General features: G+C 33.1%; 1 protein-coding gene and 1 pseudogene across 1 annotated transcript; both read right to left on the bottom strand.

Annotated features, from left to right (window-relative positions):
• Positions 1-19,563: 19,563 nt before the first annotated feature.
• On the bottom strand, positions 19,564-36,828 carry LOC100246111 (beta-amyrin synthase 1-like; annotated as a pseudogene).
• A 3,809-nt stretch (positions 36,829-40,637) lies between these two features.
• Positions 40,638-58,109, bottom strand: LOC100247898 (cycloartenol synthase). The gene is made up of 18 exons (XM_003632891.3): positions 57,875-58,109; positions 56,337-56,522; positions 55,936-56,025; positions 55,294-55,488; positions 55,121-55,205; positions 54,265-54,431; positions 47,501-47,689; positions 47,183-47,296; positions 46,872-46,994; positions 46,651-46,773; positions 46,485-46,583; positions 45,688-45,744; positions 43,959-44,005; positions 43,614-43,757; positions 43,240-43,417; positions 42,720-42,800; positions 41,709-41,792; positions 40,638-40,967 (listed from the first exon to the last, which is right to left on the bottom strand). Exons 1-18 carry the CDS (start codon positions 58,073-58,075, stop codon positions 40,854-40,856), a joined length of 2,277 nt encoding a protein of 758 aa, XP_003632939.1. The 5' UTR covers positions 58,076-58,109; the 3' UTR covers positions 40,638-40,853.
• Positions 58,110-59,676: the final 1,567 nt, after the last annotated feature.

Below are 59,676 nucleotides of genomic sequence, written 5' to 3'. Positions count from 1 at the left end.
TCGTTTTGTTAGAATTATTGAACCTTTGTAATTAAAAAATTGAATCAGGTTGTTTCATGTCTCTCTAAAAATTTTCTCATGATTGCATAATGTTGTAGACTTCCTAGATATATTGATAGAATTTTGTTTGAGTCTAAAATCATTTTTCAATTAAGAGATATAAACCAATATTTCAATAGGTCCATTTTTTCACTCTATTTTGGACACCAGAAATTGTTTTGTAAAATTAAATTATTTCATGATCTCTTTAATTTGTTTTGATATTTTTCCATTAATATAAATTCTTAAATTTAATTTTAGGGCCCTGATTTGTTGTAAATTAACTCTCCAAGTATAACAAAAACATTCTTTTTCCTACACCTATTGCACTAACCCTTTTTGTAGTCAAGGAAAGTTTGGCATAATTTAAAAATTCATATTTTATGATTAAGTCATGTTGTTATTTTTTATGTAAGTTAGATATATTGAAGGTATTGTCCAATCCTTCATTATGCGTTACAATCATCTCCACTTATATTTTCTAGCCATTTGACTTTCCCCACTAGTTAGGATCTTTGTTATGCATCAAGTTGATATGATTAATAACTTCTTCTGCAGCTAACCATGATCCTTTACACCTCATTGCACGAGACTTATAATCATATTTATATTTATATTTACACACTTAGAGAGAGTGAGAGAGAGAGACCTGGATGAATTGGAAGAATGTAAGGACATAGCCACACTTCTGGTGGGAGTGGATTATTCCCAAACCATTCATATGCTCCAAGTACCTGTGGCCATCAGAAGCAGATCAAATGTCAACTCATAGTTGTAAAACAATTAATATTTTATCTCAAGCCAAAAGTTTTGAGTTCATATAGAAAGCAACATTTTCCCCCAAGAAGTTATTGCAGTTGCACCCCCATGGTCCAAGATCCATTTCCGCGCCTTTTCCATTGCTCCTTTTGCACCAAAAGCTCCTTCACCAAGCAATCTTAGAGTAACATAGCTTAGCATAGTACTAAACATGGTGCTCGGGCCCTCAATGTGTAGCCCCCAACCTCCATCTTCATTCTGCAACAAAACGTGCTATCCCTTTAATTGCTTTTGTTTCTTCACTAGCAATGCCAGAGCTAGCCAAGTAAATGGTAAAAGGCTTCATTTGGTTGAATATTTTAGCTTCCCATAAAAATAATAGCACTTTACATGAGTATGTAGGAAGAATAATGTTGAGGAAGTACTCATCTCAAAATGATATCAAAAGAAAATTATGACGACACAATAATTTATGTTAATATCTCTAGAGTCTCGAATCCTATAAAATGAAAGAGAAGTGATAGTTAAACTACACTTCTACAAAAGCTTAACATGATATCAGATCATGGAACCAAAACTCTAATATTATGTTAGACTACCGTTTGACCCAAAAGCTAAAGTTCATTGCAAGTGGTAGTTTAACAGCAACAAAAGACCATAATACTTTAAGAGTGCCAAAATATAGGAAAATAATCTTGCCTGATGATTGAAAAGGTATCTACACATCTCACGTTGATGTTCTATTGATAAGACAACATTCAGAGCTCCCGTAATATATAAAGTAATGACCCGTTGCAATTTTGTCACCCAATTGTCACTTATTCAATGAGGAAATAAGGATTAGATAAAATGGAAATTGAGACACATGAATAAATCATATATAGAAAAAAAAAATTATATTTGGGGGGGGGGTGTTTCTCACCAGATTCAACCCTGACAAATAGCATTGGTTAATTTACAAATGGAGAAACATGAGTCATTCAAAAAGTCAGCTCTTACCAATCCGGGCAGTAGAAACATAGGACCCCCATAATCCCCTGGCCAATGACCATCATGTGCCTGGAGATCAGCATCATAACTAAGCCCGTTTTCTAAAACATCTCTCTTTTAGCATCATATGCACTCAGAAACCCATTTGAAAGCTTTGCAAAAGACATCTTCATTAATTAGCATCAATGCAAAAGCACTCTAAACCTCAAAACAAATGAATGTTCAATACTGATGACATGATAGTAGGTAATAACAATAAAAACAGTAAAAAAAACAACAATAGGTTCGGTTCTTGTTTCTTCCTGAAGTTCTAAGAATCATCGAAGAGAATGCGTCTGGCTTTAAATGTGAAAAGATAATGCTTCTGGCTTTAAATATGAAAAGATTGTAGTCTCTCTACCAATTAAAGACATACACACACAACAAATATAGGATGGACTAAGATCAAAACAGCTCTAATTCAAGTACTAAATTTTCTATATATATGGGTTGTCACAGAAGTCCTCTCTGCCCAATGGGCTTTAGATCTGTCCAATTCAGTTGGGCTGGGCTGGATTTGGGTTTAGGGTACAGCATGAAGTTAACCCAAATCATGACATAACAGTAAGTAATAACAATAAAAACAGTAAAAAAACAACTGGGATCACCTGCATTCGCCAGAGAAGATCACAGCTGGGCTTAACCGGAAACCGATTTTTCCAGAAATTTTCACGAGCTGCTTCGACCTCAGCTCGCTCTTCTGGGGTTCCATAATCAGCATCAAACTCCCATATCTGTCTTCCCACGAAGTTGTTGGTGCTGTACATGTAGGGATCATTGCCTCCATCTGCAACCTTCAGCCTCCACATTTTCTAACTGACGAGATATATCTCTAAGTTTACAAATATGTGTCTCCCTTCCGAAAACACCTGCTGATCATGCAATCACCGGAAAGGTAAGACAAGCTTTTCTTTGCAGTAAAATTAAGTTAAAATGATACAGACCAAGGACAGAAAGATAGGTGCTGGGTGGGCAGAGAAGAGAGAAACTTCAGAAACTTGGAATGGCGAGTTCCAGGAGGGAATCGCTCATTGATATAGAAGCACAACAGCAAGTCAATCACCAACCCCCATGACTTGTATTTATGAATGAGAATACTAACGTTTAATTTATGCTTATCTATGTATATGCATTGATGTTACATAAATTTGTACATTTTTAGAAATTTATTTTGGGAGTCCAGGGACAGTCCCTGATAGATATCAGTCATTCAATCCTAAAATTAATATACTTAAAACATACATGAAGAAATGACACATCAACTAACATTCAAATTGTCCAATTAAAGTCTCAATCAACTAACATGTGAAAGATTCCATTTTTGCAAACCCCCAAAAATGGAAAGGAAATAAATGACCTTCTGTGTTGTTGCCATCAGTTATAATTATGGTTCTTGTGGTTGTTATTAGGAGAAATGGCCACCAGTATTTGAACATAGAGTAGATGTGAATCATGTGATAGCGAGTTCCAGGAGGGAATCGCTCATTACTTGTATTATTTTGGGAGTCCCTGATAGATATGGTTTAAGGCATACAGTCCCTGATAGTCAAACTATAGTCGAATTGATGATGTCATAATTATATAACTAATATATTATTAAAATTTAAAATAGTTACAAAAATTAAAATAATAATTTATATATTATTTTAAAATCAAAATTTTATTTTAAAATCATAAAATTATTTAAAAAACAGAAAATTAGTTTCAAATCATAAATTTGAATTAAAATCATAATCTTAATTTAAAATTAGAAATTTTAAATTTTATTTTTAAATCATAAACTTATTTTAAAATCGGAAATTTATTTAAAATCTAAGGGACACAAAGTTTTTAGATATTTATTTAAAATCATAATATTTTCATTAATTTAAATTAAAATCACAAATTTTAAAATATGAAAATGGGGAGAAGAGCTGCTAAAGAAAGGGGGAAGAGGGGGCAACAGCAGGAGTTGGGAAGAGCAATGGTGGTCGGATTGGCTAGTCCGATTGGGTTTTTAAAACACAACTTAACACATAAAATGGAGAATGGTTCTAAGGAGAATTTTATGGTCCGGTGTACCAAAGTTAGATTTTTTACTCTTGGATTTATATATTTAATTGTGACTTTTGATTTGCAGTGTACAAACGAAGAAGAAAAAAACTTGTTGTCAATTTCTTGTTGGAGGCTTTTTTTTCCATTAATAACTAAGTAAAATTGTATTTATATTGAATTTTGGAGGTTAATAATTTAGTAATGGAAGTTAAGTAATAATATTTTATATTATTAAAATATATAATTTATAATAAAAAAAAACAATGTATTATTTAATATCAACAACAGTGGTATAGGCATGCAAATTAGTCTCTTTCCACTTAATTGGAAAGCTTTTGTCTCTCATTTTTACAGTCATCAACTTACAACCAACATTATCAACAACAGTGCAGGACATTTTTTGAATATGCAAAGAATAATTCTTTTTTAGCATTTGACCCACACTTAATAAGCTTTGACTAATTTCAGGCACAAACAACACATCTGAGATATATTTAATACCTGTTGGAGTCTCAACAGAAACAACTCCCTTGCCCTTGACATCAACCAAATCTCCATTTCCAATCTTCACTTTCAACTTATATGACTGATCCAACTCCTTGAAATAGCTCAATTCAGGAGTAATGTGGTTTGTACAACCACTGTCAATAAGCCAAGTTTCTATATAGCTGCTTGTTGCATGACTTGTAACAATAAACAATTGCTCCTGTTGCTACTGATTTTCAGCCATTTGTGCTTGTTGTCCTTGCTCCCCTTGCTGATCATTTTTATTCTTGCATACCTTCTCTACATGACCAAATTGCTTGCATGATCTGCATTGTACACTTGGCCTATACCAACAAAAATTCTTTGAATGACTCTGTTTCTTGCAGTGAGGACATGGAGGATATCTCTTTTTGCCACCACTTTTCCTTCCTTGGCCCTCATTCTTCTCACCAGATTGCTTTTTCTCTCTGCCTTGAGAAGCTTTTCTTTTTTGCAGTGCAAGAAAAGCTTCTTCATTGCTTTCTTCCTGTCTCATTAATCTCCCCTATTCTTGAGCTTGAAAAGCATGAACAAGATCAGCCAAGGAAATTTTGGTTAAATCCTTTGAGTCTTCAAGTGAAGAGATCTTGGACTCAAATCTTTCAGGCAAGCTCACTAGAACTTTCTCTACAACCTTTTGGTCTGTTAGATCCTCACCAAGAAGCCGGATTTTGTTAACAACTTCCATGAGCCTGTCTACATATTCTTTGATGGACTCATTGTCTTTCATCCTCAAAACTTCAAATTGCCTCTTTAGATTCAGAATCTACATTTGCCTAGTTCTGTCACTCCCCAAATACATCTCCTTGAGCTTGTCCCACGCCTCTTTTGGTGTTTCGCAAGCTATAATCCTTGTGAAAATTGGTTCTGAGACAACAACATGGATGTAAGATAAAGCTCTTAGAGCTTTAGCTTTCTCTTCTTCATAAGCCCTGATTTGATTGAGGGTTGGATTGTTTCCCAAAGGCTGTATTTGCCTTTTAGTTTCAACCCACTACCACAAACTAAGACCTCTCAAGTAAGCTTTCATCTTAACAGCCCAAACTTGATAGTTTTCACCATTGAAAACTAGGGTTGAAAGAGCAGACGTATTGTTGGAAGCCATGACGGTTTTTAGCGAAAGCCTTGTTGGTGGTTTTTTTTTCACTCACAGGTCATATTAAGATCTTTTTGGTGCTTTGATACCATGTGAACACATGATTTCATTCATATGTTGATATATAAATATTACAATTTTAGGCACATTACTGTTGAGTCAATACCAAACCCAACAAACACATCTAGCTTTTTCAAAAACAAATTCCACAAAATATGGATCTTCACACCTTTACAACTAATCCTACTATTAACAAAAGATACAAAAGATTTCTTAAAGTATCTATAAAATTCTCAAATTCTCACAGAATTACTTGCCCTTGACGTCACTTGTATATTGATTTATACATAGAGCATTTAAATTATGAATCCATCTCAAATCTTATCAAGATTGTCTTCAACCTTTTGTTTTTGTTTGGTTGTAAGTTCTCAGCAACACAACATCTTCCATTTTAGGAAAACCCTATCACCAAAAGCCACAAAAGGATTAGAAGCTAACCTATTATAATAGGCCCAATGATTTGAGAAACATTATTAAGATGGCTTTCTCATCCATTACTACAAAAATTCCCAATATGTCTCATCATGCCAAACACATTTCCAGTGGGCCAAACACATGTTAATCAAAGCCACCATAAAGAATAATTTTTTTGCACAAGAGAGACTTGATCAAGGAACCATAGAAGCTTCAGTCTAAAAAGATTATCTCTATTGGAGTAAAAAAATAAATAAATAAATAAATTTTAAAAATAAGATTGAATGTAGTGAACTTCACATGGAGTTAAAATAGACAATGACAAAAAACACTCATTGTTCCAAGTCAGTTCTAACACCCATACCTATACCCACTCAATATGTCCATACCATAACATTTACAGCATCAAACAATTGCTCCATATCTAATGGTTCCCCAACTGTTTCCAATGAAAGTTTAGATGATAATAGAACAGCCTGCACAAGAGAAATAAACAATAAAAATGTTCACCCTATGCCCACTTGACACTTTCTCATTATATTATTCTTCAGTGTATTAAATTAACTAATTAAAGAAGTAGAATAAGGAGACTTCTTTGAAGCTAAACGATTTCTTTGGTTCAAGTCACATAAGCATGCATACCCTACATATACTCATGGATTGAAATTTTTGTTTTTATGGGTGATATTCTCCTATATATAACGATTTTGAGTGTCAATTATCGAACGGGAGGAATATTGAAAAAAATATCAGGAAAATTGTCCGATTCGTCCAAATATCGGTGATATATCGATTTGGAACCGATAAATTGGCGATAAAATCGGAGCATGGGAGAATGGATAAAAATTGCCTAAAAATCACCGAGTTTTTGACACTTTTTGGGCTTTTTTTAAAAATCAGTGATTTTTTGGGCTTTTTTAAAAAAATTTTTGAAAATTCTCATATTTGAATTTTTTACGAGGTCCAAATTTCACCGTTGTTTTTATATTGTCATTTTATTTTATATTATCCTTTTATTTTTAACACTTTTCATATTTATCTCATTAATCCTATTTTTAAAAATTATTATCACTTCACTATTATTATTATTTATATATATATATATATATATATATATATATATTTATCCTTTCAATTTTATTTAATTTTAAATGTTTTTATTTTAAAATATTAAAAATATAATTTTACCCAAAAAAATTGCTATAATATAAAAATTAAGAAAGTTCTAATATTTTATAAATTAAAATTAATTTGATAAGATAAATTATTAATAATTTTAATTATTTAAATAAATTAATGTTAATAGAAAAAGTTGTTACCAAATATAAATCTCATATAAAATATTTTATTTAATTAATTTAATTTTTCATTTAAAATGTAATAAAACATGTTTTAATAAAAATATTTTAAAATTTTTTAAATAAATATTGTCTTCAACAAGATAGGTTCCCTTCATTTAACAGTATGATAGAACCACACCGATCTTCATTTTGTTACTAAGGACTATTGCAATGTCATATGTATTATATTTATTTATAAATTATTTTTATTCAATAAAATCAAATATTTCTTAACTCAATTCTAACTTTATACGCTTCCAAAATTCTTATTTATTATTCTTAAAATTCAAGTATTGAATCTACCGATATATCTCTGCTTACGGATGTTTTTCTTCTTGATCTTATCTATGTCAATTACACCTACAAAATAACTTTAAAATGCGCATTCTTGCTTATTTTATCATTTTTTTTGAGTTTTTCCAAGCATTCTTATGAATTTTGAATAATTTTCGCTTCATCGATATTTGTGAAAAAATATCTACCGATATTTCTCTGATATGTCTGATATATTCATAAAATTATATGTAATTATCGATATTTTCATCCTTGTAAATACTATATATTCATGTTCCTATGTGTTCTTGCATATTTGACACAGATGGGATCACCTGCATTCACCAGAGAAGATCACAGCTGGGCTTAACCAGAAACCGATTTTTCCAGAAATTTTCACGAGCTGCTTCAACCTCAGCTCGCTCTTCTGGGGTTCCATAATCAGGATCAAACTCCCATATCTGTCTTCCCACGAAGTTGTTGGTGCTGTAGATGTAGGGAGCATTGCCTCCATCTGCAACCTTGAGCCTCCACATTTTCAAACTCACCAAACTGACGAGGTATATCTCTATATATATCTAAGTTTACAAATATGTGTGTCTCCCTTCCGAAAACACCTGCTGATCATGCAATCACCCGAAAGGTAAGACAAGCTTTTCTTTGCAATAAAATTAAGTTGAAATGATACAGACCAAGCACAGAGAGATAGGCGCTGGGTAGGCAGAGAAGAGAGAAAGTTCAGAAACTTGGAATGGCGAGTTCCAGGTGGGAATCGCTCATTCATATAGAACCACACCGAGTCAATCACCAACCCCCATGACTTGTATTTATGAATGAGAATACTAACATTTAATTTATGCTTATCTATGTATATGCATTGATGTCAATGATATTAAATTGATTTCTAAATTCAAGGTCTTGTTACATAAATTTATACATTTTTAGAAAATTATTTTGGGAGTCCAGGTACAGTCCCTGATAGATATCAGTCTATTCAATCATAAAATTAATATGCTTTAAGACATACATAAAGAAATGATATATCAGACTCATAGTCAAACTATAGTTGAATTGATGATGTCATAATTATATAATTAATATATTATTAAAATTAAAAATAGTTACAAAAATTAAAATAATAATTTATATATTATTTTAAAATCAAAATTTTATTTGAAAATCATAAAATTATTTGAAAAACAGAAAATTAGTTTCAAATCATAAATTTAAATTAAAATCAAAATTTTAATTTAAAATTAGAAAATTTTAAATTTTATTTTTAAATCATAAACTTATTTTAAAAATCAGAAATTTATTTAAAATCTAAGTGACACAATTTTTAGATATTTATTTAAAATCATAAGGTTTTCATTAATTTAAATTAAAATCACAAATTTTAAAATATGAAAATGGGGGAAGAGTTGCTAAAGAAAGGGAGAAAAAGGGGCAGCGGTAGGAGGTGGAAAGAGCAGTGATGGTCAGACCGGCTAGTCCGAGTGGGTTTTTAAAACACAGTTTAACATGAATGGTTCAAAGGAGAATTTTATGGTCCGGTGTACCAAAGTTAGATTTTTGACTCTTGGACTTATATATTTAATTATGACCTTTGATTTGAAGTGTACAAACGAAGAAGAAAAAAACTTCTTGTCAATTTCTAGTTGGAGGCTTTTTCTATCAATAACTAAGTAAAATTGTATTTATATTGAATTTTGGAGGTTAATAATTTAGTAATGGAAGTTAAGTAATAATAGTTTATATTATTAAAATATATAATTTATAATAAAAAATAATGTATTATTTAATATCATCTTCATTTTTATTTTATATCAATGTTATTTAAAAATACAGAATAATAATTTTTATTTTTTTTATCAATCATTTAACAAAAAATTAATTCTTATAAACTAAGGAAGTTGAGCTTATTATGAATTCTAAATTTATTATATTAGATAACTAAAAAAAATAATTTCAATATAAGTCATTTAAAATTGCATTTTGCTTTAGTGTAATTCTCATAAATAAATTAAAATAGATTTTTTTATTTAAAATATTTTATTTATTACATGAAAGAACTAAGGATAAAAAAGCTAATTTAAAAAAGATAAATTTCACAATGAAATTATTTAATAAAAAAATCTTTATTTTATAAATGGATAAATATGAAATATAAAAAAGTTATTAAATTATTAAAATAAATTTAATAAATATGAATTTTATAAATCAATTAAAATAGATATTTAATAATTTTGATTTTATTGTATGAAGGATTCATTCAAACTCTATTTGGAAACTTAAGATATCAAGGCTCTTTTGGTTTTTGTCTATAAATACTTTATTATAACCCCTTGAGGATTAGATATTAGAGATCTAAGAGATTGCATATTATAGAGATCTTAGATATTAAAGACCTCTTATTCTTAAGAGAGGGACTCCTTGTGAGAAAGTCTAATTATCACACCATTCCCGATCTCTCATTAAAGAATTCGATGTTTTGACTATTTAGAATGAAGAATTGATGACAAAACTTGAATTAGGCAAATTATCTAATCAAGCTTGTTTTTGTAAGGTAAGTGATGCTAGTGTCCATGTTTAGGTTTGCATGCATACTTCATTTATTTTGTTTATTTTATCATTGACATTGCTAAGGGCTAGCAATGGCTTGGTTGTGGGGCATGATTAATTCCATAAATTGCATGGAAACAAGGGCAATTATCATATTTTAAGCTTGATTATAGCACCAAAAGCACCCTCTAACTAGTCAATTATATGCTACCTTGTGCATGCTCGATTTTCTCATATTTTCTTATAGTTTTTATTATTATTATTTTTTTTTTTATGTTTACAACCACTTTTATGAATAATGATGATCTTAAGATCATCTTAGGATATCCTAGATTCAAGAACAAGGCTTGAGTTGAGCCAAAGGATCAAAATCGCATGGAGGCCACAAGCGTTGTCCCATTTTGACCAATAAAAAGTTTTAACTTGGTTGAAGGAGCTACAAATTTTCAAATGACTTGAAACTTGTTAGGCTCTTGACTCCTTGAAGTTCAATCTCGCCAAATCTCAGAAGATTTGAAGGTCATTTGCTTATGCAAATAAATTAGGAAGATAAGTGACACCACCTTGGGGTGCCATAGTAATGCAAATTGACACCACTTTCAAGGGGTGCCGCCACTTTCTATAAAAGGTGAGGGCAAGACATTGCCAAAGTGGCATTGCCCCTTGGCAATGCCGCTTTTGCTATTGGTGTCGCCATTTTGTATAGGATCCATAGGAATGTGTGGAGCCTACCTTTTTTTGGATACTTCCAAGTAACCATTTGATCTTTCACTTGATGGAAAACCACCTTGGGTATGGTTGGAGAGCCTATAAAAGAGGTCCTTGACAGTTGTTATGGGGTTCCTTCTTTGTTCTTCACTTTGGCTTTTTGATATAGCTTTTGGAAAAAAGAGATCTTGGAAGCGATTGGAGTTTAGGTTATCTTCTTTTTTTTCCTATGTTGTTTGGATTATTTTATTTGCTTTGAACTCATTTTCTTCAATTGTAATCAAATATTCTTGCTTTCATTTTATCAACGTATTATTAGACTTGAGTATTGGATTTTAATGTTCAATTTCTTGCACTCTTTTTTTATTCTTAAGTTTAGTTTGTTTTCATGTCTTTCGAGTAGCCAAATAGGCTAAGGAAAAGGAGCCCTAGGGCACTCCCTTTTATCCTTGGAATGATCCTCTAATTTTGGGTATTTATAAATTTAATCGGCTTGTAATTTGGATTTCTTCAACTTTTGTGAAATTGTCATATCTCAAAGTTTGGAAATTGAAGTTTAGGGGGGGCTTTAAAGGTATGTCAAATGTATAACAAGGATTTTGACTTGAAATGACAATTATTGAGCCCTTAATATTGCAATTTGGCAAGCAAACGAGTATTAGGAACTTTAAATGTTTTATAAAAAAATCCAATTAATAAGTTTGAGACTTTTGATTCAATTCAATTGTGGTTTCATTGAGAATATTCCAATTAAGAAAACCCATAAGTGTCTTGGCTGAGTTAATTTAATTAAGGATTATTTCATGGTGAGAAGGAAACCAGTGAACCCCCATTTTCTTAGCATTTAATACAAGTTTTGAATCAAATTTGCTTAGTTTATTTTCCCTTGTTTTTCAAAAAAATTCACAAACCTCTTTTCTTAATCAATTGAAAAAAAAAAAGATTTTTTCCTAAAAAAAATCTGGCATTCATCCTTCAAATCTCTCCATCTCACTTACATTCCAAGGTCACCTCCTTGAGGTTCGATACCTAACTCTTTAGGATTTTTAAAGTTACCATCTCATCCTTATACTTGGGTAACCATCTTTTGATACACATACATTTGGGAGCAATCAATAGCACTTTAAATCATAAGAAATGGTGAATCAAACAATGTTTCATAATCTATACAAAGGCTTAGATACTTTGAAACTATGTACTTACATGTAGCTCACACTTAACTTAGAATGGAATACCATATTCGAGAATGACTTGAAATAGAATACCACACTTTGTTAGAATTGAATACCACACTTGGAAAGGAAGGAGAGAAAAATGGTGAATCAAACAATGTTTTGTAATCCCTACAAAAGCTTGGATACTTTGAAACTATGTACTTACATGCAACTCACACATAACTTAGAATGGAATACCATATTCGAGAATGACTTGAAATGGAATACCACACTTTGTTAGACTTGAATAACAAATATCACACTTGAAAAAGAAGGAGAGAGGGATGATTGCTAGAATGACAAAATACAATAGAGGGGGTCCTCCCCACCTAAAATGATGCTTCCACTAGAAGGGTTGCACCTGTCTAACGGAGACATGTCTTATGTCTTTTTCAAATAAGGTTTGAAAAGGTGTTCGGAAAAGACATCACTTTATGCTAATGGACTTTTTTATTAAGTCCACAAGCATGTGGGCCTAGGTCAAGCCCAAGTCCATGCCTAGCTAGTTGAGCCCACACATATATATTAGCCCAGGTCTAAGCCCATATTTCTTTTAAGCCTGGAAAATGCTTATAAAGTCTTGTTCCAACTACTAATCTTCAAATATGGGACTACTTTCTTCCACCATATTTTCCATAATTGTATATGTCACTTTGAGCTTAATTTATCATTCACCCATAAATAGCATGTAAACATATTATGTTCATCTACTCATGAAGGTCCTAGTTTAAAGTATTTTTGGAGCTCACTCAAATTTTAGCTAAAGTTGCCTTTTAATTGTTGTTCTTTTTTTTCAAAAAAAAAAAAAATCACTTTTCCAACAGTTCATTTAATTTGCATGCACTACAAGAAAAAAAGGGAATTAATGACGCTTTTTAAGCGTCATTAAAAGTATAAGATGACGCTTCTCTAAAGCGTTCTCGTCTCCCCTGTCATTGTAGGTTTTAGTCAATAATGACACTTTTAGGAAGCGTCATATTTGATTGATACTTTCAATGACACTTAAAGAAGTGCCATCTTTGAGTAGTTTTTACTAAAATAATTTTTATAAAATTGTCATTGTTGACACTCCTACGGGCATCATCTTTGGATTATTTTTCAATGACACTTAATAGAAGCGTCATCTTTAAGCATTTTATTTTAATAATAATATTGCTATTATGTTTTTAAAATAATGAATTTCCTATATAATTAAATAAAAGCAAAAGCAATTATAAATCATAAAATTAAATTGAATTGTACAAATTAAAATATCTCCAAATATTAATATACAATGGCTTAGTTTGAATAAAAATTATAATTACTTGTATAAAAATTATAAATTTGTTCATTAGATCAAAATATTTCAATGAGAATTTTTAAATCCAATAGAAGAATAAATACCGGTGCAATAACTACAAAAAGAAACCATCATCAACAAATGCCTAGTTAAACCTCCTAATGATTTAAATGATATCATCTTCATGATTTTCAGTATTGCTTCATTGTAATAATTTCCCTTCTTCTTGTAAGCCAATTTCTTTTGCAAGCTGCAAATAAAAAAAATATAAAACTTTTAATTTATACATATAACAACCAATATAATTGAAACAAAGAGGATATAAGAATAGAAAATAATCTAACACGTTAATTAGCTTTTGTTCAAGTAAAGCAATAAAACAAACATACTAATATTCTTCTTATTGGATCAAAGGTAAAAAGTTTTACTAGAGTATATAAATTATTAGTGTTAAAAAATACTGCTACTAAGTAAGATAATTATCTCAATTATTAAGTGTACAACCACATGAATATGTCTTAGTTCCCTTAATTATTGAAAATATCCATTTTAAAATGATTTATACTATGTTGATAGTGAAGAAAAATGAATCTTCATTTACCTTGTCATTGGCATCATCCCCATCAAAGTCTTCTTCATTAGGCTCTTGCTTCAGAGAGGTTATCAATAACATTAGAGTAATATAAAGCAAAAGAGGTTAATTAAAAAAAATAAAAATAAACATTGATAGATTTACCTTTTCACAAAATAGCTATATTTTAAGATGATTAAAAATTAAAAGAGATTGTTTATGTAGCTCACCCATGTAAAGTTATTCCATTCATGTTTAAAGAGAGGTGAATTAAAAAAAAACCAAAAAATAAAGATTGACATGTTTACCTTTATTCACAAGATAACTATATTCTAAAATTCCTTAAAGATGCCTAAAAATTAAAAATTAACATAGATTGTTTATATAGCTCACTCATGCAAAGTTATTCAATTCATGTTCACACATGCAAATAGGTTTCAGCATGCATTTATGTTCCACGACCTATGTAATACATTAATTTGCCATCAATTTTGAATTTAGGGATGTAGGCAATGGGGGGCCAATATCCCATGATTTCAAGACTTGCCAGTGTTATTGGCAGCCTTAAGGACTGAAGCTTAGGGTAGGAAACAATATATAGGTGCTGAATAGAGATACGTTTTGGGGATCCAAGGAGGCTAAGGATTCTAGCTCATTTATTTGAAAATTAATCATAGGGGTATCTAGATTTCAAATTATATTAAAAAGGAAAAAACACTTAATTATTACCTTAATAAAAAAAATACACAAGCTTTTCCACAACTACTAATGTTGCAAGTTAAAACTCGTGTGACCTTTGACTTTCAGTTGCCCTACCATCACTATAATTTTTTCTAATAAATTTTCCAACTAAACTTGAATTTGAGAGTGCTTATTATCTTATTTGTTGTCTGTAAATTCCTAGCCCCATTCCCATGGTAGTTGTGCGTAGTTTATCTATAATTGTTTTGTGAATATTCCAATATACCTTTTACATATATCAAGAGTGTCATACTAACTTTCAACATAGATAAAACATCTACTTTAAAATGGAAACTAAAAGAATTTAATTACCTTTCTCATTTTGAAACTCCAAGCTCATGGCTACCCACTTGTCCTCACCAATGGCTAGAATTGTAATCCCCTTGGGGAAGCTAACATCTGGAAAGGATAGATGCACTTTGATCTTGCCATGGAGCAAGTAACTCATTTTTTTGGTGGTCATCTTTGTGCTAAAAAATTGAAAATTTGAAAATTGAAATTTTTACTTAAAACCAAAGGAAAGTAATTAATAATGATTATATACTTTACAACCATAATGAAATTGCAATTAAACTAAAGAAAAGTAATGGCAAGCTAGCAAGCACTAACCGAGCGGGGTTAGGTGAAATCTCATCTACAAGTTTAGGATATTCAATTCCAGAGAGTTTGAGAGATGAAGAGTTTGATGGGGCTTTGGTAAAATATATTTCTACTTCACAAGAGGTAAATATTGGTTTGATACATTTTTATAGAATGTATTTAGGTTTATTTGCTTATTATTTAAGACTCTTCTTATATAACATTTGATGTTTATCAAAAAGGGCTACATAGAGTTATAAAAGAAAGGGGATATTTGTGTGGTTGTTCAACATGCAATTTCTCCAAAATAAGTTATTCATATATAATTTGATTTGTTCTCATCATTGTAGTGTTTGGCACATATTCAGGTTTATTGAACAATATCATATTTAATTAGTTTCTTACTGCCTATAAGTTTGAGCAACATGCTGATGATAGAACTAGACACCTAAATAATCACATATACTTGGAGAATGGCAAGCCAATTTATAGTATCATTAATCAATAGCTTAAGACCACCCTACTCAATGAATTACATGAAGTGATAAAACCAATAGCTTTTAGATAGATAAATGCAATATGCCGATAGAAATAAGGCAACAAATAAAAATCAAAATTCATTGCTAGTATTGAAAAACTCACAATTTATCCTTATCACTTCATCCCTAAGCCTTTTTATGGCAACTTGAATTCCACTCCATGATGCAATGAGGTAGGTTCCCTGGGATATTACTTTGTCCAGTCAAATTACTAATTAAAGGATGCAAATTAACTAAATAACTAAGGTATAGTGTTATGACATTTGGAATGTAAGTATCAACCCACTATAAGAATATTAAACTAATTTGTTTAAAAGTTGAAGTGCATCACTTGCTAAAAGGAAATAATCTTAGCCACTATTGGTTGTTTCCGTCCATAAGTTTAACTTATATGCTATTATTATATTAGGCTAATTTTTAATTACTATATTCTAGTTAATATAATTCCTAATGGAGCAACTTCTTTAAAAAAGAAAGTATGAAAATGTGTATAGCCTTTTAGTTAAAAAAAGATATTAAATGGAAAATTTTAAAGTTAATATTAAATCAAATTAATCTCCATAAATAGAAAAATATTGTCTTGCTTTTCAAACACTATCCAAATTACCTTTCTAAGTTGATAAGATAGTCATGAATAACTTTTAAATATTAAAATCATTGAATTTTTAAATGATAAAATTTGATTTTTGAATATTAAAATCATTGAGTTCTTAAAAAAAAAAAAAAAACTTTTTCAATTAATATTTATTAACTATCATTATACAAAAAAATTCCCAAAAATAAATATTAAGACTTCAACCGGTAGGGTCTAAACTACCAAGTATTTATTATATTAAAATCATTGAATTTTTTAAATGATAAAATTTTGAAATTTGATTTTTGAATATTAAAATCATTGAGTTCTTAAATTTTTTTTTATTTTAAAAAGAAGTCAATTAATATTCTTTAAATATCATCATGCAAAAAAAATTCCCAAAAATATATATTAAGAATTCAAAGTGCAAGCTACCAAGTATTTGATATAAATAAAAAAACCAACTTAGAGATAGGTTTCTACCATTCAACTTTGCCTCTCCCAATAAGACAATACAGAAAAATAGAGGATGAAAAAAAGGGATAAATATGAGTTCAATTAGCAAATAAAAGATAATGCAAATTAAAACATATAAAAACCTTGTGAGTTGATGTCTCAAAGGCTTACAGGATTGTTAGAATCCAAAATTAAAGGAATCTATTTAAGCTAAATTGTAAGCAAGAAGGTAATGCAGAACATGTCATTATCACCTGCCACATTTTTTTTGGAATACAACAACAATCATGCCTCAGTTTCACCATTTTGCTGCCTTTAGCTATTCATTTTATTGACAATCATCGAACCAATTTGAAAACAAATAAACTTGGCTACCTCCATCCCACACAAGGGGAGCTATCTGTAAAGTATCTTAAAATTTGAAGGTTTGCTCGCAATTGCTATTAGCTTAACAGTAGAGGCATCCTTTAAAAATTAGCATGAGGGAAAAACTCATCCACCCTATTAAAATGTTCATTGACGAAGATAAGGACCACGTGACAGTCAATTAGGCATTTTGTATTTCATCTTCAATCTTTCAGGGGCTGGATTAGAATGATAACCAAAATACCGAAATTCCAACCATCAGTTTCGAGTCATTCCTTCTCTTAGCCTTCATATCCTCTACTCTTAGCCTAATAAATTGAAGAAGTTCCTCTCTAAGTGTAAACTTCCATTATGAATTTCTAGATCAAATATAGCCCACCTTTGAGGAACAGTGAATTGCATTTGGGGGACAAGGAATACTCTGTTTTGAAGCTACCTTATAGCTTTTGCTCTGTTTCAGCAAACTGCTGACCTTTCACTTTTTTTTTCCACTTAAAAAGACATAAAATGCCCTGGAAATCATTCCATCTTAACCATAAATCAATTTTCCTTGAATTGGTTTCCACTTATTGATTTTTTTCTCTAGTAGACTCAGTGATATGCAATATATTTTTTTGCATAATGATGGGCTTTTGTACACAAAATTAATAAAGGGAAATGTAAAATCTAGAATCATTCCAACTAGAATCATTCCAACTAAAAACAAGAAAGACTATGATAGGGCAGTTTAGTCACAAAAATGGGATTCCATAGTTTTCAAGTCACAACCTTGAAAGTTAACCACCCAACATAGACCAAGACAACCCCCACGCAGTCAACTGGAAGCTGAGACCCAAAGCCTTATTGAAAGGCATAACACCAAAGCCCTACAAGAAGCCAAGACACCTAAAGCTTTCCTTGGATAAAACCAGTGTGCCCGACTTCTCTACGATTGGGAAAGCTTCAATGACGAATTGTTCAAAGGGTTAGGGTTCAAGAGTGGGTCTCTTGCTTTCTTAGATCCCTCTAACCCTCTTCTCAATCAACTGTAGAAAACCAATAAATCGTATATAACCCAAAACAATTGCATCAACCAATTCAAGATTTAAGATTAAAATTTTTTCTATCTGATTTACGTCTTTTTTCTCCCATTTTTGGGTAACCAAACAAACCAATAAGAAAAGAAATGAGAGTACCTTCATTGTGTTGGTAACATTTTCTCATCGATTGGTTGTTGTTGGTGGCCGGCAACGTGGGTGATTTCCCTGGGTTAGGGCTCGAAGTGTTTGGAATATGAGTTATTGTGTTTAGATGGGAAAAAGAATGAAATATATATCAGTAACTTCAATGACACTTGATAAAAGTGCCAATGTTGCTCTCCATTCAATGACACTTATAAAAGTGTGCCAAGGTTACTCTCCACTTCCTACCATGATGCTTTTTAAAGGTGTCATATTAAAAGCGCCGTTGAATCCAATATATGTATCACAAAAGCGCCAAGGTTTAAAAATATTCTATAAGCGCCAAGATTGACCCAATTCCTTGACATTTTTTTGAAGCGCCAAGGAATCAAGCGTCATAACTTGCATTTTTTCTACTAGTGATGCCATATTTCACATAAAGAAAGGTGTTGAGTAGATCTAATAATTGAATTAAAAAACATGTTGAGTCATCAAACATTTCTATACATCTTTTCAATGTACCATCAACATTTGTTATGAAATTTGCTCTCTTGCTGCTTGTGCCTAAGGTGTGACCTCCTAAACAAAACTAGAGCCTGTTGCCTTCTCATGATAGAGAATATTGTTCAATGCGAATCTTTTATGTATTGATGTATTCTTGAAAAAATATGTTTCTTTATTAAATGAGGAAAAGTGTTGGGAACATACTTGTAAGCATTTTATCTCTTGGGAGAAAAAAAAATTTATGAGATAGGGATGACATATAGAAATTTTATGGGGTGGATAAAATTCTGAAAGAAGAGATAGAGACACCTAATGGAATAGGAAAACATGGGATGTTTGAGGCCTTGACTTTTATTGATGTGTTCTCTTTCCTCTGTAATAGTCTTTTATGATATAGTGGACATTATTGTCTTACTCATATATAGATGTAGGCATTCCTAGTCAAACCATATCAAAATTTTCTTTCTGTGTCGTGTTTATAGTTATTTCATAACTCACATGTAGTGAAGCTTCCCCTCCCACAACAGTTTCCGTCATATATATTTGAAATCAATATCCTATATATTCATTCAAAATCCTAGCCATGAAAGTAAATGGCTGACTTCACAAACCTTAAATGATATGTGATACTACATTTCTTGTGCATGCATTGGCCATCCTCTTCAATTGGTATTAAGAATGAATGAATTCCCATAATTATGCATGCATGGAATTTGAATCTAAAACATAGTGCACAAGAAAAACTTCTCAAGAACTTATATTATTCAAAGAATATTCAACATTGTCCATCAATTCATGAGCACGTGATCAACAAAGGTAGAAGAAAAAGGGAAAAGGACACAAAGTAGCAAAAGAGACTGAACTGCATCCATTGGTACTCTCTCTCTCTCTCTCTCTCTCTCACACACACACACACACATATATATATATATGCTTCAAAAAGCATGCTAGCTGCAGCTTAAGGCAATGGAACCAACTGGTGGTATTCTGCAATAGCTCGCAAAGGGTAAATATTCCTATAGATTGGATAGTATATCATACAAGTCTTCAGGGAAGCTCCAACAATTTCCTGCCATAAATGAGTAATCAATGGTTAGGCCAACAAAAATTCAAGCATAACAATTTGTTGATTGTGTGAGAGCCATTTTTTTTTCCTTTCCCTTTAGAAATAAGGTTGCTTCATAGAAAATCACATATTGCATGCAATATAGCTTAAACGGATGGACTTTTAGAGTTAAGGAGAGTGTTAATCGGATTTTCAAAATTTGTTCCCATGTTTTATGGTGCAAATTTCTTGAATTGGACATAGAAAAAAGAAGCTGTTTTTTCAAGTGATTTTAGATCTTAACTGCCGACTTCTACTTTTTCTTTTCCTTAAGGAAATTGATGTCTAGAACAATAGAAAAATGCAATAACAGATTAATGTATGTTCAAATGAAATAATGAACCACCTGTTGGGGAAAATCTCCGTCTTCCATTTGAGAATTGACCAGGAGCTTTGCTGCTCAGTGAAGAGGTGTTGGGTCCCTTTCCGCCTATTGAAAACAGAACTTCAGAACTAGAATTTTAGGGAGAATTCACATTCTAAAAAGTAATGTCAAGGACCACATTAAACTATTAGAACTGACCTGTCCAGAATGAATTAGCCCCATTAGAGTCCACCCAGTCTGTATCAAATTTGACTGGTTTCCTTCAAGAGGTGTATATTTCTGTATCACCAAGCACAAGATAATTTTACCTTTTTCTTCTCCACTGTGAGATTTCATATGATCAATAACTTTCTCCATATATCAGTTTATGTCTTCAATCTCTAACACGCAGGATACACGAAGCAAAATGCAGCAAAATTTTGTTTTATGCATGAATAGAAATTCAGAAAATTATATTGCTAATTGGAATTTTATGCCTTTTGCTTAGGCATAGTTTGAAAATGTGGTTGATGGGCATCAGATTCGTCAAAGGATGGTGGCATGCATAAAAGATATCACAACTTACCTTGTCCGAGCATGAAAGATAGCTTTCTCCCCAACCACTATCATCTAGCTGTAATTTGAGTAGAAAATCAACTACTTTGCGAACAGCAAGACAGTTGTGGTACGTCTTGCTAGCAGCTGCTAGCCCTCTTAGTGCAAACCATGTGCCATAGGTAAAGCATACTCCCCAATTACCATACCTTTGTAAATGTTTCTTCATGTAAATTGAACATTCAATAATTCATGCAAAAACATGTGTGCAAATTCTTGAGCAAATCTAATAGTTGAGCTGAGAAACATATATACCATGAGCCATCAGGCATTTGTATTTCTTCAATGTACTGTACAACATTTTTTATGAAAATTTCTATCTCTTGCTTCCTATGTCCAGGGTATAACCTCTTTAAAAAAATTAAAGCGTGGATTGCTGATGCAGTGCACTCAACATGCCTGGACCATTCTTCTATCAATCTTGAAGTAATTTAAAGCAAAAGAAATCAACATGGCTGAATCAAGGTATAATTAGGAATCTTACTAATGTTCAATGACAACATCTTCAAACATTTCAGTAGGATTTAGCAACTGAAAACATTCAAGGATTCCATTGATTTAGAAAGATAGATAGATACACACACACACACACACAGAAAGAGAGAAAGAGAGATTCCATTAACAGAGTTTAAAGTTTCTTCAATATGTTGAGGTAATTGTCAAAATACTCAAAAAAAACTCCACAGAAACCGAGAACTCTGAGAACTCTGGTCCGTTTATTATATTCTGCATCCATCTATATACAGATATATATCCTATACACGGAGTCTAAATTCCTAAATTGTATATGGTAACATTAACAAATACATGGTAAGCCAATCTGTCAATCTTTTCCTATATGTACAGCCAATTTGATTCCTAATTTGTATATGGTAATATTAACATTTCCTATATGTACAACCAATTTGATTCCTAATTTGTATATGGTAACATTAACATCCCCCTTCAAATTGATGTTGGTAAGTCAACCAGCAACAATTTTCCAACAAGAAATTGATGTCTCTGTCGAGTCAAAGCTTAGGTGAAGATATCAACCACTTGGAGATCAGAAGAGATGTGAGGAAGAGATATCACCCGACTTTCCAAGGTGTCTCGAATAGAATGACAATCAACCTCAATGTGCTTGGTACGTTCATGAAAAATGGGATTGGTGGCAACCTGAATAGCACTAGTGTTATCAGCATGAAGAGGTGTAGAAGTAGTCTGAGGAAACCCAAGCTCCTCAAGAAGACCGCATAGCCATACAATTTCAAAACAAGCAGTAGACATGGCACGATACTCGGCCTCAGTAAAGGATTTTGAAACACGATCTTGTTTCTTACATCTCCAAGAAATTAAGGCATCACCTAAAAACATACACCAACCTATAGTAGATCAACATGTATCTGGACACCCAACCCAATCAGCATCATTATAGGAAACAAGTTGAAGAGAGGAGCCGGTAGGAAAGAACAACCCATGAGTAGGTGAACCTCGAAGATAGCGGATGATGCGTCGAACTACAACAAGATGGAGATGCCGAGGAGAAGTCATAAACTGATTGACCTAATGAACAGCATAAGAGATATCAGGTCGAGTAGTGGTCAAGTAGATAAGACTCCCAACCAGGTGCTGACAGAGAGTAGGATCATCCAGAAAGTCCCCTTCATCTTTCCTGTATTTGACATTTACCTCCATAGGAGTATCAAAAGAAGAAGTGTCCTCCAAACCAGCCAAAGTGATAAGATCTTGAATATACTTATGCTGGTTCACGAAAATACCACTAACCCGATGATGAACTTCCAATCCTAAGAAGTATATGAGTTGTCCAAGATTTTTCATGTGGAAAGTTGTATGTAATAGCTGTTGAAGCTTAGTAATCAAACCACAATCAGTGCCAGTAATGATAATATCATCCACATAAACCAAGAGAAGGACTATACCTGACGCAGACGTGTGGAAGAAGATGGAAGAATCATACTGACTTTGGGTAAAACTAAAGGAAAGAATTGTACTGTGAAACTTCTCAAACCAAGCCCGGGGCGCTTGCTTGAGCCCATACAAAGAACGTTTTAGCTTACAAACATCATGAGGAGAAGAATTAGTCATACCAGAGGGAAGCTTCATGTAAATCTCTTCTTGGAGATCACCATGAAGAAAAACATTCTTCACATCCATCTGATGTAGTTGCCATGACTGTGAAGCGGAAATAGCTAAGATGGTTCGAACAATGGTTATTTTGGCAACAGGAGCAAATGTCTCCTCATAATCAACCCCATATTCCTACTTGTTACCCAAAGCTATGAGGTGAGCTTTGTACCGGTCCAAAGAGCCATCAGAATGAAGTTTTACAGAGAAAACCCATTTACTCCCAATAGGTTTGATTGTAAAAGGACAAGGAACAATATCCTAAGTATGATTCTCCTCAAGTGCTTGAAGTTCTGCTTGCATTGCATTTTGCCAACACTCATGTTCCATGGCTTGTTTGTAACAAAAGGGAATAGAAATAGTGGATAAAGTAGCAACAAGAGAGACAAGAGAGAAGAATCCATACTAATAAGGGAGTCGAGAAAGACGAGTAGACCGATGAAGAGTGGTGGAAGTAGGAGCAGGATCAGGCTCCGGGTCAAGATCAGAAGGGGACATAGAGGAAGTGGAATTGGATTCATGTCGACTACTTCTTTCATACACAAAACCAAGTTTGAACCTTTCCACAATTGTTGGGGATTCAGAAAAACTAGGCAGAAGAGATATAGATGCAGATGGCAACCCAACATGAGATTGAAAGAAATATTGATTTTCAAAGAAAATTACATTCCAGGAAACTCGTATACAACTAACATGGGGATCATAACTAACATAACCCTTGTGAGGGATAGCATAACCAAGAAAAGCACACTTAACAGACTGAGCAGTATGTTTATGTCGTTTATGAGTAGGTAGATGCACAAAACAAACACAACCAAATGTACGAAGATCAGAAAATAAAGGAGAATGACCAAACAACTTAGAGAAAGGAGAAACATGATTTAACATAGGAGAGGGTAAGCGATTGATCAAATGAACTGCAGTAGAAAGTGTTTCACACCAAAAACGAGGAGGAACCGATGAGTCAAGTAAAAGAGTTCTTACCACATCAAGAAGGTGGCGATTTTTCCTCTCAACAACATTGTTTTGTTGTGGTGTCGAATGATAAGAACGCTGAGAGATGATCCCTTTACTTTGAAGAAAGTCCTAAAACTCATTAGACATGTATTCTCCGCCAGAATCAGAGCGCAAGACCTTGATGTTGGCAAAGAATTGAGTCTCAATAAGTGCAAGAAAGCGCTTAAAGACTGAAAAAATTTCAGCCTTAGCCTGGAGGAAGTAAACCCAAGTAAAGCGACTAAAGTCATCAATGAAAGTAACAAAGTACTTGTAATGTGCATGAGAAACAATAGGTGCAATCCCCCAAACATCACTATGTATAATATCAAAACATTGTGAGGCATGAGATGCGGAATGAGGAAAAGGTAGAACTTTACTTTTGCCAAGTTTGCATGTGTACAATCGAAAGAAAGATCAAGAGAAGAACATGTTTTAATTCCCAATAATCTAAACTTAAACAAAGTACGAAGTACATCAGAGTTTGGGTGGCCAAGACATCTATGCCACATCTTATGTCCAAAACCAACAACATTACATGCAAAGGAAAGTAAAGGAAAACTAGGAATAATAGTGGAAGGAGAAACATGAAGAGGAAAGAGTCATCCCACTTTAGGCCCCTTCGCGATTATTTTCCCAAACATTTGATCCTGCACAACACAACCAAAACGGGAGAAATTGACATTACAATTATTATCAACCAATTGACCAACAGAAAGAAGATTTGTAGAGAGGTCAGGAGACACAAAAACATCAGTTAAGGAAGAGGAAAGATCACCAACAGCACTGATAGGCAGAGAACTGCCATCAGTAGTGTTAATTTTCAGATTTCCATCATAATTTCTAACATTAGAAAGAACGGTATTCTTCATATGGTTAGAAGCTTCAGATTCAAAATACCATGGCTTAGAAGAAATCGTATGATTACTTGAGAGCCCAAAAGCAGAAAAAACAGAAATGATACTTTGTTGTACCATTTCAGGAGTGAGTGTGTTCGGGTTTGCTAAGGCTGTAGGAGTAGGAATAGGAACAATCAAAGAGGCAGCAGGCAATGCAGCAGAACTAGAGGCACCAATGGAGACATGATAATTAGTATTATGCTTCCTTTCAGACCGAATGGGACAAACAGAGATGATATGACCTTGTTTCTTGCAGTAGTTACAAGACTTCTTGGGACAATCCCGAGCAATGTGACCAAAATCTTTACAACTAAAGCACTAGACAACACACATATCTCGACTCTTATTCCGCCCCTATGCTGCATAAGCTATAGAAACAGGTGCACTAACATTAGACCGATGTTCCATGGTAGCTTGAGTTACAATACATTGATCCTCGTGCAAAAGTTCACTCAAGCAGGCATCCAGAGATGGTATAGGATGACGATTCATTAGATTAAACCGTGCAATTTCAAAGTCGGGTTGTAGCTTCATCAAGAATTGATCTTGCTTGCTGGTTGCATGCACTGCTTGGACAGTAGAGAGAGTTGCAGCGGGAACATTAACATAAACAATGTCGGAATAATCAGTCCAAAGAGTTTGAAAAAAAATATTCCTCGATTGAGAGACTTCCTTGTGTGAAATTACCCATCTCATACTCCAATTGAAAACACCTAGTAGAGTTGTCTTGATTGTAAACCATGTGGAGATAATTCCACATAGCAGCAACAGTTTTATAAGGCCTCATACTGAGAACAAGGTGAGATTCAATCGAGCTAAGGATCTAGGTCATAATTCGAGCATCCTTAATTTCCCACTTAGACAAAGCCTCAGCATCACGAGGTGCAGGATTACTCCCATCAATATGACCCCATAATTCTTTTCCTTTGATAAATAATTTAAATTGAAACTCCCAAGGACAATAATTTTTGCCAATAAATCTAATAGGAAACAATTCCAACTTATCTGATGACATGATGCAACCGAGAAACAAATGAAATAGCCCACTAGAAAATTGGAACAGAAACGGCCAAGAACCAAGTCGCGATGAACCCAATCAACACTGTTTTTTATGCCAAGCCTTTGATTGGTAGAAGATCACGAACTCCACTCAAAAGATGTCGAAACCTTGCTCTGTTACCATGTCAAAATACTCAAAAAAACTCCACAGAAACCGAGAACTCTAAGAACTCTAATATGTTTATTATATTCTGCATCCATCTATATACATATATATATATATCCTATACATGGAGACTAAATTCCTAAATTGTATATGGTAACATTAACAAATACATGGTAAGCCAACATGTCAATCTTTTCTTATATGTATAGCCAATTTGATTCCTAATTTGTATATGGTAACATTAACATTTCCTATATGTACAACCAATTTGATTCCTAATTTGTATATGGTAACATTAACAGTAATTACTTCCAACCATTTGGAAGCTCATGCAGACTCCAAGGCTGATAAACCACCATTTTTACTCTACAAAGGTATATAGAAAATGGGGTTTATTGATACTAGAGAAATAATTCTAAGAAAGGTAAATCCAAAGGAGGAAATATAAAAAAGTTTCCTATAATTCTAAAATCACAAAATCCATGATTTGTTTTGTAATTGATACAACCGTGGATATAATACAAGAAAGATTATCCTCACCTGTAGGGAAAACAGGAGATTGACAGAATCATATAGCCGTTCGGGTTTAATTTTTTCCCCAACAATTTCTAGCGGCATTATTGAGAGAATGAGACAACATTGTAACAGAGATGAGAGTTAAATGGAAAACCATGCCACAAGTATATGAAGTGTTTGAACAGAAATTAGTTACCTTCAAACTTTCTGTAGTGTAATCAGAAACTTGCCAACCATGATCCCGATCTGAGAATGTCCAAGATCCCATAGAAATGTGTTTGTACATGCTTCTAAAATCACCATAAGGATTGTCCCTAACCTGCAAGATTAATTCTCTTTCAAGTGGCATCAAAAAATAATGATGGTTGATAAGAAGAGATGATTTAAGAAATTCAAGACAACACTTGAGATTTCTTTATGAAGTCATGTCCTTTCATGAGCGTGGCTCCAATTTCATCTGTGAGATTACAAGCTATCAGCACTTGAATGGCAAGACTGGTGTCCCACTGCTGACTACTAGCGGTCCGCATATCTCAATGAAAATTATCAAAGTTAGGACTTTGAATGAAGGTCAATCTCAAATACAAAACAAACTCTAAAAAAGAAAAATTTTTGGATCTAACCTGCATCTTAATTCCATCTTCTGCCATCCATATATAATCCGGGAGCCTAGCAAGGTGCTTCTTGAAAGAATCCCCATATGGATCTTCTACCCAACAAGCAAGCATACACAATACCTGCTCAATTTAAGAGACATTCTTCGATTAGAGTTTCTTTTTCCTTTTAAACATCTCATAACACGGACAATCGTGTTACCTTCTCCACACATGCCATGGTAATATACTGATTATTTTTATCTTCATAATGGATGTGTTTCATTGTTGTTTCAAGAGCCTTTTCCCTCAACTTGTTGAAGGGCCAATGAGTCAGAAAAGGCTCGGTAAATATGTATATACCATCCCACATCAAATCCTATATTAACGAACGGGAATAGTAGAGATTCTCCTGCAATAGAAAATTTGACAGAATGTCTCATGTAAGCATGAAATATTTGAAGGACGGATGGTTTTAGTATAACTAAAACTTACCTTTGCACAATGATGCTGGACTTTCTTCCAATTGACTTCATTATAAGGTTGAAGGAAGAGCTCTTCTCTTAGTTCTAGAACAAGAGGGGTGATTGGGCCAACAAATCGTTTACCATATAAGTAGGACATGGGCATGTTAACCATCCAAGAATAGCATCACATTTGTGTTGCACTTATGAAGCAATTTTTTTTTAAGAAAAGAGAAATCAATTTTTAGTATAAGATGGTTAAAGTAGACATGGAAGTGGCATTCTTAATATCAACCAAACAGCTTTCCAAAGCTTAGGTTTCTAACTCAGCATGTGTGACCCGATAACATAATAAGGTTGAAGATTGCATGGCTCGACTTGCCTCTTGTCTATTTTTTAGGCATTATTAGTGATTCTGTAACAACCTATTCACAACCATATAAAAATTATCCGTTCTAAGCCTAATGGACTCTCACAGTTTTAAAACACGTCTACATGATTAAAATGAACTCATACATATATAGTGTTAGAAACTTTTTCCTCTATCCAATGTGGTATATCACAAACACTCCGGCATGTCTAATAAGATTGAGGGTCAATCAAATAGACTTTCCTTATAAGACCAAACAAACTATCACACTTGGATTGAGAATTAACTATGATACCATTTGTGATGGTTTGTTCCCTCCCATGTAGATGTTGTTTACTCTACACCCAAGGGACCCTTACATTTTAAAACTCGTCTATAAAGTTAAGAGGATTTCATACATATACAACACCTTTAACTTTTTTACTAATTTGATGTGAGATATCAAAGATTTCATCATCCCCCTTCCTTACTTTTATGCAAGATAAGAGTTTAGCATGTAAAATACACTAAGGCTACGTCTGGTTGGCTGGATATAATATGGGATAGGATATAGTATATCCTATCCATATAGTATATCCTATCCTATGTTTGGTTAGTGATGGAATATGATAAGTTATCCCATCACTTATCCTATCCTATGTTTAACCAAATATGGATAGGAAAAGTGGTAGGATATATTATACACTCTATTTTTCATTCTTTTCATATGGGATATGTTAATCACATGGTAAGATATGAAATATACATATCCCATGCATCAAAAATTTATTTATTTTTTTATCAATTTTTTTATTTTTAATATATTCATTTTATAAAAGAAAAGAATTTATTATAAATTAAATTTACGATTAAAAAAGAAAAACTAAAAAAATATTTATAAAATAATATTAATATATGATATATAAATTATTTTTATATATTAAATAACATAAAATAATAATAATAAAAAGTGTAAACTTTAAATATTTTAATGATAACTATTGTTAAACATTAATGAAATTTCATTTTTTTTTAAATAGAAAATATTTGAATGTGATATATTTTTTATTTTAAACAATGGAAAAATAATATATATTTCATATTATTTTTTATTCATTTCACAAATCAAATATAAATATGTTATTTTAAAATATTAAATCTAGAGAATATGTATATCCAAGGATATCATATCCCATTGGAAATCATATAATTGGATATGCATATCCTTTCCAATGGGATATGATATATTAGAATATGCAAATTCTATCCTATCATATTTTGCCAACCAAACGTAGCCTAAATGCAAATTCAAGCATTTGAATAAAAATTAATGTGTAATTAATAATACCTAGATGTATGGGAAGAAAATAAGGAAGGATCCAAAACACTGGGGGCATTGAATTGCATCATGCCCACTCAAATAAGCCAAGTATCTACAATAAGGAAATGGTATTATGTGAGACTTAATAAGCCAACATTCATTACAAGAAAATACATATGAAACCAAAAGACTGTGTCAACATGAATAGTTTTTGGAAATTAAATACATTTGCATAGGATTATATATCTATAATGTCCATTTATATTTGCAACTATCATACCAAAAGCCATGTCTTCCCCCATGTTGAGAAAAATGCCCTAGTAGCTACAAACATGCTGGAAGTTGTGTGAAAGCTGTTTGAACTAAGGGAGCTTAAGAATCTGTTAAGAAGGTTGTTGAGGTGTGAAAAGATGTTGAAATTGAGACTGCAACCATGAAAAACTTAGTCAATGAAGCTAACAGAGTTTCATGGAGCTTAATAACTGTTATGTTGTTGTTGCTATTTTATAGGAAATAGTTGTTAGTCCTAATGTATAACTGTTTTTGTTGCTTTTTTGTTGTTTTCTATTACAAACTTGTGTATAAATGTTGCATTGATCATTCAATAAGTGTAGATATTTTTGTGGTCTCAAATATAGTTTTTGGTTCTAAAACCTACAAATTGGTATCATAGCACGCTATCTTGAGGGACCTGTGAGGATTGAGTGAAGCCAAAATACCTTCACGCATACTAAACTCCAAAGCCAACAAAACACACAACCTTCAACAGCTTGTAACTATCATTTTGTAGCAAATGGACGGAGATGTAAGCTTTTTGTCAGTACTAGTTTTCAATGGTGATAATTATCAGGCGTGGGCTATTAGAATGACAGTCCACCTTGAAACTTTGGATCTTTGGGAGGCCGTAGAAGAAGATTATGAAGTACCACCACTTGGAGACAATCTAAGTATCAATCAAATGAAGATTCATAGGGAAAGAAAAACAAGAAAACCCAAGGACAAGGCTTGTCTTTTCTCTACAATTTCACCTTCTATTCTCACCAAAATCATGCAAATGGAGTCTGCTACAGCAATCTAGGAGTATTTAAAAAATGAGTATCAGGGGAATGAAAAGGTGCAGATATACAAGTAAGGAATTTAATATGAGAATTTGAAATGAGCAAAATGAAAGAGTCTCAAATTATCAAAGATTATGCTAAACAACTGTTTAGCATGGCAAACAAGATGAGATTGTATGGTAAGGAATTTTCTAATGAAAGAATAATTCAAAAAATCTTAGTAACTCTGCCGGAAAAATATGAAGCCACAATCTCTTCCTTGGAAAATTCTCAAGATATGTCAAGTATATCTTTGGTAGAACTTGTTAATGCTTTGTAGGCCTTGGAACAAAGGAGAATAATGAGATAGGAAGGATCTATTGAGGGAGCATTCCAAGCCAAATCACCAAACAATGATACTGGCAAAGATAGAAAGAAAAAAAAGAAAAATAACAAGTCAAGCAATAACAAAAAGAATCATAAAAGAGCTAATCCACCCTACCCTCATTACAAAAAAACAAATTATCCTCCACAAAAGTGCTGGTGGAGGCCATATGTCAAGTGCCACAATTGTGGTCAATTAGGTTATATAGAGAGGCTATGCAAAACACAACAAGAATGAGAGATCAAGGCTGCAGCTGCTGATCAATATCATGAAGAACAGTTGTTTGTTGCCACCTATTTTGCTAGCAAGAACACATAAAAAAGCTGGCTCATAGACAGTGGTTGCACAAACCACATGACTTATGATCAAGAACTTTTCAGGGAGCTTAACAAAAATACCATTTCCAAAGTAAGAATTGTAAATGGGGAATACATCTCAATAAAGGGCAAATGGACTGTTGTCATTGAAAGTCTCTCAAATCTAAAACTCATCCCTAATGTTTTGTTTGTTCCTGATATTGATCAAAATCTCTTGAGTGTTGGGCAATTGCTTGAGAAAGGTTTCAAGGTGTTATTTTAGGACAAGTTCTATATGATCAAGGATGCAAATGGAAAAGATGTGTTCAAGATCAAGATGAGAGGCAAAAGATGTGTCTTGAATTTGCTTGAGGAATAGCAAGTTGATGTTTCTCAATAAATTAATGTCACAACTTTATGGCATAAGAGATTGGGGCACTTTCATCATAATGGAGTGCTCTACATGAAGAAGAATCAACTTGCAGTAGGTCTACCTGACTTGGAGCAAAATCGTCCTACCTATATAGCCTATCAATATGGAAAACAATCCAGGCTTCCTTTCCCACATAAATTTACATGGAGAGCATGACACGAGTTGTAACTTATACACACTGATGTTGGAAGACTTCAGAGAACACCATCTCTGAAGGGCAATAAGTACTATATTGTTTTTATAGATGATTATACCAGATATTGTTGGATTTTTTTCCTAAATTTTAAATTTGAGATTGCTGGTGTATTTTGGAAGTACAAGGCCCTAGTAGAAACCAAAGTGGTGTCATTATATAAGTTATAAGGACAAATAATGGCACTGAATATACTTTTGAAAGATTCAACAATTTCTATGAAGAAGTAAGCATAGAGCACGAACTGACTGCACCTTACACACCACAACAGAATAGAGTGGTAGAGAGGAAAAATAGGACTATCATGGAGATAAGAAGATGTCTCTTGCATGATAAAGGGCTACCAAAAAAGTTCTAGGCTGAAGCTGCAAACACTACAGTGTTTCTACTAAATAGACTCCTAACCAAAGCTTTACAAAAAAAAAACTCCTTTCGAGGCTTGGTTTGGATATAAACCTCTATTGTTAAACTTAAAAAACATTTGGTTGCCTTTGTTTTTGTTATGTGCCTCTAGTGAAACGAGACAAGTTGGATAAAAAGACAGAAACTAGGATCTTCGTAGGATACAATAGCCAATCAAAGACTTATAGAGTTTATATGAGTTTATATGCCTCATGCTGACAAAGTCATTGTCAACAGAGATGTTTAATTCATGGAGGATGATAAATGGAGTTGAGATGCTAAAAAAAATCAGAATCTTGAGTTCCTTGATGAAAATATTGATGGCATTCCTGTAAGAGGCATTGGATCACTTTCTAATATTTATCAAAGGTGTAATGTGACTATATTTGAGCCTGTAGGGTTTACTAAAGCTACTAAGGATAAAAAATGGAGGGTTGCAATGTAGGAGAAGCTCGGCATGATAGAGAAAAACAACACTTGGAAGCTAGTTGACAAACCAATACATAAAAAGACCATTGGTGTCAAGTGAGGTTTATAGAACCAAACTTAATTTCGATGGTTTTGTAAACAAACATAAAACCAAGCTGGTTGTCAAAGGTTGTGCTTAAATGTTCGGTGTGGATTTTTTAAAGACCTTTGCACCTATAACTAGGTTAGATACAATAAGGATGCTGCTAGCTTTGGCTGCTCAAAAAGGTTGGAAAATCTATCAGCTAGATGTAAAATCACCCTTCCTAAATGGCTACCTTAAGGAGGAAATCTTTGGGGAGCAACCTGAAGGATTTGCAGTAAAAGGGAAACAAAACAAGATTTATCAACTAAAGAAAGCCTTGTATGGCTTAAAGTAAGCCCCCAGAGCTTCGTACAACAGGATTAATGCACATATGCTTAGTCTGGGGTTTAAAATAAATCAGAGTGAATCCACACTTTATATTAGAAAAATTAATGTTGACATGCTTATTGTTTCGTTATACGTTGATGATTTGCTTGTAACAGGGAGCAATTAATGTTTAATGGATAAATTCAAAGCTAAAATGGATGAGGTCTTTGATATGACAGATCTTGGAGACATGTCTTAGTTCCTAGGAATGGAAGTGCATCAGAATCACCATGAGATATTCATCTGTTAGCAGAAGTATGCAAAGGAAATTCTAAAAAAGTTCAAGATGGAGGAATGCAAGCCTACAACCACACCTATGAATCAAAAAGAAAAGTTTTGCAAAGAATATGGTGCTGAAAGAGTATATGAAGAGTTATATAGAAGCATGATTGGATGTCTGATGTACTTGACTATAACAAGGCTAGATCTAGTACATGTTGTAAGTCTACTCTCAAGATACATGCATTATGCTAGTGAAATTAACTTGCAAGCAGCAAAACATGTTGTGACATATATAAAAGGCACTATTGACTTTGACATCAAGTTCAAGCAGGTGCAGAATTTTCATTTTCATGGATTTTCTGATAGTGATTAGGTTGGTTACGTTGATGATATGAGAAGCATATCAAGTTATTGCTTTAGTTTTGGTTCAGGTTTTTTCTCTTGGTGCTCTAAAAAATAGGATATCGTGGCACAATCCACAACTGAAGTAGAGTACATTGTTGCTGCTATAGCTGCAAATCAAGCACTTTGGATAAGAAAGATGCTAACAAACTTAAACATGGAGCAAACTGGAAGCACACAAGTCTTTGTTGACAATCAAGCTGCAATTTCAATTGCAAGTAATCCAGTATTCCATGGTAGAACAAAGCATTTCAAAATCAAGTTTTATTTCTTAAGGGAAATACAGTAGGATGGAGAAGTAAATTTGGTACATTGTAAAACAGAAGTACTAAATGTTGATATTCTAACAAAAGCTCTATTGAGAGCTAGATTTGAATTTCTCAAAAAAACACTTGGAGTTTGTTGCTCCCAAGTCAAAGAGGAGTGTTGAGCAAAATGCCTTAGTAGCTACAAACATGTTGGAAGTCATGTGAAAGTTGTTTGAGTTGAGAGAGCTTAAGAATTTGTTAAGAAGGCTATTGAGGTGTGAATAGATGCTAAAATTGAGGCTGCAACCATGAAAAACTTAGTCAATGAAGCTGACGGAGTTTCATGGAGCTTAATAATTGTTATGTTGTTGTTTTTTTTATAGGAAATAGTTGTTAGTCCCAACGTATAGCTATTTTTGCTGCTTTTCTGTTGTTTTATGTTACAAACTTGTGTATAAATGTTGCATTGATCATTCAATAAGTGCAGACATTTTCGCTCAAATATAGTTTTTGGTTCTTGCTTCCAACACTTCTTGATTCTAAAACCTACACCCCAAGAGGGTATGGAGGTTGCACCACCATGGTCAAGGATCCATTTTTGCCCTCTTAAACAGGCATTTCCTTGGCCACCATCCGATCCTTCTCTTATTATACTCATACAAATGTAGTTGAATACTGTACAATACTTGGTGTTGTGTCCTTCAACATGAAATCCCCATTCGCCATCTTCATTCTGCAATATACAGGAACCTCTTTGATGGTTAATAAAAATTGAAAAATTATGTATTGTCCATAAGGAAACAACTCCCATGTAGTTTATTATCAGGTTGGAACAATATGGTTCCAAAAGTGTGTACCTGATGACAGTATATGAAGCAAAGGATCTCTTTACGATATTCACCAAGGAATATAGGATCAAGATGCCTTGTAATATATAGATATATTACCTGCATTTTTTAGGGGAAAAAGTTGAAGTCAAGAGATGGGGTTTGTCCATCGTCACTGTTATGCCTGTCAAATGTCATTCCAATTAAAATTTTGAATAATCAGTAGACTCACCAAGGGAGGAAGCAAAAACAAAGGCCCAGCATTTTCAGCAGGCCAGTGGCCATCACTTGCCTGCAAGGCTAAAAAAGAAATTTGCAGCCCTTCTCACTGTTGTTGTGGCTGTCTTATATGTAATTTCTTCACCATCCCCAACCTTCATTTGTGGTATTGTTTGTTTGAAATTCTTCTCTCTCAAAAACTGCAAGGTTTTTTTTTTGGCCAAATGAAGAGGGAGTTAGTGAAGAAAAAGTTCAAAAGAAAAGAAAAGAAAAGGTATATTAACCTCAATAGTAAACATCTACCAAGCTAGGAGGGGCTCATATAATCAAGATAGGTGTAACAATTATTAGAGTGAATGATATACATTATGGATACAAATTCTACAAGTTTGATCTTTTAGGAAAATTGGTTGTTCAAACAAAATGTCTCACCTTTCATTATTGGACTATCAGGTTGATGGTCTCCCAACTAAGGGGCCAATGTGTGAGGGAAAGCTTGTTGGGTTTACCTACATCTCTTGTAGAAGGAATTGGGTGACTCTTTATAAGTGTAAGGGAAAGTTTCACCCTTCAAGCTAGGCTTTGAGATGAGCAGGCCCAAAATCACCCTACAGTGATATCCCCAATATTTTTTTCTTTCCATAGGTATCATACCCTCATTTAATGGGAAGTGAGTCTCGTTTGATGGTAGGTCAAGCTTTCATCAATACATATCTATTTCCCCAATTTAAAAAATAAAAGAGGTTTATGTCTTTATCTTTGCCCATTAAAATCTTGTCTGATAACTCAAATGTTTTAACAGTGACCTTATATCTTATACTAATGATCAGTCATGACGAGACTAGTAAACCTTCCATATTCCATTAATATCGAGCATAGAGAATGTCCTAGTGTCCTAACAATCTCTTTTAATGATAACCAAAGTAAAAGAGTCATTCAGATGATTTAAGTATTTATCCATGAACCAAAGGGAGGTACTGTACTGGCGGCCACAGGACTCATACTTAATTTGGGTGGGTTACCACTGAAGTCCTGTCTGCCCAGAACAAGCTCAACACCCAATGGGCTTTAGATCTAATTCAATTCAGTTGGGTTGTGCTGGATTTGGGCCCAGGGTCCAGCCTGAAGTTAACCCTAACAATCTGTACAAAGCATCTACACTAATTAACTCCAAAATTGCTGTTCTATATATCTCTTTCCATCTATAAGAAGATTCTTAACATTACATGGACTAATATGGCAGTTATTTCTGTTAAATTCATCTATTTTTTCAGTTTCTTTCTTCAACTTTTTCACATGTTATATATATATATATATATATATAGAATGTATAAGAAGTTGAAGACATAAGCTCTACAAGATTAATTAATTAATCTAAGCCCAAGGTGTTCACCCTGCCCAAATTTGAATTGCCACTTTCTCATTATATTATTCTTCAATACATTAAATTAACTAATTAAAGAAGTAGAATAAGGTCTAACCTTTTTAGTGTTGAATTCTACCCAAGAGAAAAAGATACTGCAGACCAGACCATTTACATCGTCTTGTAAAATCTCTTACTCTCGTAAGGAGACAATCTTTGAAGCTAAACCATTTCTTTGGTTCAGTCACATAAGCATGCATACCCTACATATACTATATATTCATGTTCCTATGTGTTCTTTCAGATTTTGACACAGATGGGATCACCTGCATTCACCAGAGAAGATCACTGCTGGGCTTAACCCGAAACTGATTTTTCCAGAAATTTTCACGAGCTGCTTCGACCTTAGCTCGCTCTTTTGGGGTTCCATAATCAGGATCAAACTCCCATATCTGTCTTCCCACAAAGTTGTTGGTGCTGAAGATGTAGGGATCATTGCCTCCATCTGCAATCTTAAGCCTCCACATTTTCTAACTCTCCCTCCCTTCCAAAAAAACTGTCCTTTCTCTGAAATCATATCTACATACTACCCTTCATTTCTCATTTGTATATAGCTTCGCAACATAATTGAATAAAGGAGACATGCAGCACAGGAGTACCTCGCGGCACACTAACCAAGAATGGAACAGGCATTAATTTGGATGCTTTTTTTCTAAGTTACGTGGTGGTATCCATCAACTTTAAATTTGGATTGGATCATTGAATGTATATGACAAGATATAAACCGTCAAATGAAAATACAAACAAATGGAATCACAATTCAAGAATACAAAGAAATGAGATCGGGTACAAACAATTATACTTGGTCAGGTAAGTGAACCCTTTTTCTAATTCATTTCTAAGAAGATAGGATTCTACCAAAATCAAAGCACAGAAATCTTGGAATCTGTCTAGGAGATCTCATTGACATCATGCTTACGTGATTAATGTCTTATAATTCACTTGCTGAAGGCTCCTTTTCTTCTAAATCTAAAATAATAATAATTTTTAATATACAATATAGTATCTCCTAAAAGAAAATTTGAACTTATTCTAAAAATCAACGACCCACAAAAATTCAGCAATGATTAGTCTTTCATTTAAAGGTGTATGGCACATATACCAGTGTCACATGTACAATTGAAGTCTTGGCCATTCTGCCAACAAGTTTAATTATCTTCCTCAGCATTAGCCCTTGTGGTCTAGCTCTGGTTTGTCTTCTTCCAATGATGGCTGTATCACAGTGCGCAGTGCTGCAATATATCTCTTTAAAGAAAAGACAACTATTTTGTCTCTGGTGGTGTTGATCTCAAAGCATATAATAATGTGGAAAAAAAATTGATGGATGTATTGTAGAGTTTTTTTCGTTCAGAGTTTTCAATTTTAGTAAGGGAGATTGGTGTGTTTAAAATCTCTGGGAAACACTATGAAAAGGAAAGACTTTGTATAATTCTAGTTCAATAATTGAAGAAATAATCTGGGCCTGCTCATGAATATTGGATATTACCCAAACCACGTAAATTATGTGTCTAATGTGTACTTGTTTGTGTTGGTTTTAATTAATTCTCAATCTTTCTCAACAGACTTGCTGCTATTTTCTGAGTTATTATTACTTTGTTCATAACAAATTGGTATGAAAGGAAGGTTGAAATGACAACTACAAAGTTTAACATCGAGAAGTTCACGGAAGACAATGACTTCAATTTGTGGCGAATTAAGATGAGGACACTGCTGGTCCATCGAAGGTTGGAAGATGCTCTTAGATGGTTTGACAAATTGCCTAGTAGTTTATTTGAAAATGAGATGAAAGATTTGATGAGTAAAGTGCAAGATACAATCATCTTGTCATATGGGAGATGAAATTCTCAAGGAAGTTTTAGATAAAACTACTATTTTGGGAATTTGGTTGAAACTAGAAAGTCTGTACATGACAAAGTCTCTCACAAACAAGTTGTATCAACTTTAGATGGGTGAAGGCATGACAATTAAGGATCATCTTGATCTATCTAACAAGATTATTCTTGATTTGAAGAGTGCTAATGTAAAGATTGAAGACGAGAACTAGGTTGTCCTGCCACTTTGTTCACCTCCTAGTTCCTATGAGAATCTTGTTGATGCGATGATGTCTTGAAGATAGGCATTATTAATAAGTTTTTTAGGTTAAGAAGCGACTCAACATTCTACTAGAGGTGTTCTAGTTTTTACTGATCTAGGTTTGAATATTTTTGTCTATTTATTTCTCGATTATTTATATTTTGTGTAACCTTTACCACTTAGTTAAATTACATCAAGTAAAATAAAACTATGTGATTATCATTAATATTAGTTTGATATATATTTTTTGTTCATTACTTAATATCTTAAGTTTCTAAATGAATTGCTAGCTTAAAATATATAGTATTAAGATTTGATTTCTACAAGTCCTAAGTTTAAGTCTCATTGTTTATTTATTTCTTCATTTATTTATCTATTGTTGATGATCTATATAAACATACCATGTAATTATGATGAAATACTAATATGATTTTGTAATAATTTAACTCAATATATATCATTACTTTATATCAATAGTTCTTCCATTAATTAGTAACTTAGTAATGTACCACAAGAGGTGGTTAATTTCCATGGGCTTCGATTTTGAATCTATTTGTTTGCTTATTCCCTCATTTAGTTATTTATCACTTGTGATTTATATAACTATTACCATGCATTTATATTGCAGTATAAATTCAACATGCCGAAAAACCCTAAGCCTATGCTTGGTTCCTAGAAAATTTAATACAAAAATACAAAGAAAAGAAAATGAAGAGGAAAATAGAAGAAAAGAAAAATAAATTGAAGTAAATAAATTATTTTTATATGTTATTTTAAATTCATTTTACTTCTTTTTCTCTTTTATGTAAAAAAAAAAATCAAATAATTTAAAATTACACAAATTTTTAATTAATTTTAATCATATTTTTTTTTATTCATATCTTCGTAGTGAACCTAAACATGATAAAATCATTTTTCAAAACATTTTTTTCCTCGATACTTTTTAGGAACCAAACATAATGCTAATCAACAACTTAATATAGTGTCAAACGAGTTGTGGTTGAGTCTTGCTATTTGTTTATTCCCACGTTTACTTCTTTAGCATGTTTGGTTCCCGAGTGAGGGAAAATGTATGAAAAAGAAAATAGAAAAGAAGAATGTAAAGAAAAGAAAAAAGTGAAGAAAAAAAAAATAGATCTAAAGTCAATAATTTATTTTTTTTATATAAATTTTTAACTAATTTTAATTATATTTTATTTTCTTTCATTTTTTTTATAATGAAACCAAACATGAAAAAATTATTTTTCTTATTGTTTTTTTTTTTCTTTCCTTAATACTTCTTGGGAACCAAATATAACCTAAAATACTTCCCAAACCCCAAAAAATTCAACCCATCATTTGGAGGAGGACCTTGGATGTGCCTTGGAAAAGAGTACGGCCATTTGGAGATTACTTGTGTTCATGTATCATTAGGTGAAGAGGTTCAAGTGGGAGAAACTTGAGATTACTTATGTTCATGCATCATTTGGTGAAGAGGTTCAAATGGGAGAAGCCCACTCCGAATGAGAAGATTGTAGTAGATCCAATGCCTTTTCCTACACAAAACCTCCCAATTCGCCTACTTCCTCACAAACCCTAATTTTCATATATGTCCAAAAGTTTTATGCCTTGTTTTTTAAAAAACTTTTTTTCTAACTTAAAAAAAGAAAAAAAAAAATAACTTTTATCACATGAATAATTTGAATTACTTGAGAGTATGTGACAGGTTATATTAATATTCTGTACTTGAGCATCGACTTGAGATATTTTATTTCTATCTCTTCTCCACCTTGAAACGTAGGCCTAACTTTTATTTTTAAAATAAGAACCGTCTTTCAATTAATCTAACCTCCTTCATCCCTTAAGACGGACAAAGGGTAATAAGAAAGTATTCATTTGTTACCCATCGACTATGCCTTATGGCCTAATATTGTTAACCCTTCGTGCACTATACCTATGCAAAACTTGCATACACACTCATTTTTTAAGCATTGAATTACCATCAATGTTAACATTACTCAGTAATACCCTCAATTCTGTTTAATATGAAATCCCACATTAACTAGAAAGAGAAATTTTTGATACTATATAAATAGAATTCCCCTTTACAAACACATTTTAAAATCCAAATTCAAAATAGACAATATCTATCAAGAAGGGGATTGGGAAGAGAAGTTCCTAACATCATAATAGATGTAATGAACTCCTTTAAAGTATGCATGATTTTTACATTTTAGACCTATGAAATTCTTTTGACTCAAACTACACACAACCCTTTCCGCGATTGTCAATTACATAAATTTTAATGGCTAGGGCCTCCCCAGCATACATGCCTTTCCATGGATCAAAATCAAGATAAGCTTAGGTTTCTTACAGATTATCTTAGACCCTATAGCCACATATCATCTTAAACCCAATAATGTTTCTTTTCCCAGAAAATTCAAGCAACACAAAGCAGAAAAGTCCCAGCCGGGACCCTTATTGTCTATAAACGTGACAAGGGCTACACTCAGTAGACAAGCATGCATCTCATTCTTTGGAACGTTATAATTACATTTTCAGGAAGAATGAAGTACCCGAGACCGGTATTCTCCAAGTGCCCATATAGGAAAAATGTTCCGATATGCAGAATAGCTGATTGTACAGTTCTTGTTGAAGGCTCCCATGATTTCCTGTATGAAGAAATGTTGAAGCTATTAGACCTATTCAGGCATGAGAGTCAGCAAAGTTGTTGCAATGGGAATCAGCATGCATACTCATTTTCTAACCAGACATGTAATCTATATAATTGAAACAAATTACTAAAATATTTATGGGGTTGCAGATCAACTTTCTTATCCAAATTCCAAGCATTTGTTTTCGAGCTTCCTGGGGTTTTCCTGATGATTCTCATAATAAGTCTTTCACATTTGAGAAGAAATGTCAAAAAGAAAACTTTAAGGTGTACGTTTTCAAGAGCTACAAAGGATCAATTAAATGCTCATAAGCCTGATACTGTTACAATGTCTTTGAATTATTACCATCAATCGTCAAATTATTCCATTAACTTTTACCAAGCAACTTTAACAGAATGACAAAGGCCTCTTTGGATGCAGTTTTTAGAACCTTGTTTCCAGTTCATGAAAAAGAAAAAAGAATGCCAGAGAAAAGGCATTTGGCTTGTGCAGATAAATTACAGAAAATAAAGGAAAAAAATTTTGAAAATCAGGGAAGAAGCATGGAGCATGAATAACTACAGATAAGCCCTTCACTTCCTATTCTTAATAATTTCAATTTCTTACAGGGGGAACCAGCCATTAGGTGACCACCTAATTTTAGTTTTTGCATGCAACAGAAAAAATTAAAAATAAAATAAAATAAAAAGAAACAAAAAAAAAAAATTACAAGAAACAAATGGAAGTTATAAGAGTTACCTCCTGAGGAAAATCTCCGTTCTTCATTTGGGAATTTATTAATATCCTTGCAGCACGGTGTAGTGGGTTTGGATCTCTCCCAGCCTTTTAGAAGGAAAAGAACAACAAAAAATAGAAAGTAATGCAACAAATTGTCTAAAGTTAAAAACAACTAAGAATTCACAAAATCCCTGAAACCATATCCAGTCATGGAAAAGCAGAAAAGCAGACTTGACATATAAACGAAGGGGGCGGAGAAACCCCCCATATCCTTTAAACAAAGGAGGTACCGTTGGAATATGGTAATTTTCCATGCTTGCATATCTCCCAAAGGTACCTTCTGATAGGGAACTCATTTTTCAGTCAATTTATGGGAACTTTCACAATATCTCATGTTTCACCAGAATGATTGGAGAAGATTTATGGTGTAAATCTAGAAGAACATACAATTGCTTGAAGAAGATTACAATCTGGAGTGACAAAAAATAGAAAAAGAACTAACCTAGTCTGGATAATTTTGGTGCATTCTATGAACATGCAAGCAAAAGAAAGAGAAACTCAAGAGTTGAGGCCAAAAGGGAGCAAAGAATGTTTAATGAAAGAATAACTGCTACTTTCTTTTTGGTGCATTCTTCAGAACAAATGTATGCATCTTAGGTGAAAATCACCACAAAATCTGTATCAGTGAACAAAAAGAAAAAGATCCAAATGCCTGCCTTAGTGCACAAAACACGAAACGCAGAAGCCAACTTTAAATATAAATATTCCAAATTATTAGAAAGAGGGAAATCTTGCAATGAGGTATCCTACAGCATAGCCCAAGAGCTAAATACAATAATTTAGATATTTTAGACCCTCTCCCACTGAAATTATCATAGATTGATTCTTTTCTTTTCACCAACAAAGAACAAGCATACCAGATATGGAGAAACAGAGACAAATGGTATAGGAAGCTTTAATCAACTACACATTATAAAAAACCTTGAGGACACTAAATTAGCATCAAATAGCACCACTAGTCTCCAACTTTACCTGTCCAGCATCAATGAGAGCCAACATAGCCCAAGCAGTATTGACATTATTTGGCTTATCTTCAGGGAGATTTGTGTACACCTGTTTAAAGAGGCATTAGAATAATCAACCATACAAGGCAGTAGATATGAATTATTATAAATAGTATCAAGATAGATGACGAACAGAGATAATAAATGAATGTGAATTGGATTAGGCTATTCCTAAAATTGGTTAGAATGCAGCCAAACACATCTTACTGAAGTTCATTAACTTGTGTCAAGTTACATGATAAATCAAGGTTCTTATTGTTATTCAATGCAAGTAAGATCTATGGGAAAAAACTCTCCTTAATTCCAAAGAAACGGTGCACTATTGGTGCTCTGCAATAAATTCTATGATGAGCTACCACAAAGAAGATATCAATCTTCATAAAATCTCGACTTTGCAGATTTATAAGGAGCATTTATTAAGAACAAACATCATGAGGCACACTAGAACTATAAAGGAAAGAAATTCCACATAGAATGGAAATCAAAACCTTGCTCTGGCATGACAGATAACTCTCCCCCCAACCACCTGAAGCAAGCTCCTTGGACAGCAGATAATCACAAGCCTTACGAATGCAGGGGCAATTACTGTATGTGTTTCCAGCAGCTATCAATCCCTTTATTCCAAACCACCCACCATAAGTGAAACAGACTCCCCACGATCCATACCTGTCAAAAATACTCAAAATCAACTGCACACACATAATGACTGCCCAATAACCCCTACAAATATTAGATACTGCTTACATTAAGCTGAGAGATTGATATAACAAAATAGCAAGAGCATGCAGCTATAGCAAAAGAACAATTTCAAGGGCTTGTGTAGAGATGTAAAAAATAATTAATTAAATAAATTAAAACAAACCAAGAGCCATCAGGAGCCTGTATGTCTTCAATGAACTTTGCAGCCTTAGAAATACAATTTTCTATTTCGTGCCTTCTATGCTCAGGATATAATTTCTTGAACGATATCAATGCTTGAATTGCAGCTGAGGTACACTCCACACATCTGCAGTGCCACCCAGGTAACAGCATATAAGATTTTCTCCATCAAATTGAACTACAAGACAACCCACAACCCCACCCACCCCTTTCCCCCAACAACGCACCTCTTTTTTTATTCTTTTTTTCTTTCTTTTTTTCTAGATGGGTGAAAACAAACTAGAATTATGCGTAAACATTAGAAACTGAAGAGTGCTTAAAATCTTACGGATAATCAATGACAACGTCACCAAAAGTTTCAGTAGGATTGATTAACTGAAAGATAGAACAAAAAGAACAAATAGTTTGAATTTATTCCCAACACAACTAAAATAAACTGCAATTTAAGATGTGGAGGGCCTTGATAGCACCACAAATTTATCTAATAAAGCAAAGATAAGATCACGTGTTGATGGAAATAAGGAGAATAATGGTGTTGTATGCCCACATGAGGTTTAGTTCTTCAGCTTCAGCATAGCAAATATTTGGAACATTCTAAATGTGCAAACATGCAAAGAAATTAAGAAAAAGAAATGTTGAAAAATGTAGTTTTCACATACACTTCCAATTTTCTAAAATGTTTAGTTCTATCACAAACCTTAACAAGATCATTGCTCAATTAATTCCTTCAGATTTCCGTCTTTGTGACGTCATCCTGGGTTCTATCTCACTTTATCTTTAGTTCCATTGGACTCCCATCATTGCGAGGCCATCCTAGGTTCTATCTCAATTTATCTTTAGTTCCTTTGGACTCCTTTCATTGCCATGCCCTCCTAGGAGTGCCAGATGCTATTTAGCTCCCAAGCTTCTAATTAACATAAATTCACAGTTCAAATATAAAATGTATCCGTTCTCCTTCAATATTGGAAAGAAGACATTCTATTATTCAAATGAAGCTTATGACATATAGTATCTATCTAAGGCCTCATTGGGATAGTTTCTTGCTTTAGCTTTAGCGAGATGCTGAACCCGTGATTTTAAGATGGCAATCTTGGAATCATGAAAGTTTCATTAAAAATAAAATAGCGTACAATATAAGCTTAAAAGAATGGCTTTATAAGAAGTGACATTGCCATTGCTTTCTGTTAAGCTCCTAAAGTTAGAAGCAGCTTTATTAAAATTATTCAAACACATATAAGCTCTTTTCTGGACTTAAAGAAGAACTTTTGATTCACCAAAAACCAATCCAAAAAGGACCTAAGTGACTTAAGCAAGTCTATCCAAATTATAGCAGATTCCGGAGTATGACATACCACTTAATGGTTCCAATCCCACACATATTATCAAGTAGCGATGGAGCTGCTGTATGTAATATGACCTTCCTCAATCAATAAAGCAAATCAAGGTGTTGTTTCAAGTGCAACTTTGCCTTCAAGAAAAGAAGAAAGAAAGGAAAAAAAGATAGGAAAAAGAGGGAAAGAAAAAAAAAATCCTATTCCATCTATCTTTGGATTTCAATAACAAGGCCATCTCACCTTCTTTTCAATAATAAAACTAGATGACAACTCATTTTATTTAGAGAATCAACTGTGGAGAAGGCTTCTCCATGAGAACTAAGGATACAATAGTTTACATAATGTTGTTCCCTAGTTATGGTATATGGAACTTTCTTTTTCTTTAAGGTCCACATAGTTTGTGAAATTTTTTCTACCCTGGTTCAATAATCATCAGTAAGATGGAAAAGCAGATTCATTGCTAAAAGGAAGAATGATTGAGAATGAGCAAAAAAACAGAATTTATAGAACACTGAATTCATTACCAGAAATCACAAAAAGAGAGCCAGAAATCTAGCATACTCAGTGAAACGTTTCACATGGATGCTTTTAATGCAGACATTCATTTTGGAACCCAATTTCCTACTTATTGGGAGGGAATGTGTCATGGGACTGTATATGCCACATTCATGGGGCAACTTCAGGTGAAAATAATAAAATGGCATCAGTATTTATCAAAGTTACCTCCACCCATCGGTAAGATCTTGTCAATTCGTATGTTGCAAAACCACCATCTGCATTCTGTTGAGATTCCAAGGAAAAATCTATAAAATCAGTACAACACTTGCCTGAAGTCAGACAGCAGGAATCTTAAATATTGATAATCCGAAAAGACGGGAGAACAGGCTGAACAAGGAATTATAACTGGTTCCCAAAGCACACACTTGTAAAAATCTTCAACACAAAACTTGAGTTGAGAATCCCATTCTAGGTATGCTAGCAAGATTCAAAAACAAGTTTCAGCCAACAAGCATAAATTTGTAGTATACAAGTATTGTAAAATCTGATCTGAATTTATATAATTATTGGAATAGCTTTGTGGCCTAGAACTTTTAAGGCAATAATAAATTTTTTAGAACTGCACAGAGAAGAACAGGTCAAAATAATACCTTCAGTGGTTTGGGATAGATTGCATGATCCACTCTTCAACAACACCAATGTTGTTAAGTAGGAATGGACTCTATGTCAGAAAGGAACATAAGAGAGTGTCGGCTGCCCTTTTGTATCCTTTTTGAACAATTTGGCAGGAGAGAAATTGGAAGATATTTGAAAATCGCTCAAATCCCTTTTTATGTGCAGTTTTTCAGAATGCATAAAGCTTTGTATAGAAGAGGCATCTATGTCTATAAAGTTACTCCGAACCATGCATACAAAGTTATTTGTCCACTGCCGTGAATATAGACTATATTCTGCACTTTCCAAAAATCCTAATTTTAAAATGCAAAAACACCCATACCTATACCCACTCAATATGTCCATACCTGTAATGAAAGGATAACATTTACAGCATCAAACAATTGCTCCATATCTAATGGTTCCCCAACTGTTTCCAATGGAAGTTTAGATAATAATAGAATAGCCTGCACAAGAGAAATAAACAATAAAAGTGTCCGTATAACAATTATTTTGAGTTAGTTCAGTTGTTACCTTCAATCCTTCTGCTGTACAATCAGAGGTGGGCCATCCATTATCAGCAGTTGAGAATGGCCAAGCACCTTTGGAAATGTGACGATACCAAAATTTCAGATCTCCAGGACAATCTTCTAAGACCTTGAAAACAAAGTAGGAATAGTTGAGTAAAATCATTATGGACAACTGCTAACATATGTAGGTGATTTATGACATCAAACTTCAATAGCAACATGAACCTGAGAATTTTTTATGAATTGATGTGCCTTCCTTAAAGTCAGACCATACTCTTCACCTAGGTTTGTTGAAATAATTGCTTGAACAGCAAAACAAGTATCCCATAATTGACTTCCATTATAACCCTGCGGTAAACAGATGGATAATAAAATTCAATAATTTCCAAGGAATAAAATACAAAATCTGCCTTTACAACACGCCACTATGAATGGCTACATCCACCAGAAAAAGTAATATCACAATTCTCCGTAACATATAAAATGGAAATGGCACGCTGAGATAAACTAGAAAGAGACTAATACTACTTACGGACCTGCATTTTCATGCCGTCTTCAGCAATCCACAAATAATCAAAAATTCTTGGAATATGCAACTTAAAGGCCTCTGAGTTTGGATCTTCAATCCAGCAGCAAAGCATATTTAACACCTGTACAAATCAGATAACAGGAAATCAAGAGCTTCATGGAACAGAAAAGAACAGACAATTAGATCAAGAGCACCTGAGTAGAGTGGTAGAACTAAAGAAGCTAACTGGTTTAGTTCTTAATTAATAGTAATCGGTACATTTATTGACCTTAGTAATCACTACATTTATTGCAGTTCAAAGGACCTTTCTATACTTCACATGTACCTTGTTCACAGGCCCTATGCATATATACCGTGTATTCTCATCTTCATAGTGTACATGCTGCATTACAGTGCATAAAGCCTTCTCCCTCAACTTGTTTCCGGGCCAATGCCCCAGAATAGGCTCAAGCACCTTGTGAAGAGATGCCCATAGAATATCCTGAACCAGTGGATGTGGATAGTATAGATCTTCCTGGCAATAATTGTAAAGACAAATATCAAAATCAACTGGGAGCCTAAAGCATAAGAAAGATGCAATTGATCTTCTTCATAAATTTCCTTCTTAAATGCTTATTAAAATGATGTCATCATCATGAAACTGCAAATCAAATAAACTCCAAGGAGAAAAATGATACAAAGTAATCGAAATGTATATTTCTGGTTGACTTGATTTAGAATTTTAAGGAAATATAACAGTTGAACCACAACAAAAACCAGAATTTAGTTGTAAGTTACATACAATAGACTCCCATTCTTCATTAGTTGAATTAGTTTTCTAAAATAGGGAGAAAAAAAATGTCTTATATTAATTGAATAAGGAAGGGAAACATGCTTCCTTTTATAAATAAGCTAGAAGCTGCCACAAATCAAACTAAATCTACAATTGTACACCTAGATTTCTAGGAACAAAATAAATTTAAAATATACAACTTATCCCTAAAAAAACAACAACAAACTATCCCTAAAAAATGGGTAACAACCAGATCATCCCTAAAAAATAGGAAACAACCAAATCAGAAAAATTCTGATCTGATTAAGATTCTCAATACTCCCCCTCAAGTTGGTTTGAAGATGTCATTCATTGCAGCTTACTTACTAAATCATCAAACTGCTTCTTTGGCAATCCCTTAGTGAGTATATCTGCAACTTCTTCAACCATAGGCATATAGGGCATAACAATCAGTCCATTTTCCAATTTCTCCTTGATAAAATATTTACCAACCTTGACATATTTGGTTCTATCATGGAGTACTGGATTATGTGCAATGGCAATGGCAATGGCAATGACAACTTTATTATCACAAATGACCTTCATAGGTAAAGGGCTAGTAGCCTTAAGTTCTTCAAGCAATTATTTAATCCACCAAACTTCACAAATGCCATGGGCTACGGCTCTAAACCAAGAATCAGTACTACTTCTAGCCACAACACTCTGCTTTTTACTTCGCCAAGTCACAAGATTGGCTCCAACAAAAGTACAATACATTGAAATTGATCTCCTATCAATTACACTTCTTGCCCAATCTACATCAGTAAACACATCCACTTGGAGATGTCCTCGGTTCTCCTATAGAAGTCCTTTTCCTGGAGTCCCTTGTAAGTACCTTAAAATTCTGTACACAACATCAAAGTGTTCCTAATTTGGTGAGTGCATGAATTGACTCACCATGCTTACCGAAAATGCAATATCGGGACGAGTATGAGAGATAAATAAGTCTCCCAACTAGGCATTGATATTTCTCTTTGTCAATCACCTCTATTGGACTTGCTGGTTGGAGTTTCAAATTTGGTTCTATAGGAGTTTTTACAACCTTACATCCAAGTAAACCCATTTCACTTAATAAGTCAAGTATATATTTTCTTTCAGAAATGAAAATACCTTTCTTGGATCTAGCAAACTCCATACCAAAAAAGTATTTCAAGGGAGTCACCCCAATCTTTTATCTCAAATTAACGAGTTAAAGCTTTCTTCAATCTCTCAAGTTCTAGATTGTCATCACCAATTAGAATAATGTCATCCACATAAACTATCAACACAACAATTTTTCCTTCTCTTGAGTGTTTATAAGACATTGTATGGTCAACTTGACTTTGAATATATCCTTGAAGATTGATTACCTTTCCAAATCTCTCAAACCAAGCCTTAGAAGACTGCTTAAGACCATACAAGAACTTTAATTTGTAAACCTTTTCTTTTCCTAATTTTTCTTCAAAACCATATGGTAAATCCATAAACACTTCTTCCTCCAAATTGCCATTTAAGAAAGTGTTCTTCACATCTAATTGGTGTAAAGGGCAATGAAAATGTACTGTAAGAGAAAGTAAAATCTGAATGGAATTCATCTTTGCAACAGGTGCAAAGGTCTCTTGGTAATCAATTCCATAGGTTGGTGTGAAACCTTTGGCTACTAACCTTGTTTTATATCTTTCAATGCTACCATCGGGCTTACACTTGACTATGAAAACTCACTTGCATCCCATTGTCTTCTTCTCCTTAGGTAAATCAATAATTTCCCATGTTCTATTTTTTGAAAGAGCATTCATTTATTCTTAAACTACTGACCTCCACTCCGAGTGTCCTAGTGCTTCCTCTATAGTTTTAGGAATGAATAAGTGAAATATTTGAAGTGAAAGCTCTATATTTTTCTGAGAGTCTTTGATAAGACCGATATTTAGCAATGGGATATTTGGTACAATTCCTAACTCCTTTTCGGATTGCAATAATGATATCAAGATCAGAAAGATGTAAAGGAGTGAAGTCCATAGGAAGATTACCTAGATTTTGAGAACTAGGAGATGATGATTGACCATGCTCAAGATTGACTTGATTCTTCTCAGTATTAGAATTAAACCTACGCCTAGTATAAACATGGAACTCGATGGAGATAGGTTGTGGAGTTTCTCCCCCTGTTTGTGATGCAATTTTATTTGGCATAGATTAATCAATGTTTCCCTATTTTTCACTAATTAAAACATCTTTTATTTATTTATTTCAGGAAGAAAAATACTAGGTTTTGGTTGTTCTTGTTGCCAAAATTGATCTTCATTAGAGTTCTCCCCCTGAAGAGTAGTTTTGTTATAAATATATATATATATATATATATATATATATATATATATATATATATATATATATATTCAATAAAGTTGACATCCATACTAACATGAATTTTCCTAGTGGTAGGATTAAAACTCTTATACCCTTTTTTTTTATTAAGAGCATAACTTAGAAAAATACATTTTTTTGGTTCTTGGATCAAATTTGGATTGGAGATGAGTTGGTATATGGACGAACACTATACAACAAAAAATTTTAAGGGTAAATCTGAAGTGAAATGTGTGTTTGGAAATTTATTCTTAAGAGTTTGTAAAGGTGTTGCATAGTTTAGAACCCTTTTAAGCATTCTATTAATCAAAAAACAAGTTGTTAAAATTGCATGCCCCCAAAGGTGTGTAGGAACATCCATATGAAACATAAGAGCTTTACCTACTTCAAGTAAATATCTATTTTTACATTTTGTAATTCCTTTTTGTTAAGGAATGTCTCTACAAGTTGATTGATGTAAAATACCTTTCTCTAGAAAAAAAAATCGCCTAAACAATCATTATAAAATTTTGTTCTATTATCACTCTGAATAATACTTATTTTGGTTTAAAATTGGTTTTCAACCATAAAATAGAAATCCTGAAAGAGTTTTGCAACCTCATATTTAGAGTTCATTAGATAAAGCCAACATAGGCATTTGTGATCATCAATAAAAGTCACAAACCATCTTTTTTCCAATTAAAGTAGTAATCCTAGAAGGTCCCCAACCCCAAACATCACTATGTATCAAATAAAAGGGCTTTGATGCACAATACGGTTTTATTTTATAAGAATTGTGATGGTTTTTGGCCAAAAAAACAAGTTTCACAATCAAAATAAGTACAATCCAATCCTTTAAATAAACCAAGAAACAAATGTTTTAAATAGAAACAACTAGGATGTCCTAATCTGTTATGACATAACATTATTTGATCATGCACAGGGATTGAACAAACACTACCAATAAAACCCTGAGCTTGTTTATTCTCAAACTAGTTGTCATCAAAATAGTAGAGATTATTGATTGATCTAGCACTGATAATTATCATCCCTAAGTTCAAATTCTAGAATTCATACAAAGAGGCATAAAAAACAACATGATAATTAGAATCCTTAGATAAAAGACTTATGGATAAGAGATTACAAGAGAGTCTTAGGACATGTAAAATGGATTGTAAAATAATCCTATCAGATAAACGAATAAAGCCTTGCCCAGCAATAGAAGATAATCTTCCATCTGCAATACGTACTCTTTTATTTTCAGAACAAGGTGTATAAGAGATAAACAAATGAGATAAATTAGTCATGTGGTCAGAGGCACTTGAATCTATGATCCAAGGTGCAGATAATGAAAGAGAATATGCACATGAAAAGCTACCTGATTGAGCTAAAGATGCTATAGGAGTACCAGGAGTCGGCGGAGCAGGTTTCAATAGCTATAGCAATTGGTCTAATTGTTTTTTACTCAATGAGGGTGTCTTAGTAGCATGTGCTTTAGCAAGGAAACAATTAGGGTCACCTTGCTTATTAGTCTTCCATTCAACCGACTTTCAATCAGTTGGTTTTCCATGTAATTTCCAACAAGTTTCACGAGTGTGGCATGGTTTATTACATTGATCACACCAAACTCTTAGCTTGTCATCCAAACAACATTGGTTATTAGGATTGCAAGAAGCCATTGTTGAAGTGCCCAATAAGGACGAGTTTTCCACAAGTCCAAAGAGCCTATTCTAAAACATAACATTCCTCTAAATTTCCTCTTGGCACTTCAAAGAACACTTCACTTAGAGAATGGAGAGATTGTTGACCAATGATTCTACCTCGAACTTCATCAAACTCAACATTAAGCCTAACTAAAAATTTGATTATATGTGAACTTTCTATAATTTTCTTAAAATAAGTAAAATCATCTGGATTTTTTCACTCATAGTCATCGAATAAGTCAAGATCCTGCCATAAACCCTTAAGCACATTAAAATATTTGGTAACCAAATTCTCACCTTGATGAATATCACCCAGTTTGAGTTGTAACTCATAGACTTGGAACTAATTTCCAAGGTTTGAATACATCTTAATAATGTTGTCCTAAAGAACTTTAGTAGTAAGATAACACATATAAATCGAGCTAATCTCCTCCTCCATGGAATTTACCAGCCATGCCATGATCATGGAGTTTTCTTCATCCCAAGTGGCAAAGCTACAGTCGGTCTTCGCTAGTTCTTTGGTGTCACCAATCAAATAACCAATTTTGTCTCGACCCCTAATGTACATCCAAACGGATTGTGACCATCTGAGAAAATTGGTCTCATTAAAGCGAATTGTGGTGATTTGGACAAAGTGGGAATGAGAATTAGATGTGGGTAATTTTGAGGAATTGGAACCAATAGTAATGGAATGAGTAGATTCGTAAATTTCTAACATGGTAAAGAGATAGAAATAGAAAAGGAAATGAAAGAGATAGAAATAGACTAAAAATAATAAGAGCAAAAAGAAATGGAATAGCCAATTAACCTATATCTGATACCATATAGAATAGGGTAAAAAAAAAAAAAGGCATATATTAATTGAATAAGGAATGGAAACATGCTTCCTTTTATAGATAAGCTACAACAAATCAAACTAAATCTATAGTTGTACACCTAGATCTATAGGAACAAAGTAAATTTAAAATATACAACTTATCCCTAAAAAAATACAACAAATTATCCAAAAAAAAAAAAAAAAGTTGATCTGATTGATATTCTCAACAAGATTCAAAAGATTGGCTCATCTTTGCAAGAAAACCTATTTCTTTTCACAACAACCAAACAATTCCTCTTAGACCCTTAGTTACTCAATAATAATCTTAGAGAAAAAGAGGAGCAATCCCTCCAGTTATTATTCATAAAGTATCAGTACAATCCACAACTCAACAAGAAATACATGAAATTTATATATAAAAAGATTCCTATGTGTTGCATTGTAAATTTCCATTAGATTCCCAAATTCAAGACCATAACCTTACTTTAGAGATCTTTTTCAATGACAAATGAAAATCATGGTGTTCATAATATGTTAGACATCTTAATTAATATATGCAAAGTATCGATATTATTTTAACATCTACACCTAACTGACCAAACTGCCAATAAACACATCGAATTACATATTGAAAAAATGCTTATATTATATTTTAAAATGGGTCATACACATGTTAATCAAAGCCATCATAAAGAATAACTTTTTTTGCAGAAGAGAGACTTGATCAAGGAACCTTAGAAGCTTCAGTCTAAAAATATTATCTCTAATGGAGTAAATAAATAAATAATTTTTTTTAAAAAAAAGTTGAATATAGTGAACTTCACATGGAGTTAAAATAGACAATGACAAAAACAAAAAACAAAAAACAAAACAAAACAAAAAAGAACTCCATAATTAGATCAAGCTGGGGATTTGTTTGGCCCCATATGGGGTATTTGTCTGTTTGGCCCCACAACGAGGATGTTATGTCTGCATGGGAGGTGTTTGTGATATCCCACATCGTATGGGAAGAAAGTTCATGATGTTATATATGTAAAGGCTCCTCTTAACCTAGTAAACACGTTTTAAAGTTGTGAGGGCCCCTTTGGACCCAAAGTGGACAATATCTACACAGTTGGGCGCAAGTCGTTACAATATCTCCTTGGAACAAGAAATGTGAGATCAAGACATGGGGAAAATTACTTCACAACGAAGATACACCTTGATCATCTAACATATACAAGTATGCTTCAAAATGGAGAGAAACTTATAGACATCCCATTGATACTTAACATAAAATCTATCAACAACTAATAGGATAAACTTTCAGGGGATAAACTTATAGATCATCCAAATATGCAAGGATACTGATCAGAAGTACAGTACAAGAGCTAAAATAGCATCATAAGGGGATGCTAAAAGTTAAAAGCATGAGTTCGGAAGGAGAAAATATGCTAACCAACCTTGGCACATTGATTGCGAGCTTGATTCCAATCTACTTCTTGATAAGGGACAATGTACAGCTCATTTCTCAAGGAAATAATTGTGGGTGTAATCGGACCAACAAACCTCTTCCCATATATGTACGACATGGGCAAATACACCATTCGACAAGGGCAATTCATCCGTCCTATGGAAAAAAATTTGAAAGTTTACCACTGACAAATAAAATCCTGCTTGCAATGAGATAAAATCAACTTGAAAAGCTACCTAATTTTTTGGTAACTTGTTTGACAAGCAGAATAACATTAAAAGTCTTTAATAAAGTGAAAACAGAACCGAGTTCTATTAACAGGAGAGAAAAAAATTCGAGCAAAGTAATTAAATAATCAGTGAAAGCTTTTATGGTAATGAATTAAGGAAAAAAGAGGACACTTTAGGTGAAAATCCCCAAAAATATAAATAAAATTAGCAAGAACCTAAATGCATGGAAAATATTTTTAGAAAATAATTAAACTAGCCCTTTCAAAGTCTAGGATTCTATTTAAAGAAACCCCCTTGCTCCATAGTTTGCATCTATTCTCTAACACGAAGAATAAAATTAGATACTACAACTTTCCTCTAACGTAAGATTCTTGTCCTAGTTGTCCAAAAGTAATTTTAATTCTCCAATCCTTCATTATGCGTTACAATCATCTCCACTTATATTTTCTAGCCATTTGACTTTCCCCACTAGTTAGGATCTTTGTTATGCATCAAGTTGATATGATTAATAACTTCTTCTGCAGCTAACCATGATCCTTTACACCTCATTCCAGGAGACTTATAATCATATTTATATTTATATTTACACACTTAGAGAGAGTGAGAGAGAGAGACCTGGATGAATTGGAAGAATGTAAGGACATAGCCACACTTCTGGTGGGAGTGGATTATTCCCAGACCATTCATATGCTCCAAGTACCTATGGCCATCAGAAGCAGATCAAATGTCAACTCATAGTTGCAAACCAATTAATATTTTAGCTCAAGCTAAAAGTTTAGAGTTCATACAGAAAGCCACATTTTCCCCCAAGAAGTTATTGAAGTTGCACCCCCATGGTCCAAGATCCATTTTCGCCCCTTTTCCATTGCTCCTTCTGCACCAAAACCTCCTTCACCAAGCAATCTTAAAGTAACATAGCTTAGCACAGTACCAAACATGGTGCTCGGGCCCTCAATGTGTAGCCCCCAACCTCCATCTTCATTCTGCAATAAAACGTTCTATCCCTTTAATTGCTTTTGTTTCTTCACTAGCAATGCCAGAGCTAGCCAAGTAAATGGTAAAAGGCTTCATTTGGTTGAATTTTTTAGCTTCCCATCAAAATAATAGCACTTTATATGAGTATGTAGGAAGAATAATGTTGAGGAAGTACTCGTCTCAAAATGATATCAAAAGAAAATTATGACGACATAATAATTTATGTTAATATCTCTGTCATCAGAGTCTTGAATCCTATAAAATGAAAGAGAAGTGACAGTTAAACTACACTTCTACAAAAGCTTAACATGGTATCAGATCATGGAACCAGAACTCTAATATTATGTTAGACTATCGTTTGACCCAAAAGCTAAAGTTCATTGCAAGTGGTAGTTTAACAGCAACAAAAGACCATAATACTTTAAGAGTGCCAAAATATAGGAAAATAATCTTGCCTGATGATTGAAAAGGTATCTGCACATCTCACGTTGATGTTCTATTGATAAGACAACATTCAGAGCTCCTGTAATATATAAAGTAATGACCTGTTGCAATTTTGTCACCCAATTGTCACTTATTCAATGAGGAAATAAGGATTAGATAAAATGGGAATTGAGACACATGAATAAATAAATCATATATAGAAAAAAAAAATTATATTTGGCCTTCTCCATTGGGTTCTGAAAAGACTTGCATAAAGTTCAATAGAGATGAAATGAGATTATCAGATGAAAAAAAAAAGGGGGGGGCGGGGGGGGGGGGGGGGTGGAGTTTCTCACCAGATTCAACCCTGACAAATAACATTGGTTAATTTACAAATGGAGGAACATGAGTCATTCAAAAAGTCAGCTCTTACCAATCCGGGCAGTAGAAACATAGGACCCCCATAATCCCCTGGCCAATGACCATCATGTGCCTGAATAGTTGAATAGAAATTTAAGCCCCTTCGTAAGGTAGTCATCACCACCTCCTCCGTCACTTCTTTCAAATCTTGAACTTTGATTTGTGGCAAGTTTGCGACACATGGGTTCTCCCTTGCAAACTATATTTCAAAAAGAAAAGGTTAGAAATATAAATAAGTCAGCATGCAAATATAAATAAGAAATGTAATGAAATTACAAACTTAAATCCTTGAAACACATGTACAGTGTGTTCAAAGCATGCCCAAGGTCTGCCAGAGAAGTGTCAATATCCAACATGTTTTTGACTTGAACATGGAAACTTCTAAAAGCAACCATACAACTTATTTTTCATTTCTCTTCCTATATTTTCTCACAGTCTCAGCAATGACATGCAGTATAAAGTTTCCCAGCTTTGAAAAATAAAAGAAGTCTATATCCCTCAAGTTTGTGAGCTATTTTTTTTGAAGTATGCAATCTAGCATTTCTTGCACAGGAATATTTTGGCATATCAAGTTAATTTGGAGATCAGCATCATAACTAAGCCCGTTTTCTAAAACATCTCTCTTTTAGCATCATATGCACTCAGAAACCCATTTGAAAGCTTTGCAAAAGACATCTTCATTAATTAGCATCAATGCAAAAGCACTCTAAACCTCAAAACAAATGAATGTTCTATAAGCAATTAAAAACCTAACATACTGATGACCATGATCATGACATGATAGTAGGTAATAACAATAAAAACAGTAAAAAAAACAACAATAGGTTCGGTTCTTGTTTCTTCCTGAAGTTCTAAGAATCATTGTAGAGAATGCGTCTGGCTTTAAATATGAAAAGATAATGCTTCTGGCTTTAAATATGAAAAGATTGTAGTCTCTCTACCAATTAAAGACATACACACACCACAAATATAGGATGGACTAAGATCAAAACAGCTCTAATTCAAGTACTAAATTTTCTATATATATGGGTTGTCACAGAAGCCCTCTCTGCCCAATGGGCTTTAGATCTGTCCAATTCAGTTGGGCTGGGCTGGATTTGGGTTTAGGGTACAGCATGAAGTTAACCCAAACCCTCTGCACAAAGCATAACTCCAAAATTCATGTTTTCCTTCTCTCTTTCCATCTATTAAAAGACTTTAACATCTATCTTTTCAATTTCCTTTCTCAATTTTTCCATATACTACTTCATTTCACATGTTGTTTATATATATGCACTCATCTAGTTCGTATAAGAAGTTGAAGACAGTAAGCTAGAACAAGACTAATTAATTAATCTAAGCTCAAGGTGTTCACCCTATGCCCACTTGGCACTTTCTCATTATATTATTCTTCAGTGTATTAAATTAACTAATTAAAGAAGTAGAATAAGGAGACTTTCTTTGAAGCTAAACGATTTCTTTGGTTCCAGTCACATAAGCATGCATACCCTACATATACTATATATTCATGTTCCTTTGTGTTCTGGCATATTTTGACACAGATGGGATCACCTGCATTCGCCAGAGAAGATCACAGCTGGGCTTAACTGGAAACCGATTTTTCCAGAAATTTTCTCGAGCTGCTTCGACCTCAGCTCGCTCTTCTGGGGTTCCATAATCAGCATCAAACTCCCATATCTGTCTTCCCACGAAGTTGTTGGTGCTGTACATGTAGGGATCATTGCCTCCATCTGCAACCTTGAGCCTCCACATTTTCTAACTCACCAAACTGACGAGATCTCTCTCTCTCTCTCTCTCTCTCTCTCTCTCTCTCTCTCTCTCTCTCTCTATATATATATATATATATATATATATATATATATATATATCTAAGTTTGCAAATATGTGTGTCTCCCTTCCGAAAACACCTGCTGATCATGCAATCACCAGAAAGGTAAGACAAGCTTTTCTTTGAAATAAAATTAAGTTAAAATGATACAGACCAAGGACAGAGAGATAGGTGCTGGGTGGGCAGAGAAGAGAGAAACTTCAGAAACTTGGAATGGCGAGTTCCAGGAGGGAATCGCTCATTCATATAGAAGCACAACAGCAAGTCAAACACCAACCCCCATGACTTGTATTTATGAATGAGACTACTAACATTTAATTTATGCTTATCTATATATATGTAGTGATGTCAACGATATTAAATTGATTTCTAAATTCAATTATGAATCTTGTAACATAAATTTATCTATTTTTAGAAAATTATTTTGGGAGTCCAGGGACAGTCCCTGATAGATATCAGTCTATTCGATCATAAATTAATATTTTTTTAAGACATACATAAAGAAGTGATACATTAATTAGTTATATAGCATTTAAATTGTATTGACTAACACATGGTGTGTAGTTATGTTTAAGTGACTTTTCACCAATTTGTTCATAATGGGTCAAACATCCTTTCAAATCATATAATTGATAGGAAGGATATAAACTTTAGAGAGACCAACGTAACCTTCAAAGTTGTTATGTCACTTAACACCAATGCTTTTACTAATCAATGAATTAGAAAAGTTATTAGTTCATGATTTATTCATCAAATTGATTGTCAAACTATATTCAAAATGATGATGTCATGATTATATAACTAATATATTATTAAGATTAAAAATAGTTACAAAAATTAAAATAATAATTTATATATTATTTTAAAATCAAAATTTTATTTGAAAATTATAAATTATTTAAAAAATGGAAAATTAGTTTCAAATCATAAATTTAAATTAAAATCATAATTTTAATTTAAAATTAAAAATCTTAAATTTAATTTTAAAATCAGAAATTTATTTATAATCTATGGAACACGAAGTTTTTAGATATTTATTTAAAATCATAAATTTTTTCATTAATTTAAATTAAAATCACAAATTTTAAAATATGAAAATGGGGGTGGGAGTGGGGGAAGAGCTGCTAAAGAAAGGGGGAAGAGAGGGCAGCAGCAGGAGCTGGGAAGAGTAGTGGTGGTCGGGCGGTCCGATTGGGTTTTTTAAACACTGCTTAACACATAAAATGGAGAATGGTTCTACGGAGAACTTTATGGTCTGGTGTACCAAAGTTAGATTTTTGCCTCTTGGATTTATATATTTAATTGTGACCTTTGATTTGCAGTGTACAAATGAAGAAGAAAAAAACTTCTTGTCAATTTCTTGTTGGAGGCTTTTTCTATCAATAACTAAGTAAAATTGTATTTATATTGAATTTTGGAGGTTAATAATTTAGTAATAGAAGTTAAGTAATAATATTTTATATTATTAAAATATATAATTTATAATAAAAAAAATAATGTATTATTTAATATCATCTTCATTTTT

This window comes from Vitis vinifera, chromosome 9 (genome assembly GCF_030704535.1).
Source record: "Vitis vinifera cultivar Pinot Noir 40024 chromosome 9, ASM3070453v1".
In the NCBI taxonomy this organism is placed as follows: Eukaryota; Viridiplantae; Streptophyta; class Magnoliopsida; order Vitales; family Vitaceae; genus Vitis; species Vitis vinifera.
The sequence above is the reverse complement of the archived record's forward strand: the minus strand, read 5'-3'. Positions and strand labels throughout refer to the sequence as shown.

What these genes read in the sequence shown, in the direction of transcription:
- LOC100247898 (XM_003632891.3), bottom strand. Translation starts at nt 58,075, where the DNA reads ATGTGGAGGCTCAAGGTTGCAGATGGAGGCAATGATCCCTACATGTAC. An exon ending in CTCGCAATCAATGTGCCAAG is followed by an intron (nt 47,690 to 54,264) that starts GTTGGTTAGCAT and finishes AATTATTGCCAG; the next exon opens with GAAGATCTATACTATCCACA. An exon ending in CAGGCTCCTGATGGCTCTTG is followed by an intron (nt 43,418 to 43,613) that starts GTTTGTTTTAAT and finishes TATTTTTGACAG; the next exon opens with GTATGGATCGTGGGGAGTCT.